The 72,089-nt window shown below is 32.1% G+C and overlaps 1 protein-coding gene across 4 annotated transcripts; it reads right to left on the reverse strand.

The window, feature by feature from the left end:
- Positions 1–31,920: 31,920 nt before the first annotated feature.
- Positions 31,921–51,270, reverse strand: LOC110664283 (protein TIC 22-like, chloroplastic). 4 transcript variants are annotated; one of them, XR_009143739.1, is made up of 9 exons: positions 50,600–51,270; positions 50,418–50,492; positions 48,101–48,157; positions 34,725–34,784; positions 34,560–34,640; positions 34,454–34,489; positions 34,075–34,173; positions 32,454–33,086; positions 31,921–32,245 (listed from the first exon to the last, which is right to left on the reverse strand). XR_009143739.1 is itself a non-coding variant. In XM_058135778.1 (8 exons), the coding sequence occupies exons 1-7, from the start codon at positions 51,158–51,160 to the stop codon at positions 34,093–34,095; spliced, it is 951 nt and encodes a 316-aa protein (XP_057991761.1). In that variant the 5' UTR covers positions 51,161–51,270; the 3' UTR covers positions 32,338–33,086; positions 34,075–34,092. The 4 variants fall into 4 exon arrangements, 3 of the variants coding, with proteins under 3 accessions (XP_057991761.1, XP_057991765.1, XP_021679593.2); XM_058135778.1 differs by lacking the exon at positions 31,921–32,245 and having other exon boundaries at positions 32,338–33,086; XM_058135782.1 differs by lacking the exon at positions 31,921–32,245 and having other exon boundaries at positions 32,338–33,095.
- Positions 51,271–72,089: the final 20,819 nt, after the last annotated feature.

Raw genomic sequence — 72,089 nt, forward strand, 5'->3', positions numbered from 1 at the left:
CTTTCATTAATTAGTTATTCAATTGTTTTAAATTATAATTAAATTATTAATTTTTCAATTATGTATATGTAAGATATAAATTATTTAATAGTTGCTCTCTTAATACTATAATAAGTAGTTATTATTATAAAGTAAATTGCAATATATTTTAATTGAAAAATAATAGCAAAAACATTCAAATTCAATTTTTATAACAATAAAATATTTCTTATTTTCTGTACCGTTTCAATTCAATAGTCATAAATTGATAATAATAATAATAATAATAATAATAATAATAATAAGTATTAATTAATCTTAAGGAACTAAAATAAAAATAATATTAAATTATTAGCATAAAAAATAATACATGCTAATTATAAATAAATTAAATTTCTATAATTTATTTTTATAACTTTTTATGTAGACTATACTTTTAATAAAGATTTCATAATAAAAATAATAGAAAATCTAATAATATAATAAAAATATTTATTAAAGATATGAAATAATTAAAAGTTGATTAAATTCTATAATAGTTGATTATAAGATTATATATTAATGGCCAATTTCTTTAAATTAATTGCTATCAGTGGCCTTTTATTATTATTATTATTATTATTATTATTATTATTATTATTATTATTATGAAAGGTGACATGTGAAATTTATAAAAAAATAATATAAATAATTTTTTAAATATTATATTTAATTACAAAAGGTCTTAATTTTTTAAAATTTGAATTTTTAAGAAAATAATAATTTAAATAATAAATATTAAGATAGTCTTGTGAATATTAATTATAATTAAAAGAGAAATAAAAAAAATTAAATAATAAAAAATTTATTTACGGAGAGTGATAGGTGGCAAGTTTTTCAAGGAAAGTGCCACGTGACATCCTCATAAGAACATTTTCCTGCTTTATATATATATATATAGATTGGAACCAAACCAAAATAAAAGAAAAATCAAATTAAACAAAAAATATTTATTTAGTTTTTTCATCAGATTTTATGCCATTTTCTTACACAGGACCGTCGCAATCTTAGCAAAGCAAAAACATATTTTAACAAAAAAAAAAAAAGAAGTAAAGAATAGTATTACAATCTTGCAAACACATTCTATAATCTCAACGCAAAGATAAGCAAAAACAGATATGGTGGGTGGTTGTTGTCATTGAATCCCATCTACAATGTCTCGAATTTTTGTTTAATGATTTTGGATGTAATATTTTAATATGTAAAAAAATTACAGGAATTTAATTGGAATTTTTTAGAATTTTATTTTAGAATTTTGAATTTTTATGCATTTAATTTCAAGAATTTTTTTTTAAATTATATAAAAACCACATGGTATGTTTTAAATTATTTTTGTATGCTAAAAGCTTTTTTATACTTCTTGGAATTTTTTCGAATTTTTTAGCACTCGTTTTGGATCCTAAGGTAGAACTAAAAAACTTGGAAAGAGTTTTGATTGGATTTCGGTATAAATTGGACTTGTTACTTTTCTTTTCCTTTCTTCTTCCCTGTGCGTCACTCCTTCCTCCCTTCTTTCTTTTTCTTTCTCCTTCCTTTCTTTTCCCTCTAGTCAATCACCTATTCCTCATCTTCCCCTACCCTCTAACTACCACTCTAGTCCCCTTTCTCCATCGTTGGCAGCCTCCAAAATACTGAAAAATAATAGCAAAAATTGCCCAGCAGCCCATTCGATTTTTTGGCCATTTCTCCCTCCTCTAGCACCTTTTCAGGTGAGGTTGGGTTCTTTACACTCCTCTCCTCATGGGCTTTGTGTGGTTACTAAGTTTAAATGTTGACTTGCCCCACTTACACCAATTTAGCTCCATAAGTTTTAAGCCTTTGGAGTTTTCAAAGAAATTCCTCCTAAACTGGAAATTCAACTGAAAATCTGAGACCATTAGTGCATCTTACTTATCAAGAGATTCAAAAAGATACCAATTGAGAAATTTTTGTCTCAAACAATTTATGACACCCATAAGCTTCTTGGTGAGTTTTTTGCAATTTTAGTTAAATGCGTCGACTTTAAGACTGACCATAGAAAGAGGTCAATATTATAGTTGTTTCCACTATTTATAAATGTCCCAAATGCGTTCCAATTGTTAAAATTGGTGTCAATAAAAAATAAAACAATTTAGCAATGAAAAAATTTGTTGCTAATCTAAAAAATTCTGTTGGTAATTCATTTTATCAACAAATTAGCAATAGAAAAATTATGTTGCTATATTGCTTGTTGCTAATCAGAATGGGTATCACCAACAGCTCATGGGCATTCCAAATGTACAGTTGGATTGGCAATAGCTCACCGGGGCTTGACATCGAGTTTTCAACCCAATCCAGACGCCGGCCCAATCAGAACGCCTAGCGACTCACCTTGGAATATAGTCAATATTACAATCATTTCTAATGTTTTCTGACATTTTGGATACGTTTCAGATAGTAGAATTTGCAAAGGTAATTCCAAACTCAAATTATGTGATTTTTATCTTGGTTAAGCTAGCTGATTAATCTGTAAAATATTCCTTGCTTTGTAAAATTAAGTAAAATAAATTTAATTAATACAAGGATTTTGTAAAGGACCTCTTGAAATATTTTTATAATTTTTGAGGCGCTGAAAATAATTATTTAAAATATAGAGGAGTTAGGGTACTCAAATTGGAGGTTGGAGATCTGAGCTTATATTAGATTCTTGTAGACCCCAAATGGGCATGTGATGTCTGTTGTTGTGGGCCTAAGGCCTTATGTGTTGCTTTTTGCTAAGTTTTCTTACAGGGGCGTTAGGTCTAATTATAAAGGAGACTGCCTAAATTTTGGTAAAACCTTAGGACTTATTCTTTCTTTTATAGATTAAATTAATTGATTAATTCTGTTAGTCAATTGATAGAGGTCAGTGTGTTTGTATAGGTGATCTGGCCAACCGTCTTCTCCTTCCAGCCAGACCAGCTGCAATCGATTTAACCACTCTATGAGTTAGATATTATTTATATTCTTAGAATGCTCATGTATTTTATACATGCAGTTACATACTTAGCTAAATAAATTAAGAGTATTCTTATTGCTGCACATTTAATTGTCGTTAATTGTCTATGATTATTACCTTAAGGATAATTTAGAGCTGTATATGTTATATATATATGGTATATAATGGATGTGAATTGGACGGATAGACGTGGCTTGAACCAGTCTCTCTAGAACTCGGTCCTTATGGGTATTGTAAAGTCGGTATGAGGCACGGCTTTGAGAAGTATCTCGCTGGCCCCCGCATTTGGACTTTAAACAAAATTTCAGCTTTAGAGGCATATCGCTGACGGGATTTGAATTAAGAAAGTTTTATAGGGGATCAGCTCCCATATTTATATATTGATATGATACATTGGGTGTGTGAGTAGCTTCAAATTATCTTCTCGTGTGAATATTGGGTGAATTATTTATTATATATATTAGATGTGCATTTCATGTTAGAATTGCATTAGTTTTAGGTAGTTGTAGAAATTGCATCTGTAATCAACAGTTAAACTCATTGAATTGAACGCTCACTTCTATTAAATAAAATTTTCCCACAGAGTACAATATGCACTTTTTTTTGCAGGAGGAGTAATTTTTTTTAGAGTTTAACTTGCACTTTTTCCCACAGAGTACAATATTGTTAATTAGAAATTTTTATTTATTTATTAGTTTTTTTAATTATTTATTTATTCTTAGAACTCTATTGTGACACTATTTTATAAATATATTGTATTAATTAGTGAAAATTTATGGTTTTTAAATAGATTATTTATATTGAGTATCAAGGTTGAGCTGGGCTCCCCTAGTTGTATATCTATGCTAGCTTTTGGACTAAGTTAGACTCCATATAGTTTAAATAAATTATTTTATTTTATTTTATTTTATTCTATTTATTGCTTGTGTTTGAGCCTTGTATTTGGGCTTGTTTATGAGTTTAGTGTATAACAAGACTTACTAATGGTTTTGAGGGCTTATTGGACTAAGTTCTAGTGTCGGTTCGACTCATGAAATCAAGTCGTGACAGCAAGCATGAAACCATGCAAGAAATATTCTAAAGATTTCCAAAGAAAAACTATGATAATTAACATAGAATTCACTTGTGCAGTAAATAATCATAAACACATTAACATTTTCAATTATATATTTGTGTCATCAGTTACGCAATATCATAAAAATTATGTTAATAATAATATCCATATATAAGTGAAAACATATATATTCTACTATCATAGTAATCCTTATGACATAATTATTTAAAGCATAACTTGGCATATTAGCAAGCACAAAATTTTAACTCCAATACCATCACACGTCCACACAAGCACAAAAACTCCAATAACATTATATAATCCGAATTGAGCTCTCTTTGGAAGCAACTAAGGCCTCAGACTCTTCTCTGTGACTAGTCATCTGAAAGGGATATTAGAATAAGGGAAGGGAATGAATTATAGAGCCTAGTTAGTAGAAAGGCAAAATCATATTAAAAACATATTTCAATTTTATTTTCTTCACATATATGTAATGCATCATATATATGAGTTTTCATAACATAAACAATTTAAATAAGATAGCCATATCACCAATGATCCCCTTTATGCTATGAGCAACCAAAGACTTAACTGGTCTGACATAACCTAAACTAACAATATAAATATGGCCATGATCATTAATCTGTTGAGATCAGTGAGTCATCCATGAATTATAACACATATCAAGTAATTATGCAATAACGCAACAATTATCATGCCTAGTATGCATATACATATACTATACAATACTTTAAATATTATAATGCATGAGGATGTTACCATGCATTCATTTTTTAATTTTAAAGAAAGCATTTAAAAGGTTTGCGGATTCTACTCACCCCTTGCAGACCTTACAAAGGTTAATATTTACTTATTAGAATCTGTTCTAGTTCCAGCCCTATTGGGCCTTTAGTGCTGAATCTATAAAAGCGGCAGACAAGAGTAAGTATTATACGTCTATAACTTGCTAAAGATATGCTAAAAGACTTAACATGAAACCCCCTTCTATACACCTTTGCGAAGTCCTAAAATGAAAAGGGTTAAGTTGGGAAAAAAGACTTTTGGTGGCCGAAAGTCCTCTTTCTAAAGGACCCAAAGAGATAATAGCTTACATGGAACACTGCTAAATAGTGTACCTCTTTAGACGAATTTAACCAAAAGCCTTAACATTTTTGGTGGCCAAAAGTTTAACCTTCTACTATCGAAACTGGAAAATGTAGATTGCTTGAGAACTTGAAGAAAACTCAAAGAACATACCTTTAAATTTATTTTGTAGCTAAAAGTCACTTTCACTTGTCGAACTAGGGTTTTCCCATAAAGCTGCAGAAAAAAAAATTCTCATCTATTTAGCCCCAGAATGCAACCCAAAGCTTATCATTAGATTCTTAACAACCTCAAAGGCACCAAACAACTTATATAACCATCAATAACTTAAAATCAACTAGGAATTTCCAAATTTTAATGAAAAGATCCAAATGTTAACATATGCACCTCTTTTTTCCACATCACCATTAACTTAAAATTTACGAGTTAATTAAGTTTTAATAACCTATAATAGTCATTTTCTTACTATGTAGCCACCTTGTAACACCATATTGTAATTAAAACTTCACTAAGCCTAATCAAAATTAGACCATGAATCCCAATAATATCTTTAAATCTTACATGTAAACCCTAAATAATAACCAAATGGATTTCTAAACACCAAAATCAAGAGTTCAAACTAACATGCAAGCTAAAATCTCACATCTTTAAAAACATAACACTATGAACATTTTTAGAAGGAACTCAAGATCAACCCAAATAGTTAAAAAAATATTTCAAAGAGAAACTTACCACTTGAAGCTTTGGAACTCACACACAAACCCTCAAAGATCTTTACCTTGAACCTTAAACCTTCCTCTCTAAGAGATTCCTAAGACATCAACCTCCTAAAGGTAACCTACTTTCATGTAAGAACTCTTTTAGCACCAAAAGTCTATTGAAATCACAATGAGAGAGAATAATAAGAAAATGATAGAATGAGAGAATAATAAGAAAGTGATAGCAATGGAGGGGCAACAGGGAGAAAATTTGAAATTTTCCTCAAAATCTCGATAGCCAACCTTTTAAATACCTTGTCCATTAAAGGGACTTTTGGCAGTTAAACTTTGTTTTTAGCTACATAAAGGTAATCTACACCCCAAAATCACTCAATTCCCAAAGGTCCAGCTCGAAAAACAACTTTTAATGCCACCAAACCCGAATTCTAGTTCCAAGCCCTACATTCTACCAAAAATTTTACAGATGGTAGAGATTCTAATGAGAAAACTTTAGTAGGTGTTACAATGATAAGGGATAACTATTAATGCACAACGGTTAGAGTCATGATAGGTATTGATAAAACTAGTTATGGTGGAAAAGCTTATTATGGCCTAAAGCACATGAAGTTAACAATGGGGGTCCTCATAGCTAAGAATCTAAACTTGTCCATAATTTTTTTTTACTATATTTAATCACTGCTTTTATACTTGCAAAGAAGTGATATGCTAAGATTTTTCATAAGGCGTCAACTAAGAGCCAAACAAATTTGAAATAAAGCTTGATTCTATAATGACCCAAATTTAAACTATTACCGGTGCTAAAATACTAGGAGGCTTAAGGCCACTAGAACCCATATCAAGCCTGACTTCATTTCTTTAACTATTCACAACATCATTAATAAAAATGTAAACATTATATGCATCTATGCTCATCACATTACATTATTGGGATTTCATTTCATACATCATAGGTTTTGCCAAAAGACTCTTAGCATCATCATTATTTCATTATCTTTTCCATATTATATGGGCCATATAGGTAAGCATATTCATAATTCTCATTTATAACATAGTCTTGCCAATCGTATTTAATCCCAATAAAGCATAAAATGACATATCATACTTTTATATAAAGTGGGTCCAACCCCTTTCTCTCATAACATGTATACATTCAAGTCCTCATTAGACTTTCATAACGCAGTTGTATAAAATGACAAGCATAGTTTATTCCATGGTCCCAAAATATACATGTCATAAATTATCCATATATTACATATATCTTGCTCATAACAGTACCTGAAAACTTTGTTGGGCTTACTGTTGTATTCTTTAAGCTCTTCTCTTACTCCTTTTGAAAGGGTTTAACAGAAATGAGGAGTAAGAAATAATATTTAATAAGTAAAAAAACTACAAGAACAAAGTAAGAAATGCATAATAAAAGATAATCATATGCATGTTTGATCAGCATGAGGTTCCACTATATAGACAACTCACATATAGTAGTTATTTCACTAAATGTGCCCCTCTTTACATTTCATGAATACATTCCAATATACCTAGCCCATTATAGGAGCTCCTCAAAACTTTCTCTTATCATATTAAATAGATGGAGCTAGAGACGCATTATAACATTTCATGGCAAGGAGCTCTTTCATTCATTTCATTCATAATATCATTGACAAGTCATTTTCTTGCATTATAGCTATGATCTCAAAATTAATTGTGAACCATTGGGTCATCTATGATCTACCAACACATATCAATAAAAATGCATAACATCGTAATAAGTAAACATATACATTTATATGATTTTCCTATCATGCAAATATCTAATAAAATATTTCATGATGCATGAATGCACATGTATTTCAAAATAGTTCTTTTAAGGAAAGCATTTGGTAGTTTTTACTCACCAACACAACTCTTACTTCACTTACTTATATTCCTTAAAATACCACCTTTTAGGGATCCTTATCTCCATGTTTATATGATATAATAAGGCTCCTATTAATATGTAATAATATAATGGAAAAGAAGAGGTAAAAAACATTATAGCTATTAACAGGGAAGTTCGGCGGCCAAATCCCATACTTTAATGACCAAAGTTCCCATGCATTGTATATGTTATTGTATATGTGATTGTTCATGCAAACTTCGACTGCTAAAGCTGGGTTTTACAACATATTGTTCTAACTTAGGTTTTGTGCAATTTTACATTCTCAACACCCAAACAAAGTTCCATTTACTTCCTTTGGCTAGAACATGCTAATGCGACCATAAAATAACTTAATTACACTATATTTAACTTAGATTTAGAGTGTTCTTATTAATTCACCATAGCCTTAACTTTTATACATCTAACTAAAACTCCCTTAAATAGAAAATGGTAAACAAAGTATGAATACTTACTCAAAACTGTAAGGGTTTGCTGGAACAATAATCTTCTCTTTTAATCCTTGAACCCAAATTCGAGAATGAGAAAAGAGGAAGAATTCTTGCACTTAATAGAGTGAATAAAGGGCCTTTGGGTGTCAGGATCACTTTAGGAGTAAAACATTTAAGAGAAAGGAAGAGAAAAGGGGAAAAAGAATATGTTGGGAGGGTGTTTGGTCGAGTTAGGGGAAGTAAGTGGGAGAAAATGAAATAAAGTGGGGTTTCTTCCCACTTTTATATTAAAAGAACTTTGGCAATTGAAGTTGCCTATTACAACAAACCCCTCCTTTGGCCTTTCTCTTCCTTACTTCCACTATTACTTATCTCTTTCCCCCCCTCTTTTGACATATGTCTCGTCTTTGAACACATACTCTGGCTACCCTAGGTGACGGGTATTACAAATTCACCCACTTTTGGACATCTGTTAGGAATATTAATTTGCATTCTACAAGAGTTGTAAATACAAATATAGCAATAACCTTAGCCCATTCTCGAAATGTTAGCACCCTTGAGCCCGTTATTAATCATCGGCTCCTAATAGCCACCTTAACCATAGTTATACTAAATTTATAGTCATGATAAAGTAGTAGGGACAATAAATGACCTAACAACAAATTACTTGCATACCATTTAAACCATTTTGTACTACTCATGGTTGTTAAATCTAGGCCAACCTAATCGGACTAGTTTAATTGGAAATTAAAGCTTGATTTGGTCTGATTTAACTGTTAAACCTAATTTTTAGAAAATTGATATGAACAACCGAGTGTGAAGTGGGCACTTTAGTTGGTTACTAAAAAAAGAAAAACTTGTAATGGTGCAATGAGGGCTCAAACCTAGAACAAAGAGAATGTCTTTTAAGCTAATAACCATGTGAATTGCAACATTGTTTTGACATTCTTATGTGTATGTGTGTGTATATACAATAATTTCGATTATATTATATTGTAAAGAAAAATGAAAAATTATTAACTTCACCTATTTGAAACTTAATAACTATGAATAATTTGTTATATTAGTATGTTAACTTGAATTATTGAATTATTTTTTCATTTTATTATCTTTTATAAATTAAAAAGCATATAAAATTTTCTCTATTAATTATGTTTTATAATTTGAATATATTAACATTTTTTATTGATATGAATAAATTTATTATTATAAAAATTTTAATCTTAAGTATTTTTTATTATAAATAATTAAATGTTATTTGTTATTATTTAAAATTTTAGTTAAAAATTTAAATTATTTTTTAATAAAAATATTTACATATTAAACTTTAATTAAATTTATTTTAATAATTATTTATAAAATATATAAAAGTATTAATTATAATAAAACACTATTGTTGATTTTATAATATTTATTCAAAAGTTAAACTTCAGTTTGATTCCAATTAAACCTTAAATTCTTAATTCTTTATCTTCATTATTTCAATGATCATGTCATTAAAAACTAAAACTGATTCATTGTAGATCTGTATCTATAACTTAGTCTGCAACGAGCAAAAATCTGTCTCAAAGTTAAATTTTTTCAATTACTATAAATTAGCATTGAAAAATGTTGTTGCATAAATTTTAGTGATGAATTAGTGAAGGATGCATTACTGACTTAAATTATTAGTGATGAATTTAATAAGTTGCTAAAAGCCTATTTTTCTAGTAAATTGTAAACTTAAAGTCATACGATGGGCTAATCGCCTCAAAGGGGTCATTTAAAGTTGCCTAAATACATAATCAGACACTTGTACTATTGCATCTTTGCCCATTAGACACCTGAACTATTTTGTTTAACCTAGTAAACACTTAAATTCACTAAAATTATAATAACACAAATTAACACAATGGTGAACACGTGATATACACGCGCAATGAGCTAGCAAAAAAGTTTGTTGATTACATGGAAAATATTCTTTTTGCTCCATATTCTCTCTCTCTCTCGTCCTCTTTCAACTGAGCAATTTTATCTCCTACCCCTCTTTCCTTTACCTCTCTCTCATCATTCATGAAATTTCTCATCGATGCTAGGATTGGCATCGTTATTGAATTTGGAGCTGCAAATGGTGATATCCCTACTTGGCATCTAATCCTAAAGCAGCTACTCAGTGGGTTAACTCGAATGTTTTACCTTATTACTCAACTAGCAACATCATTCTCCTTACTATTGGAAATGAGGTCATATCACAGTTATCTTCACTTGTATACATATACCTCAAATTTCCTCACAATCTCTATGACAACATTGCTAAAAGAAAATCAAGTATAATTGGATTTTGACATGAAACAATCACGAGATATAGGGCCTGTAATGCCCTCACTTTAGATAGTTTCATACATTCTACTGTTCCGGTAACTAATGGCTGTCCGGAGAGCTAGAATGACTGGAACTATATGTAAACTAGAGTGAGGAGTTATAAATAATTCAAAAAGTGTAAGAAAAATTAAGGAAAAATTTTAGAAATAAAATACAATAAAGTTAAATGAGCCGGTGCCCTAGTGATGGGTGACCTAACAAGAAGTTACTGTCTTTACAACTAGTAGCCCTAAACCCAAGGGAAATTCTGTGAAATAATTTTTGAGACTCCAGAAAAGAGTCATTGAGATTTCGATGGCATTAAAATGCCAAGAAAATGCTTAGAAAAATTTTTAGATCGATACAGACAATTTTAATCCGTTAAGCAAAACGAAGGGCATTTTGGTCATTTCATCTTCAGAGACGATTTTTTACCAACTTGTCCAATTAAGTAAATAAATTATATGACATGAAATATGAATAAAAAGTGATAAAAAATAAATTAAAAATGAGTAGAAAAGAAAAGAAATTGAAATAAAAATTTGACTTATGACATAAGCCATGATGTCATAAAGCTTAAATTAAAATTTACAATAAATTAAATTGCCAACCAATGGGAGTTTGACAAGCATTTTAAAAGGATAAAAAACTAAATAAAATGAAAAATTTTCTGCTCATCTTCTCCTCCAATTTCGGCAGCCCTATTCCTCTCAACCTCTATTAGAGTTTTCTCATTTCTCTCTCTTCATAACCTTAATTTCACACCATAAAACCCCTTCCTACCTTCACTAAAATTACTCCTTAGCACTAGAGCAAGCTTGAGGAGGCAATTTGAAGAAGAAATTGAGAAGAATTACAAGCTCAAGTTAGCTCATCAAAAGGTTAGTGCTACTTCTTCCATAAATCCTTGAGTTTACTTTGTATAGATTATGAATTAAGTGTTGGTATGAAAGAAAGAAAACAAATTATGTATGTATGAAATCCTTCAATTTTCGACAGCCTTAAGGTACCATAGGGTTCCAATGATTCAAGTGAATTATAGTTGTGAATTGATGCAATTGAACATGAAATTGATGATTAGAGCATTTGATTACATGTTGTTTGAGTAAATTGGAATTTTGGAGTTAGGGTTAGGGGCAAACTTTGGGTTTTGCTCATGTGTTGGTGAATGGAAGTCCTAATGGTCAGTTAGTAACTATTTGGTTGTGTTTGATGAGGAATTGAAGTGAATTATGGCTTTGGATTTGAGGTTGGGTATGCTACCTCATAGGACCTGTAAAGCTGGATGTGAGTCCAGTAGGTTTGGGCAGCTATAACTAGAGTTGTGTAGGTTCAATCAGTGCAAAACCAATTGAGCATGAAACTAGACACATAATACCACAACTTTGGTGAAGAAACTTTGCTCAGAAAACAAACTTAGGATACCCTAAAAATTGACCAAATCCAGGTAACTAACCTGTTGGTCCTGGAAATTGACTAAATGAACAGTATTGGTTCAAATGGTCATAACTCAGTGTAGAAATGTCCAATTGACTTGAATTTTATATCAATAGAAAGGTTTGACAATTTAGAACAACTTTCATGAAGAACACCACCTCAAATTTTGACCATAAACTATCTGAAATGCTAGCTAAAGATAAGGTACCAAAACTGCCAGAACACATTCTGTCCAGAAATTCTGGGTAGATACCAATCCAGCCAGCCTTACTAAAATTAGCATATCTTGAGCTAGAAAACTCCAAATGAAGTGATTCAAAAAAGGAATTAAAGAAGACACAATAAGGAACAACTTTCATGAAGAAAGTTTTATCAAATTTTTACTGCAGCCAGGTCCAATGGAACATTGAATTTGGACCTCAAATTCTGAAAATTTGAAATAAAACCTAGGAGGCTAGGAATTGAGTTTGGCAATCAATGCCAACAAAAATAAAATGCAAAATGTATTATCTTGATAAATTTAGGCTTAACAAATCTATTATGAATTAAAAAGTCAACATTTGAAGAGAAATGATCAAGTGAATAGTAACCCCAATGATATAGGAAATGGTATATTAAATTAGAAAAACTATTAGGGTGGTTAATATAGATAATGCGATTAATGAATTTAAATTTTTGAAGTTGAGTGATTCTAGGATTTTAGGAAATTTTAGTTAAATTTAAAATCCATGAAATGTTCATGGATTACTTGAAATATGAATAATAATTTATATACATAGTGTAATAAATAAATGAATATATGAATGAGACTTTAGTTCTCATTATTGGAGAAAGGATAAGGAAAAATGCTTTGAATACAATTACACATGAAAATAATTGTTATAAATTATGATTAATATGAATGATATAATGAATGAATAAAATGATGAATGCATAATTTAGGTAGAATTGTATTTTAGACATTTACACTTCTGCTGGGAATAAAAATTGAAATGCTATAAATTATAATTGGAATATATAATGAAAAATGATACTTAGGAACCCTTAAAGGTACTAATGTGCCAATATATTGCCTAGACACGTGTATCAGATTGGATAGATTGGCATGCCAATATAATATTATTTTAGCAGTACTACGTAAGGCTTTATGCCTGTATTCATGGTTTTATGCTCGCACTCATGACTTTTATGCCCGATTACTTGTTATCATGGCTTTTAGCTATACTGATATGTTATCATGGCTTTTTAGCCATACTGACTGCATACGTGGTTGACGTACTGAGTTTACACGTTCTATGGTATGACGGCCTGAGACACTGCGGTGTCCAGTGCCAACGACCTGCTTATCTAGTTTAGTCAGCCTGTCATAGATTACTTAGGTAGTGAAATTTGTTAAGAATAATGTGAATTAAATGAATGAATAAGAAAGAAACAAGAATTAGTTTTAAAATTTAATTTACTATGCAATGATTCAAAATACCTAGAAATAAATTAGTGAAATGATAAGAAGATTTGCAAAAGAAGTAGAACATAAATAAATATTACAAATGCGTCTCTCATAATAAATTAAGACTAAATTTAATATTATTAAATAATTGAATATTGTACATATATCATTACTGTAAAGTTTATACACTAAACATTTTCAAAGAATGATAACTTAGGATGACCAAAAATTAATATTAGTAATCTCACACGATATTAAATTAATTCTTGAGCATCCAAATATTGCTTCGGTTTTATCTTTATTGTATATTATTTCTTTATTATATTATCGTACCACTAAGCAGCAATGCTTAACGCGATGAATTTGTTTCCTCGTGCAGGTACTGAAGCTAAAACCAAGTGGACATTTGACTGAGATTTTTGGAGTCCAGATCTGCAGAGTGTCAAAGGTTATCACCTTCTCAACAATGCATGTAGATAGGGCCCATATAAGTCATTTTATGTATTCTGTATATTATAAATATTTCTTATGTTGTAATGTAACCTAAAAAATTGTAATTAATATTTATGTGTTGTAAATTAATAAATCGGTTAGTTCATATGTGATTAAATTGTATATCATGTAAATTAATGAAGATTGAAAATTTTCACATATGAGTTAAGAATGAATGAGAATGTATGGAAATGAATATGAAATTGAATTATATAAAGGATATTCAAATTGATGAGGTAATTATGATTAGTATGGATGAGATTTTATTGTGAAAATGTTGTTGAATTTTTAGGCAGGTGAATAATAAAATACACCAACTGGTAATAAAATAGAGAAAACTCCGCTGGTTTTTCCTTAGAAAAATATTTGATATTAAAATATAATGAGTTTAAAATTATTAAAAGAATAAAGTAAGATAAGATAGGGTGTTCCGGCGCCAAGTGTGACATGTCTTGCTTGGCTACACTGTAGACGGGTAAAGGGTGTCATAGGGTCTGTTTGGTATCGCTGTTAAAACTGCTGTTGAGAAAATTACTTTTTTAAATATAATAGTTAGTGAGTATTAAAAAAAATTAAAAATTAAATTTGATCGGTTTTAGTCATAAGAGCACTAAAATAACAAAACAACTTTTTCTAAACTACTTTTTTCAACAACATCTAAAATGGTGCTTTTATTCAGAAAATTAGTTTCAGACTATGAAACTCAATGCCAAACAGGGCTATAATATGGTAAGAGCTAAGTATTCTCTTCTCTTCTTCTTTTTTTTTTTTTTTTATTATTATTATATAACTTATAGATCTAATCACATGAAGTGCTTGAGACTTCATTGTACTTCTTAGTAAAAGCAAGTTCTAGCTATACATAGATAATCCTCCAAAATTTTTCCAAGTTTACGCCTTTGCCATGCAGCATTTGTGCAAAGAATTTTCAGCATATTGATCACTAGCTATCCTAGTTGTGTAATATATTCATTTTTTGAATATCATGATTCTTTAAAACTTCAAGCAGGCCTATGGCCCTAGTAATAACAGCAAAGATAAGAAGAATATCTCCTCTCTTGTACTATAAGAATATGAGGAGGGATGCATGTTTTTTGGCTACTCAATTACGGTTGCTTAAATATCCAATTACCAGTAAATTATTATTTTATCATTCCATTGCACTTCGAATTGTACATTCTCACCATTTTTTTATGATGGACAAATTTGGAAGGTTTTCTTTGAAGAATTGGAGAACAAGAGTTTGCAATTGTTCCTCGTTAAAATATGAGCGGAGCAAATTCAGCCCAATTAATGAATGTTCAATCTCCACATCACGCATAGCGCTAATTGCAGAACGCTCAACTTCTTGATCTATCAATGGCACTTGTGCTTCTTTTTCTTCAATTTAGGGGTGATTGCCATCAATAGTAGACCCAAGTGATGATGCAGCTTCTTTTTAACTCTTTGGTCTTGCCATTTTTTAGCACAAACCTTAATCAATGTGCAAATGAATGAGATGAATGACAATTGAGAGCATGATAAAAAGAAGAAGAAAATGAAAAATTGGGTGAGATGCATGTTTTCTCAAACAAGTAGGAAGAAAGGAAATGCAAAAGCAGTTCCATAAAGTTACAAAGAGAAGGATGGAGATTTTGGTTGAATGAATATGTTTTCATGTAGCTGAGGTGCCAAGTAAGCCGCCAAAAAAAAAAAAAAAGAGAAAAACTCCTGTTTACTTGCTGCCTAACGCATGTAATCACTCTCCTTCTAGCTGTGTAATTTTGTATTTGTGTGATATATTTTTTTTTTTAAATTAAAGTGTGTGATAGGTCACAAAAATAGTTAAAATGTCTAATAGATAAAAATATAATAATATCTGATGATGTATTTGATTTTTAAAGATTAATTTCAAACGATTGTGAATTCGCATCTAATAAGGATTTGACTTTATATATATATATATATATATTAGTAATTTATTACTAAAAGAAATGAAAAAATTAATCAATGTGGACACAGTCTCAAAACGTATGCAAGTGGGCGCTGGTGCTCGGTGGCTTTGGTTAGTACCAAAAGAACATTATTAGTGATTTGTCCTCTTGTAAAGGGATTCGTTTCTGATTGGACCGTCACATTGGACGCGTGAGTTTCATGATATTTGAACCTCAAAAAACAAAGCAAACATAATCATTCCCTCCTTAATTATTATAACCAAACATCCTTGAGATTGTCTATTGACCAATGACCACCACCTACCAATCCACCTTTTCTAACAAAACTAAACTATTTTCCAATTATATTTTTAATGTATCAATTAAATCAAATTAATTTTTTTAAATAATATCTCCAAAATTTTTATTTATGGCAGTAAAAAGAAATCTCACTAATATTTTATACATTTTTATTAAATAAATTCTTTCATAATTACTAAAGATGATTAATTAATTTTAAAGAAAATGATTAATCAATTGATTTTTATAAAAGAAATAAATGACATTAAACTTAAAACCTGTCAATTAGTTGGGTCTTTGTCATGAAGCACATACAGAGAATAATATAATTTTCAAACTTTAAAAGATTAGCACCGACTAGCCTTAAATATTAGACGCGTTAAGTTGTGGTTTAAAATCAAGAATTGAATTTGTATTAAATTTTGAGTTCTTTGATTTTTATCAATTAAAATTAAAATTAAAATTAAAATTATATTTTGATCTCGATTACCATTTAATTTAAGTAATTTTAATATGATTTCAGTTTTAATTTTGATTTTATTTTAATTTTGATTTATTCCATTTTCAATTTAAATATTGATTTTTACACTTAAAATTATAGTATTATTATATTTATTTTAAAAGAATAAAAATAATATAAAATTTTTAACATAAAATACCAATAATAATAATAATAATAATAACGTTAAAATAATAATAATAATATTAAAAAATATTATATATAATACCTAATAAAAATATTATATTATCTCTTATTTATTTCCCAATTATATCATCTTTAATTAAAATAGACATCTGTAACACCCCTACTCCAACTACTAGAGGAATTGTCTACTTTAGCCCATACCATTCTGAGCCTCACGATTTTGTCCCATAGGTGGAATGGAGAACTTCCCAGAAGGTCACCCATCCTAGGATTTCTCTCATGCTAGCACGCTTAACCCTGGAATTCTTCTAACTTTCTAGGTCATTCCACTAAAAGACACCTCTAGTGATTAGTTTCCCCTATTTCAATGAATGATTCGGTTCATTCCTACCTCTCATTTAGAAAAGGGCACCAGCGAGCCTTGCCCTCTCAGAGGACCGCTCCAACCGAGACCTTCCCTTTTCGCACGGGATGTTACAGGTCCACTAGCTTTCGCCTGGTTCGTCCCTGAACCACACATCTACTAGAGGGGGTCCTGCTTTGATACCATTTGTAACGCCTTTGCTCCAACCACTAGAGGAATTGTCCGCTTTGGCCCATTGTAATGGTTAGGCTCCAACCACTAGAGGAATTGTCTGCTTTGGCCATAAGCCTCACGGTTTTGTCCTATAGGTGGAATAGACAACTTCTCAGGAGGTCACCCATCCTAGGATTTTTCTCAAGTGAGCACGCTTAACCCTAGAGTTCTTCCAACTCTCCAGGCTATTCCACCAAAAGGCACCTCTAGTGATTAATTTCCCCATTTTATATATCATTACTTTCCACTTCCATTCCGATGTGGGATGGGTCTCCCATCCATCCTAAGCGAGGGTCTTGTGGCGTACCAATCGGTCTTTCACGACGGCCTCTCTTCGTCCTTAAGACTCGAGCATCCTCACTCGTCACACCATACTGGGGGAGCTTCCAGCTCTGATATCAATTGTAAAGGTCATGCTATAACCACTAGAGGAATTGTCCGCTTTATCCATAAGCCTCATGATTTTGTCCCATAGGTGGAATGGCGAACTTTTCAGGAGGTCACCCATCCTAGGATTTCTCTCAAGTGAGTACGCTTAACCTTGCAGTTCTTCCAACTCTCCAGGCCATTCCACCAAAAGGCACCTCTAGTGATTAATTCTTCCATTTTATATATCATTACTTTCTGCTCCTATTCCGATGTGGGATGGGTCTCCCATCCATCCTAAGTGAGGGTCTACCACTTCTATGGCGTACCAATTGGTCTTTCACGACAACCTCAATATAGCATCCCACCACCGATAAGCAGCTTCCTGTAGCAGTGAAACTGCATACTCTAAGCTTTGTTCCGAGGTGCAATGTAATTGCTGCAAAACTCTTTCAATCCTTTTCTAACCAATATGCAGTAGCTGTAGAATCGTCTTCCTTATTACCTTTGAAATTTACAGCCCCATACTTCCTTATCTTCTCCAGATGAGATTTCTGTTGTAGTGGCTGTGGTAGTAGAATTATCCCCGTCATCTGTCTAAAGAACTCAATCATCTGCGCGAATAAAGCTTGTTGGGCTTGTGCAGGCCCCTCTGGCACTGGCACAGCAGGATCTCCCCTGCTTCCCATATCACCCATAGGCGGAACATGGCTTTCCCCGTTTTCCTCTATAGCTCTTTGTGAATTGAGATCCATACCTTAACCTAAAATAACTAGAGAAAACAGATCTGCATTAGTGTCACCTCGACTCTTATAAATGCAATACATGGTATGCACTTTATCTAGGTTCAAAAATGCCTAAATCGTGCTTTGATACCAATAAATGTAACACTCCTTACTCGGTCTACAGTGTAGCTGAGCAAGACGTGCCGCATTCGGTGTTAGAGTACTTTATCTTATCTTACTTTATTTCTTTAATAATTTTGAACTCGTTATATTTTAAAATCAATTATAGTTTAAGGAGAAACTGACGGAGTTTTTCCTATTTTATTACCATTTGGAGTGTTTTACTATTCACCTGTTTAAAAATTTCAATAATATTTTCCATATAATTATTTCATTCATATCTTCATCATAATCATCTCATCATTTCAAATATCATGTATACATTCCATTCCATATTCAATTCCATACATGTCCAGTCATACTCAATTCATATATAAATTTTTTTTTTCAAATTTCATTAATTTACATAATTTACAAATTAATTACGCTAATTCATATTTCACATTATAATATAATGAATATTTATAATGTATAAAATACATTAATATAACCTATATGGGCCCTATCTACATGCATTGCTGAGGAGGTAACATCTTGGATACTTCTGTAGATCCAGACTCTAAAATTCCAGTTTAATGTCCACTGGGCTTTATCTTCGGTACCTATGCGAGGGAAATAGTCCATTGCACTAAGCATTTCTGCTTAGTGGTACAATATTATAGCAAGGAAATAAAGTATATAAATAAAGATAAAAATGGAGTATCATTTATGTAATAAAGAATTATTTTGATCTTATATGAAATTTCTAATATTAACTATCTTTTATCCTTTTTGTTCCTCTTTGAAAGCGCTTAGTTCATAAATTTACAGTAATAATATACAATACACAAATTAATAAAAATATTGAATTTATATTCATCTTATTATAGAAGATGCATTTGTAATATTTATTTACGTTATATTTATTTTGTTAATCTTTTTATCACTTCACTCAACACTTTCTAGGTGTTTTGGATCATTACATAAAAAAATAAAATAAAATTTTTAGAGCTAATCTAGCTCATTTTATGTCACACCTTATCCTTACATAAGACATGACATGATCTCGTAATATATCCAATGAATTACCGACCTTCGCCTACTGATAATCCATTAAATATATTACAAGAGATTTTAAACAATTTCAATTTCCTTCAAGATGAAAAGAGAAGATAATTATCATTAAAGAACTTTTATTGGGGTTTATATCATGGTAATAAATTTTGATCTTTTCGGAATTTTTAAAATTTTTACAGAAATTTTGACAGAGTTCTGTTTGTAAATGGAAAAAACAGTTCTTCAAAACCTGTTAAAATACTCTCAATATTCATTTAAACCACAACTTCATATCATCACAATCCATTCTCAATCAACACAATTTTAAGCAATTCATTATATAAAAAAAAATTCAAAAGAAACTCAAGGATTTCATTAATAAGAAATAACTGGCTTATATTACAAATATTTACATTGATCAAAATAAAATCCTAAAAGTTTTATACAACTGCTCAAGTCAAGTATGTACATACACATAGATACATATACATTAAAAGAAATATTTACAAGGGTATATTCGATATACTCGGTAATGACTCCAAAATAACGATTTCTTCACGTCACCAGTAGCCTACTCTACTGCTTTATCTGTCTCTTTACCTGCGATAGCAATAAAAAGCTATCGCTGAGCCAAAGACCCAATAGTGCATAACTTAAAGAAAATAATAATTTACACACTAACATAATCACAAATTTTCAAATTAAATCAATTGAATTATTAACACATAAAAAATCATGCTTTATTTCTCAAGCGAGAAAATTCCTTAAATAAATCAAATTTCATTCCATAAATCATAAAAGAAAATTTTGAAAAGTCACACAGCTTGATCATGACACAAATATCCAATTCGTCCCGATAACCAAAGGCTAATGAGGAATGCAAAGGCTAGCTAGCACAAATATATGAGCACTCATTCAATTTGTTCTCAACTGGCACACACCTCAATATTTCAGCCAGAGAGGGAATATAAATCTAATTCGTCCCACTAGGCAAGCTGGTGAGGAATTCAAACATGTTGTCATGACACTGTGGTTTCAAACCATTTCAACAATTTTTCAAGCATAAAAATTATTCATCAATTCACATTCTTATTTCCTTTCAAATAATTTCCTAAAATTGGGCTAACAATACATAATTTTTTTCAATCAATGTATTCAATATAAATAAGGCCACAAATTAATTTCACAAGTCATTCAATTCAAAATTCAATTTAAAAATAAAAAAGGAGTTAATTGTTGTGCACAAACCTCTTAACTAGTCTTGACTTGGTCCAAATTTTTTTCTTTCTTTGGAGGGCTCATTTCCCACTGAAATACATAATTAGAGTGTTTCAATAACCATTCAACTTATTTCTAAATAAATAATCTAACAATTAAATTCTTATATACTTAATTTACCCATAAAAACTTATGAGGTTTGAGTCCTTTGCATTTGATGTATTTGTGGTTACTATTTACTTTACTATTCATTCAAAATGTTAATTTTTTCATAATTAATAGGTATACAATTTCTAAACACATGGTTGTGCCACATTTTGAGTTTCAATTTTGTTGGTATTTGTTACCAATTGTAATTCAAGGCTTATTAGAGTTAAATTTCAGAATTTCAGTTTTTATCTCCATAGTTCACTATTTCATTGGACTAATTCACAGTGGAAATTTGGCTAAATTTTCTTCTTCAAAGTTGTTCCTTAATGTATCTAGTTTAATTCTATTTTTGAATTACTCTATTTGGAGTTTTGTAGCTCAAGTTATGGCATTTTTACCATAACTGGCTGGATTCGTCATTTTCAGATTTTTTGGGCAAATTAAGATTCTGGCAGTTTTGATAACCTAACTTTGGTTAGCAATTTGACTAGGTTATGGCCACAATTTGGGTTTGTATTCTCCATGAAAGTTATTCTTCTATGTCTAAGATTTCCAATGGTTCAAAAATTAGGTCATTTGGGCCTCTCTACACAAAGTTATGACTATTTGAACCTGTACTGTTTATTTGGTCAATTCTGCCCAGAATCAGGGCACTAATTCCGGATTCAACCTAATTTTAAACCAACTTGTGGTCACTTTTTAGGCAAAGTTTCTTCATCAAAATTGTAGCATTGTGACTTTAGTTTCATCTTCAATTAGCCTCACACCAATTGAAGTCATGTGATTCAACTTATAACCTCTTAAGTGGATAGAGATCAGGCTGTCCAGAATATAACCATTCCACATTCATGACCTATCTCAATTCCAATCATCTAATTGTACTTATAAGCACCCTAATTGACCATAATTGAGTATTAAACACGTCAATTAGTCCACAATTCTAAAAATTCTCAATTTTTTCTAAAACCCTAATCACCAAGAACCCTAATTTTGCAATTGTCTAATTCATGTCAAATTCACTTCACTAGTTATACCCAACACCTCATAAAATATCACAAAACATGTTTAATTCAATTTACCTCATCAAATCCTTCACTCTCACAGGTTGGCCGAATTTCATAGGGTTCCATACATGCATGATTTTTCATATTTCTTTACATAAATTCATCAATTTCAACTTAATTTCATGCATGTATACTTAATCAAGTAGAGAGAGATTACTCACCTATGTGAAGCTTTTCAATCTTCTTAAATTCTTCAATTTTCTTCTTTAAATCTTCAACCCAAAGTGAGATTTTAAGAATTAGTGTTGGGAATTATAGGAATTATGAGGGGAAAATTAGGGTTTTAATGAGCTTTAATGGCTCATCAATGGAGGTTTTTGAGAGAGTGTAAGAGAGAGAAGGTGGAACGGCTAGGAAAAAAAGGAAGAAGGAATATTTTTTTTTAATTCCCATTTAATCCTACTTATACTTATCTCAAATTAATTTAATTAAATTATAAATATTTATTATGTCATGCTTACATCATCATGATGTCATAAAGCATTTAATTTTTGAATTTTCTTTTCTTTTGTTTTTCTTTTCTTCACTCTACTACTTCACTTTTAATCTATTTTTCATATATTTAATTTCCTACATTTTAATGGATATTTAGGCTAAGAGTCACTTCTAAGGGTGAATTGACCAAATTGCCCCTTACCGGTCTGATCAGTTTTTCTAACAGCACTAGATTGCTTCCTGAATTCTGATTCAATTATTTAAACTTATTCTCTATTCTTTTCTATGATTTTCACATTACCATTAGCTTCACAATTATACCTAGGCCTGGGGTGTCACAGGATCCCACACGAAATTAGGATAGCAACTGAACTCGCAGTCATTTTCCGGTTCGGTCACCCATCGCTGTGACCTCGGCTCATTTAACCCATTATGCTTTGTTTTCTTTATTTCTATTTCACCTTCATGTAATTGCTATTAATTTTTATTTAAGGCTTTTCTAGATAACAAAGATATAGTTCTAGACATCCTGACTGTCCGAACAGATACTAGTCACCAGAACAGTAGAGTGTATAGACTACTTAATATGGGGGTATTACATTTCAAGTCCTTTTTACTCATTTATTTAATTTCCATTATTCTTAACAAATTTCACTGCCTAAGTAACCTTTGACAAGCTGACTAAACTGGATAAGCGGGGAAACTAGCACTGGACACACTTGTGCCACGGGCCGTCATACCATGGGACACATAACGTTAGCTACGTATGCAATCAATATAGCTAGCACTGGACACTGTGGTGTCTCGGGCCGTCATATCATGGGATGCAAAATGTCAACCATGTATGTAATCAATATGGCTAAAAAGCCATGATAACACAAAATCGGGCATGTAAGCCATAAATGCGGGTATAAATCCATAATAACGGGCATAAAGCCTTACGCAGTACTGCTAAATTAATCCCCTTATTGGCATGCCAATCTATCTAATCTAAAACACATTTTTATGCAATACATGGGCACATTAGTACCATTAAGTGTTAATATGTTTTATTATTTCATTATATTTTCTATTTACATTTTGTAGCATTTTAATTTCTATTCCTAGTGGAAATACAATGTCCAAACTAATTTTCACCTAATGCATGTATTCATAAATTTCATTTATATGGATCACAATTTATCAATTACATCATCTATTTAACATTTACAATTTCTTATCTAATTTATCACACCATCTCACATGTCACTTAGGTTCAAGCATTTTCATTTTTTTTTTACTCATAATGGGAACATAAGTCCCAAATAACATTTGCACATCATTTACACCTTTAACATTTCATTTATGGTAATTACAATTCACATTTCAAGTTATGTTGGCAATGTCTTATAAGTTCTATTTATGATGAGAATACAAGTTCTAACTACCTACTCACATGATTTAGGTGTTCATTAAATCATTTAAGTGGGGTACCATTCATATCCCAAGTTGTCCATGAAAATTTCATGGATTTTAAATTTTATATCCTAATTTCCTCTCGCAATTTGGCCAAGATGCATGGTCCAGTTGGCCATACTTCCTTTATGGAAGTTATTTCTTTATGTATTAACTTTAATTTTCCTTTTGAATCATTCACTTTGAAGTAGTATAACTCTAGTTATAATCAATTGATTAATGACTGTTCAGGGTGTTGAACCCTGTAAGTCTACTAGTTTCAAGATTTTCTATCTTTTTTGTAATACAATTTCAAGCACTTAGGCTTAGAATTGGTTCTAGGTCCCTAAAATAAAGTTTTAGGCCTTCATCTTAGCTTTTCATATCATTTTGAATCATGTCATTGTGGTTATTATTTATATTACTATTCATGCAAATTTTGACTATTTAATAAATAATAGGAATACAGATTCTAAATTCATGATAATACCACATTTTTTGTTATAAACTTGTTGGCATTAGTTGCCAATTACAATTCAAGTGTTCTTAGAAGTATTTCCAAAATTCAGTTTTTGTCACCTAAGTTTACTATTCCATTGGACCATTATACAGTGAGAATTTGGCTAACCTTTCTTCACCAAAGTTGTTTCTTAATGTCTCTACTCTAATTCCATTTTTGAATCACTCCATTTAGAGTTTTGTAGCTAAAGTTATTGTATTTTTACCATAATTGGTCGGATTGGTCAGTGTCTAGAATTTCTGGGCAATTTTTGGTTCTGGATGTTTTGATAAGCTAACTTTGGTTACCAATTTGATTAGGTTATAGTCAGAATTTGGGTTTCTGACTATTATGTCTAAGCTTTCTATAGATTCAAGAATCAGGTCATTTGGACCTCTCTACACAAAGTTATGCCCATTTGAACAATCACTGTTCATATAGTCATTTTTCCAGGTCCAGATTTTGGTTACCCGGATTCAAGTCAATTTTAGGTCACTTTGTGTTGGTTTTTTGAATAGGGTCTCTTCATGAAAAATGTAGCAAATTGTCCTAATTTTCATCTCCAATTAGCCTCACACTAATTGGAGCAACACAACTCTACTTATGGCCTAAAAACCACACTGAATTTAAGGTCCAAATTCCTGCATAGAAAATCAGCACTCCCAATATCAATTCCACTCAACTCTCAAACTTCAATTCACATTCATGGCACTTCTAATAATCAACAATTGATCTCAACATCATCAATTTCAAGCCATATACAAACTTCTCAAAGTTAGGTCAAAACCCTAACTTCAATTTTTACAAATCATGCATAACACATGCAAATCCATATACAACTCATATCTACTTGTTAATCAACACCACTAATCATAATTATATTCATGAATTCATCAAACCCCTATATTTCCCTAGGTTGCCGAATTTTAGGGCTCCTATTTGTCCGTGGTTTTCTTTTGATTTCTTGCAATTTCTACTTAATTTAGCATGCTTACAATAATTAAAGAAGAAAAGGGTTTGTATAGTGTACTAACCTCACTTGTGCCCAACTTGACCTTACCAAAACTTAAATTTTCCTTCACTTCTTGGCTGCCACTATCTTCCTCTAGGTGTGGGATCAATTTTTAGTGAAGTGATCTAGGGATTTTATAGTGGAATAACATGGGAATTCAAGCTTGGGAGTTTGAAGAAACATAGAAGAATACTCCCGTGGAGTTTCGGCCAAGGTGGAAGACAAGGAAGAAGATGAGTGTTTGATTAATTAAATTTTGTCTTTTGTTTCTATATTTATCCTATGATAATTGTATTAAGTTTTTATGAAATCATTTTGTCATCATGCCTAAGTCATGCTTAGGTCATCGTGATGAAATGCTTATGTAATAAATTCCATTTTCATTTTATTTTTCTTCCTTTTCTCATTTCCATCAATAAATTCATAATTTTAATTTATTTTATGCATTTTAATCTCTCTCATTTTATTTGATATTTAGGTCAAAATTTAACACTAAGGGTGAAATGACCGAAATGCCCTTCTTTTTGTTTATTGAGCTAAAATTGTCTGTACCAATTGACATGGATTTTCTTGTATTTTCTTGGCATTCTATTGCCATCTAAACCTCGATAATCCTTTATTTAAGTCCTGATAATTATTTCACAGGGTTCTCTACTAGTCTAGGGTTATCAACTATCTTCACAGTCGCTTCCCATTAGGGTTACCCATCGCCGGAGCTTCGACTCATTTAACCTATCTCCATTTCACTTCTTTTAATTTTTTCTTAATTTTTCTTGTCATTATTTAAGTTATTTATGACTCCTCACTCTAGTTTAAGTCTGGTTCTAAACATTCTGACTGTCCGAACAGACATTAGTCATCAGAAAGTAGAAAATACAAACTTCCTAAAACGAGGATGTCACATCCATCCCATTCTGAGCCTCACGGTTTTGTCCTATAAGTGGAATGGAGAACTTCCCAGGAGGTCACCCATCCTAAGATTTCTCTCAAGCGAGCACGCTTAACCTTGGAGTTCTTTCAACTCTCTAGGCCATTCCACCAAAAGGCGCTTTTAGTGATTAGTTTTCCCAATTTCAATTTATGATTCGGTTCATTCCTGCTCCCCATTTTGACAAGGGCACTAGCGAGCCTTGCCCTCCCAGAAGACTGCTCCAGCCGAGACTTTCCCTTTCCGCACGGGATATTACATATATAATTAAGAACAAAAGCATATGAGAGATGGCTTGACTTAAATCTAATTTAGCCATATAGCTAACCTCTATAATATAACTAAAATTGTTCAAGAATACAAAAAAAAAAAAAAAGGTAATGTTAAATTATATATATATATATATATATATATATTTTCCACTTATAATTAAGAATAAATTAAATTAAATTTTATATACATTATAACTTACATATAAACATTATCATTTATTTGAATTATATGATGTATTCAAACAACAAAGACTAACTTATAAATTTATTAAACTGTTAAAAATTAAAATATTAAAAATTAAAATATTTAATTTTAAAATTATAGAGATTAAATTATAATTTTAACTATCTACCAATAAAAAATTATAAGTTTAATTAAATATTAAAATTTAAATTATTAATAAAATAAAATCTCAAAATTTAAATTATTGTCATATTAAAAATAAAGTTAACGATATTTTATTCATTTTATCACAATTAACAGCGATTTAATTAGTATTCTAACAATATAAATTAATTTATATCATTGTTAAAATATCATTAATTAAATTATTTAATTTTAAAATTATAAAAATTATATATATATATATATATATATATATATATATATATATATATATATATATATATATATATATAAACAAACAAACTATTAGACAGAGTGAAAGCATACAATCCTGAACCCAAAGAGAGCTGACAATGAAGTTAATTTTGTCGTACTTAATAATCGCCATAATGACTCACACCAAATTGAATGAGAGCTACGGATAAATGTCACTTCTATCTCTAATGAGCTGCCTCCACAAAATGTTTTTCTTTATTTATTCATTTTTTACATTTATTGTAGCCAGTGGTATTAAGGCTATTTTTTTTTATGATGAGTATTTTTTTAAATATAGTTAAGGCATTATAAAAGAAATTGTTTAGACTATAGTTGATGCAAAGATGAGACAAAGTGAAGTAAATTAAATATATAATATTAACTAATAAAGCTTTAAAATTAATTTTAATTTATATTTTAAAAAACATTTATTATTAATTTTTTAAAATAATTTTAAAAATAAAATTTTATTGTTGGTCTTTGATTATCATCTTGATCGATTCAATGAATCAAATTTTAATAACGTTGAGATACTTATCATTTAATATCATATCTTATGAGTTAAGATATAATAATCCAATATTTTTTTCAAAAAATATTTTCAAAGTAAAAAAATAATTTTTATTTTAAAATAAACCCATAATCAATAATATAGGCATCACACTCACTTATTAATAAACTTTACCTTATAATTTATTATTTATGTCCTTTTACAAAATAATTACATTGAGGTGTATGTAGATAGTGGAGTTGGTTGCTTAATAATCTACGAGACATGAGAGCTATAGAGAACACTTTAATGGTGTGCATTATTATGAATCAGAAGTAATAATTCATAATTAATTAATATTAAGAACATATCTTCCTATAGAATTAGTGTAGGTCCCACTAAAAAGTTTTGGGTTATTCTTGAATAATTTTAGACAATTTTTAATTATTGTTTAGCCGGTAGAAGAAATTATATAATAAAATAATAAATTTTTTACATGAAATGATAATTTGGTAGTGAATATATATATATATATATATATATATATATATATATATATATATATATATATATATATATATTTGTGTGTGTAAGTTTTAATGAGTGAATAAGTATACATGGGTTGGATTTCAAAATTTATAATTATCTTATAATTTTTTTTAAATAATATTTATATATTTACTTATGTGTTTAGTGATTATTTGTCAATTATTTTATGTCAGATGCTAACATAAAATTATAATAATATTATATAATTTCTCAGCCAGCAAAGCATGATTACTTGAAGTATGTATTATTCAATAATAACAATAATAATAACAAAATTAATAAATTTTAATTATTTAAACTAATTGCACACATTAATATTAAGTCTTCTTTTTAAATAATTGCAAGAGTGTGCTCTTTTATATTGATTTTGCGTATTTAAAATTATTTTTTAAAAAATTATAGAATAATATTAATTTTTATACTTACTATTTAATAATTAAATTAATCTTATAAAATAAGAAATTATACTATTTAGTAATTGAATAATGCTAGAAAAAAAATTGATTTACTAGTTTTAATTCAACTAATAAGAAGTATAATTGAAATGGATTTTTTTAATTAATTGATATATAAATGATGAACTTTTTTAAATAATTGAAATAATATAATCAAAGATATTTTAGTTTGATTATTTATTAAATTTTTTTCTCGTTCAATTATTAGTTAAAAAGGAAAAAGTTAATTAAAAATTTTAATTTAGCTTGATTTGATTAATTGAAAGTTTCTGTTTGGCATTATCGTTAAAACTGCTTTTAAGAAAATTACTTTTTTTTTAAATATGTTAGTTAGATAATATTAAAAATTAAATTTGATAAATTTTAACTATAAAAATATTAAAATAATAAAATAATTTTTTTCAAATAACTTTTTTCAACTGTATTTAAAATAATATTTTTATTCAAAAAATTAATTTCAGCCTTTAGAACTCAATGCCAAACATGCTGTATGTCTATATCTGCATAGTAACCCTATCATTCGATTTGAACATAAAAGCCAACCGCTCAATTCTTTTTGTTTTTTTCATTTTAGAATATTAAATAGCAGCGGTGAAGCCAGATACTAAATTTTGAGATAGTCAAACATAGAATTAGTATAAAATATTTTGAAATATATAAAAAAGTAACTTAAAAATAGTATATTATTAATTAAATAATTATCTTGTTTTATCACATATTTAATAAATAATACATAAAATTTAAAGTAAAGTTTCATTAGATAATTATTATGTTAAAATTTAAATATATAAATAAAAAAATCATAAAATTAATGATCGAAAGATTTTTTTTTAATTCCTAGATAATAATGGAAATATTTTAATATAATATATATAAATTTATTTAAATTTTAAACAAAATATATATTTTAAAATAAGTTGGGAGGGCCATAGCCAGTCCCCAAGTAGCTTTGCCACTACTAAATAGTAAAAAGCAAGTGACGAAAAGATTATCACGTAACAATTAATGTGAAATTTTACGTGATTCGGATAGTGCTGAAAATAGTCTGCATTTTCGATTGTTAAATTAGGGTTGTGTACTTTAGAATTGGCTTGATTCCCTTGATTTTATATATATTTTTTTTTCAGTTTTTTTTATTTATTTAATATATGACTCTAATAATTAATCAACTTTAATTTAGTATTATTGAAATATTTTTAAAATCATAAAATTTTAAATTTTAATTTTAATTTTAATTAGAGTCCATCATGCTTAAAAAAAAAAAAAACTACCACCCAACAAAGCACATAAGAAAAAATATTAAAGGTGGATTTGGGATTAAATTATGAAGATTTGTGGGAACTGCTCAATTAAATAAGTTGGCAGCTAAAAAGATACGTTTGGAGGAGTTTTGGCATTGTTTAGTAATAGAATATAATAACAATAAAATAATGACTACATATTTAATAAAGAATAGGTTTATGATTATCATTGCATTTTGAGCAGAACCAGCTTTCCACTCAATTATTAATTATAATGGTTTTTTAAAAGCTATTAATTAATCATAATGTTTTATCAACATAATTGAATATTATTGAAAGATGCTACTGCCAATTAGATCAAGTTAATAATTTTGTATCTCTTCATATATATATATATATATATATATATATATATATATATATATATATATATATATATATATATATATGTGTGTGTGTGTGTAAAAGTTGTATTCTTTCAGCTATAAATATATATTAAAGATTTCATGCTTTTCATTAAAAAAAATTTTTCTTCAGCGCGGTGAATATTTTTCTTAAGTTTAGGGGAAAAAAATTGCATTATTGATCAAGTGGCTCCACTTCATGAACGGGACACTTTACCTTACTAGCAAAAGAGATTTTCCTTCGGAAATCTAACCCAAACTAACTTTTAAAAAAGAAATATAACCTTCTTTTTTGCAATTAAAAATAAAACCTAAATTATAAAAAAGGAATATATATATATATATATATATATATATATATATATATATATATATATATATATATATATATATACTCAAAGAGACATTTTTGTAATTAAAATGAGAAAAATATTTTTCAATTGAATGGAGGATTATCTCTATATTGTATAAAAAAATCCTATTATATGTTATTCATAATTTGAGTAAGATTTCTAATTAAATTAGAATTGAGGAGATTAATATTATAAATAGTAATATTGTTACTCATAGAATGATAAACTTAAGCCTAAGGTGGAGAAAAGAAATAAAATTCAAAAGTAAATAATTCTTATTCATTTAATAAAGATTTATTGCCTATATAGTTGAAAACAATCTTTACAATATATATTATAGTTAAACTAATAAATATATTAGATTATATTTAGAAGAGAATGTGAATGATTAACTAATGTATTTAGTATAAATAATTTTTGTGAGAATTCTACTGACAATAATTAGGTTGATGAGTAGATAACTTGAACTCGTAATTAATTATTAACTTTTAAAAGATAATGGAAAATGATATACTTATAAATATAGTTCTATATTAAAAGGATGAACTATATAAATATTAATATTTAATATATTTATTTTTAATTTTTTTTAGTTTACACATTTCCATAATCCATAATATTCATACATCTTTACTCATCTTAAAATTTAGAATCGTAAATGATGGTGGTGTCACCATTCTTTTTAATTCCAGACTTTAAAAAAAAAATTAACATAAATGAATGTTCAACTCAATTAGTGTATATCAAATAATAATATACATGACATCTATAAAATGTACATTGTATCGTTTAGTAGTAAGTTTATTTTCCTTAACACCTTGACGATTGATGAGGGTGGAACGATGAGGACTAGAGTGGAAGCAGGGTTTCTCTAACAAGCTTCTAGGTGAAAGAGGGAGGAATAAATCGAATCCCACATTAGCAAGAGCGGAAAAAAAAAAAAGGTTAAAGAGATGCGCATAAAAAATTTTCAAATTATTTTGTTTATATTTTAGAAATTTTTTTTGTGATATTTCAGATAGGGCGTGAGAAATCTAGTTAAAATCATTTTTTTTCACAATTATTATTTAAAAAAATTTTAAATATATTAATTATACAATATTAAAATGTATTTTTTAAATAAAATTTAATATATTTTAATTATAAAAATAGTTAAACAATAGTTTCAAATTGTTTTTTTCTTTTTTTTTTTTTTCCCTCTCGTAACATGTAAAAGGATATTATCCACAACCTAGTTTCAGCCGCTCTGAAACTCCACGCCAAATGTGATATACAACACCAATTTCTGATAAATAATTCCCCAGGAAAAGGGAGCACTGAGTCGCGGTTGGCGAATAATGTGGATGATGGAAGTATGGGCAGCTTATGTTCAAACATTAATTTTCTAATTTGGATTAAGTTCAGATCATTGTTGTACGGAGAAAACTCCATTTCATTTTTCTCCTGTCTCTTTCTCCTACTTTCCTTGCTACATTATCCGATGCACCCACCATTCTAGCTGTTGCCATAAGCTGTGAATACTTGAACCTGAAGGCCATTTTTTACCCAACTTGAAGTTAAGATTAACTCACTTGCAATGATTGTAATGATTGTACAGAGAAAAAATTATATTTAAAATAGATGAAAATTACATATTTGTATTTTGAATTTACACCAACAAGAAAACATTTGTAGGCCTTATAATACTTAAAACGAGGATATGGTATATATCTACTTCAGTTGGTGTTTTGCTTACCATTTGAGTACTATGGGTGGAGGAAGTCTCTGATGCTAAGGTGGAGGCTGCATCTCTAGGGCTTAAAAAGTTGGCCATCCTTGTGCCGCCACCGCTGCTAAAAAAGAGTGAGACATGGAGCTCTGCTTCTCCTTTGGCTTCTTCCCCTTGGTTTTTTTTTTTTTCCTTGACCTCATGGCTTGACTGCTCTTCACTATTATTAGTTTTCCTTTTTTGGCTACTATTGTGATGTTTAGATGACGGAGACTCTTTTTCTTCGAGTTTCTTCTTGCTGAACGACTCCCTTAAGTGTGACCCGTGTTGTTGGTGGATATCTGCAACGGATTTTCTATCCGTTGTTGGTGTGCCCCAGATTTGCTGGAGTGGGGCTGGGGATCCGGATTGAGCTTCAATTGTAATTCTTGTATTGGGCCTCTGGTAATTATAGTTAAGATCCTTAAAAAGATTTAGGGCTTTTTAAGATGTATTCTCTACCTTTAACAGGCCTTTTAATAAATTATTATCTTTGAAAGGAAAAAGTCTTATTTTCCATGATCCTCCCTTCTTTCAACTCCACTTCCATCATCTGTTCTGTCTCTCTCCTACTTTCCCTGCGATACTATCCCATGCACCCAATATTCTAGCTGCCATGAGCTGTAAATACTTAAAACCAAAGGCCATTTTTATTCAACTTGAAATTAAGATTAACTCACTAATTTGCATTGATTATATTGTGTAATCATATATAAAAAAGATAAAAATCACATATTTATATCTTAAATTAATAATTATTTTCCATCGATATTATTGTCTTGGATTATCTTCTGTCTCTTTCAACTCTCCTACATTACTACATCCCATGCACCCACTACTCCAGCTACCATGAGCTGCTGCTACTTTAATCTAACAGCCATTTTACCCAACTGTGAAATTAAGACTAACCGACTAGCCTGCAATGATTCCTGGTAATATTATTGCCTCTGATTTATATTTTTGACCAAAAAAAAAAAAGCATTAAAAATCATCATTCATCAATATATGTACATGCATATTTTTTGATACATCTTTTACAAACAAGTTATTAAAATCGCCTTTAGAGCAGTAAAATTTCGAATCCCAGTATTAGTGGTAACTAATTGTACCAAAATAATTGTAGATCTTTTCACCGTTAGATCGAAATTTCCAATCTCAAACATTGATTATTTTTATTTTTTTGTTATTCCTCATAAACCAGCACAGGGGAACAGCATAATTAAGAAAGGATGCCCCAAGGAATTTTCATTTGCCATCACAAACTCATGACCAGCATTCTTAATGAGATGCAAATAAGCTAATTTCAAATGACAAGTTGAATGGCTTTTAAATGAAAGGCCAGCATTACTGATTGTTTCAAAGCAAGTTTCTCTCACCAGGTAAGGTTTTGATACTAAATTTAACTCGCAAATGCCTAATTAATCAAGTTCATGTCAAATCACAGCTAGAAAGAGAGTAATTGAAGGTGTATAAAGAGAAAATAACAAGTTTAAATTGCTTTTCAGGTTTCTATATGAGGCACATACATGCAATTCTCTGCTCCACTTGGTTGCCCCAAATGCATGGTTGAATATACACACTAGACAAGTGATTGTCCAAAAAGTCTTACCTACTCATTTGCAGCTTCCTATTGCTGGGCAGGATCAGTTGAAACGTCGAAACCGGGAGGGATGAAAACAACATCATCCCAGGTTGAAGTAGAACTATCCTGCAAAAAATTTTATATTATAATATTTTAGATTTGCTATTCAAAATCATCCCATTTTATGAACAGAAAATGAAATTAAAGATATCATGAAATATCATTATGAACTCGCCACTCTAAACAGCTGTATTGTATATGGCATACTCAACTCAACTAAGCCTTTATCCCAAAAATTTGGGGTCGGCTGTATTATATATGGCATAATTTATTTATTTATGGCCATCTGTTATCTACGTTATCCACTATGGCTTCAAAACAATCTTTTTGCAGAAAGCTTCCTTACCTTCATAGACTTGATTATTTCTTCAAAAACGGCAACCTACAAAACAAAGGACAACATATTGTGAAAAGGATGAAGCTTGCCAACATAGAGGCATCAAAAACCATACCTGAATATCCCCCTGCCTAAATGCAGGATTTAATTTTTTCTGCTGGCGTGAAGCCCGCCTTAGAGATTTTTCTAAATCCTCCTGAACAAGTGCAAGAAAAATTAATGGTTACAACACAGTTGACTAGAATAATGCATGTCAAGAAAGCCTTTCTTCTCTGCTAACCTTTCGAAAGAATACAGGACGGTATCTCTTGTTTTGGCTTCTCAATACCAAACTTCTTGACTGCATTTCAAACATTTCAACCATTAAAACTTGAACTTAGAAATTTAAGAAATTTTGAAAGAAAGTACACGCAAGACAAGCGCTGCTGGTGGGCAAGGAAGTTCCAATTATGTAACTAGCAAAGAAACATTAGAGATATTAGGGAGAACACCAATGTGGAACACTGGATATCCACATGAGAAATGCAAATAAAATAACTTGAGTAGGTAATTGACAAGAAGTACCATCAAGGTAATCCAATCCGGAGAGAAGAAAAGAGAGAAGGAGAAGTGATCAATTGAAAGAATCCACAAATGAAACACATAAAGGTCCACTAAGAAAATGAAGTGGAGTGAGGTGATAAATGAAGATTACTTCAGCTAAGCATGTATCCTATAAAATGCATAATTGACGTTTGGATCTACCATGAAAGGTTAAAGAGATGTGGGCACTCCTTAATGAACCACACTCCAAACCCTTCATGCCAAACTCTCAAAATCATCTCAATAATCTAAAATTAGTCCTGAAATCCTGCCACAAATTTTAGATATTAATCTCATGCATAGCTTGACCATATCCTGAAACTACAGTACTACCCAAGTAGCATGATCGGTTGTTCTGTGCAACAGTCTGTTTGCAATATCCTTATCTATTATTTTGGAGATTTATGATTCATCCATTCCACTAATTAAATTTCAATGAAATAGATCTACAAGAACAATAAGTTTTAATAATTAATTCAAATAAACTCAACTCAACTAAACTAAGCCTTTATCCAAAAAATTTGGGGTTGGCTATATGGATTCTCTTTCTTCACTCTAAACCATTTTGGGTTAAATCCTCGGAAATGTACAATGCTTCTAGATCATGTTGTACTACTCTCCTCCAAGTTAGTTTAGGTCTACCCCTTCTTTTCTTTCTATTATCTACCCTAACGTGCTTTACTTGTCTAACTAGAGCCTCCGTATGTCTACGCTTCACACGACCAAACCACCTTAATCTCCCTTCTCTTAACTTATCATCAATTGGTACCACTCCTACATTTTCTCTAATACTCTCATTACAGACTTTATCTAGTCTAATATGGCCATTCATCCACCTTAACATTCTCATCTCCGCAACTCTTATCTTAGACGCATACGACTCCTTCAGTGCCCAACACTCACTACCATATAACATGACCGATCGTATGGCTGTACGGTAAAATTTTCCTTTCAACTTATTAGGAATCTTGCGATCACATAAAACTCTCGTGGCACGTCTCCACTTCAACCATCCGGTTTTAATCCTATAATTAACATCCTCCTCACATCCTCCATCTACTTGAAGGAATGAGCCGAAATATTTAAAGTGATTACTTTGGGACAGTATCACTCCATCCAAACTAACTCCTTCCCTATCACCAATTCAGCCTTCACTGAACTTGCAATGCATGTATTCTATCTTCGTTCTACTTAACTTAAAGCCCTTTGACTCTAGAGTACTTCTTCAAAGCTCTAACTTTCTATTAACTCCTTCTTGCTTCTCATCTATCAGAACTATATCATCCGCAAACATCATGCACCAAGGAATACTCTCTTGTATATGTTTCGTTAATTCATCTAAAACTAATGTAAAAAGGTAAGGGCTTACAGCTGAACCTTGGTGTAATCCAACTGAGACAGGAAAATCTCTTGTATCCCCTCCCACTGTGTGCATAATAGTAGTTGCTCCTTCATACATGTCTTTCAACACTTGTATGTACCTAATAGATACCCTCTTTTGTTCTAACACTCTCCATAAGACATCTCTTGAAACACTATCATAAACCTTCTCCAAATCGATAAAAACCATATGTAAATGTTTCCTAGCATCTCTATATTTCTCCATCAAGCTTCTGATGAGAAAGATCGCTTCCATAGTTGAACGACTAGGCATGAAGCCAAATTGATTGGGAGAGATAGAAGTATCATGACATAGTCGATGTTCCACAACTCTCTCCCACAACTTCATAGTATGGCTCATGAGTTTAATTTCCGTATAGTTTGAGCAACTTTGTATGTCTCCCTTATTTTTAAAAATAGGTCCTAAAATACTCCTCCATTCATCAGGCATTTTCTTTAAATTTAGAATCTTATTAAACAATTTAGTTAACCATGCCACTCCCATATCTTCCAAACACTTTCACACTTCAATTGGTATTCCATCGGATCCACAGGCTTTACCCACTTTCATTCTCTTAAGTGCTTCCTTTACTTCTAAAGATCTAATCCTTCTAGTATAATTCACATTCTTTTCTATTGTTCTGTAGTCTATATTCACGCTATTACCATTTTGACTATTATTAAAGAGATCATCAAAATAATTTCTCCATTTTTCTTTAATGTCCTCATCTTTCACCAACATTTTTCCTTCTTTATCCTTAATACACCCAACTTGATTGAGATCTTGACATTTCTTTTCTTTCCTCCTTACTAATCTATGAATATCTTTCTCCCCTTCTTTAGTTCCAAGTTTCTTATATAACTTTTCAAAGGCCTGCGCTCTTGCTTGACTAACTGCCTTTTTTGCTTCTTTCTTTGCTATCTTGCACTATTCATAAGCCCCATTATTATCACACTTAGGTAATTTCTTATAACATTCTTTCTTTCTCTTCACTGCCTTTTGTACTTCCTCATTCCACCACCATCTCTCTTTTGAGCATGGTCTATGTCCTCTAGACTCTCTAAATACTTTTCTAGCTACTTCTCTAATCTTTGATGCCATCTGTATCCACATATCATTGGCCTCCATATCCAGCTTCCATGCTTCGGACTCGAGAAACTCATTTTTGAACTTCACTTGCTTTACTCATTTGAGCTCCCACCACTTTGTTCGAGCTACACTATTTCTTGTAACCTTACTTGAATTATTCTTAAACTTGACATCCAATACCACTAACCGATGTTGACTTGTTAAAACCTCTCCCGGAATGACCTTATAATCCTTGCATAGAGCTTTATTTGTCTTCCTAGTTAAGAGAGAGTCAATTTGGCTTCTGTGTTGTCCACTTTTGAAAGTCACTAAATGTGACTCTTTTTATAAAGTAGGTATTTGCTAGTATTAGGTCGTATGCCATAACAAAATCCAGAATGTTTTTTCCCTCTTCATTTCGGTTGTCAAATCCAAAACCTCCATGAACATTCTCATAACCTTGCCTATCACTTTTTACATGTCCATTCAAATCTCCACCGATGAAAACATTCTCTTCATTCGGTATGCTTTGCATTAGATCATCCATATCTTCCCAAAACCTTTGTTTACTCTCACTATCTAATCCTATTTCTAGGGCATAAGCACTAACTACATTTATTGTTTCTCCTTCTAGTACTAGCTTTACTAGTATAATTCTATCTCCTACTCTTTTCACAGCTATTACAGCATCTTTCAACGTCCTGTCTATGATTATGCCCACACCGTTTTTATTTCTCTCATTACCGATAAACCACAATTTGTACCCTGAATTACCCACTTCCTTACTTTTCTCTCCTACTCATTTAGTCTCCTGAATGCAAGCAATATTCACCATTCTCCTTTCCAAGGTATCCACAAGCTCCATTAATTTTTCTGTAAGTGATCCAATATCCCAAGCACCAACCCTGATTCTCCTCCTATCATGTTCCTTCCTAATTGATCTTTTTCTATGATATCTTCTATTGTTCTCTATGCCTGTCTGGTGTTCTATTCTACTATCTGTTCTACTATCTGTTCTATGAACCAACTTCTTTACCCACACCCGTCCATGATGTGGGAACCCTTGCTCATTAACAAATATGTACACCATTTATTATTAGAATAGTCGAAATATAAAATAAAATTTCATGCATCTACAATGAACAAATAAGCTCAAAACTAAAGTCAAATTCTCATTTATGGCCAATGCTTTATTTGCATAATTATGTACACCAAATTTAACACTTGTATCAGTTATGGGCAACTCTCAAGGGACCCTAACTAGGCATATGCAGATGCATATATCAAGTGCAATTGACAACATCCAAAGTGCTGCTGGAGCAAGTGATGCAAGTAAACGATTATGGATGGGAAGAAATGCAATAGATGAAAATGATTCAATTGGTATGGATTGGAAGGAATGGACAAAGTGCATTAATGTTATGCACTAGAGAAAGGTGCAATTGGTGATGGTCAATAAGGAACTAATCCAAAATTGATTTTGAGGATTTTGCCAATGGTTAACATGCTTGGACTGGGTGCAAAGACACCTCAGGCAAGAGGCAACATAGGCGAGGGGCAAATTGCCTCAAGCACCAACAGGTGGGCGACATGCATGGCCAAGGCTCAGCCAGGTGTACCTCGCGTATGCCAACCCCCTTAGCCCCAGTAAATAAAACCAAATTGCATACAGCCAAACAGAAGAGGGGCTGCCGCTTGTGCACCTTCTTTGCTTCTCCAGACTCCAGGCATGCATGAGAAATAACTACTAACCAGTCAGAGAGGAGGGAAGCCACATGCACTGGTCATGTTTGCCTGATTGTTTTATTTGGCAAGAGGAGCTAAGGAGTGAGTACAATCCAGTGTATTTGGGTTTTGTAAATATGGAACAATAAATGAGAAGATAGTACTTATCTTGCTACAAAAGGCATGGGAGAAATAAGGTCATGAACTCAAGGAATATGATTGACCAACAAATGAATTTCATTCTCTATGAAGATTTTAAATTTAGAGTGACAAAAAAAAATGATTTTTACTTTTATAAACCATTTTATTATAAATTAATAATTATTAATACTATAAAAATAATTTAAAAAATTGTAATCACTGATGTTTTATATTCTAAAATAAGTATTCAGTTCTTAGAGACTTACACTATTAGATGCTAACTAAATAATTGAGTGTTATAAAATATTTAACTAAAACATATATATATCACACTAAATTAGTAAATGAGTATAAAATACTCGATATATGTATAATCATTCATTAATTGAATAAACACACTCCATTATATGAAATTAATTAATTTAGTACATATTTGATCTATTGTGTTAATGTAAATAATGTTTGAATTTAAGTGTTTATTGTGGTAAAATTATTTGATGGATTTTTCTCATTTTTGCATCTCATCTCACTTAGGCTCGTGCCTGCACCTTACATCTAGGCTTCAAAACACCTTGGCGCCTTAGTGTGCCTTGTGCCTTTAATAACTATGATTAATATTGGCTAAAATTGATGCCAATGCTGAAATTGGAGTATATAATTAATAAAAACAAAAACGTTGACTGCAATTGAGAATTGGGAGAATTTCTTGTATTTATTTGATCATTAGTCCTTAGTTAGGGCTGCATCATTAGTGCCTATGTTATAGCCCAACTTATAGTCTAATTTATTTCTGTATAGATAGCCTCTTACATATATATATATGATAGAATTAAAGCCGGATGGTTGAAGTGGAGACGTGCCACGGGAGTTTTATGTAATCGCAAGATTCCCAATAAGTTGAAAGGAAAATTTTACCTTACAGTCATACGACCGACCATGTTATATGGTAGTGAGTGTTGGGCACTGAAGAAGTCGTACGTATCTAAGATAAGAGTTGCGGAGATGAGAATGTTAAGGTGAATAAGTGGCCATACTAGACTAGATAAAGTCCGCAATGAGAGTATTAGAGAAAAGGTAAGAGTGATACCAATTGAGGATAAGTTGAGAGAAGGGAGATTGAGGTGGTTTGGTCATGTGAAGCGTAGACATATGGAGGCTTCAGTTAGATAAGTAGAGCACATTACGTTAGAGGATAAAAAGAAAAAAAATGGTAGACCTAAACTGAATTGGAGGAAAGTAGTACAACATGACCTAAAAGCATTACACATTTCCGAGGATTTAACCCAAAACCGTTTAGAGTGGAGAAAGAGAATCCATATAGCCGACCCCAAATTTTTGGAATAAAGGCTTGATTGAGTTGAGTTAAGTATATATATATATATATATGTATAGGATGTAATGCTACATAGGACATCAAGTTATTGTACATTGGTAGGAGGTAATCTAGTAGATTGGAAAAGCAAGAAGCAAACAGTTGTATCTATATCTAGTGCTGACGCCAAATACCGTGCCATGGATCAAACCACACGTGAACTAATATGATTGAAGATACTGCTAGAAGATTGGTATTATATATATTAAATCACTAGCTAAAATTAGGGGATTGCATCATGCATTCTAGGCTAGGATTATTAATTATGCATACTATTAAGGATTAAATCATGCACATAATTATAGGATTAATTGTAGATACTAATTGTACATAAGTTTGTTAAGGAGTTGATGGACCATTTAGATTTCTTATATTTTTTTCTCGTATTTATGAGGTAAGGTGTTCTATAGTGCAAAGAAACAAGATAGGTTTCTCACGACTTGTTTTATGAATTTTAAACAACTGCATGAGAAGCTTAATGTTTTGTTACCTTTTAGTCCTGATGTGAAAATTCAGCAAGCTAACTGGGAGAAAATGGCTGTTAGAACTTTCCTTGTAGATCTTCCTCTAGAATTTCAGACTGCCAAATCTTAAATTCTCTCTATTACGCTGGTTATCTTTATTACTATAAGGTCTTGCCCTGTTTCCTCCTCTATTACCCTACCATTTAGTTTCAGTACAATTAACAAGAGCACCATTAGCAGGTTGAAAAAATTGAGAACTTTTCATAATAAGTACCCTAGCAAAAGTGTCATGCAAAGAGGAAATCTCAGAACTGGAGAGAAAGCCCGACTTGTGATTACAGGATATGCTCAAACTGATAGGATCGATTACTCTAATACATTCTCTCTTATGGCTAAACTTGTTTTGTTCACTTGTTCATTGCTCAGGTAGCCGTCTATGATTGGCAATTACACTAATTGGATATCAAGAATGCTTTTTTCCATGGCGACCTTTAGGAGAAGGTTTCTATAGAGCAACCACTTAGTTTTGTTGCTTAAAGAGAGGGGTAAAGTTTGCAAGCTTCGAAAGTCCTTTCATGGCTTGACTCGAGCTTGGTTTGAGAGATTTAGTTAAGTGGTACAGGAGTTTAGTATGCCAAAAATTAAATATAATCATTTCGTGTTTTATAGGCAATCTGCGACTAGCCTAATCTTGTTAGTGGCATATGTAGACGATATTGTCATCAATATGAGTGACTCTACAAGTCTCTCATCTCTAAAATCCTTTCAACAAGTTTCAAACAAAAGACTTAAGTTTGCTTACGTACCTTTTAGGCATTGAAGTTACAAGATGTTAAGAAAGGCATTTTCTTATCTTAGAGAAAGTATGTCCTTGACTTATTAGCAAAAATAAGGAGGTTAGGTGCTAAGCCTTGCAGTGCAATGGTGAGTTGTTTGAAGATCTTGAGATGTATTGGAGATTGGAGGGAAAATTAAACTATCTTACATTGGCTTGCCCTAACATTGCATTTGACAAAAGTATGTAATTACAATTTTTGGATCAAACTATAATTTGTTTCATATTTACATTTTATGTGAAGTTAAATTAACAATATAAGATATAATATTGACACATTTCAAATATTATTAATACAAATAAATGTACTATCATATAAGATTTATTACTAAGATGTATTGGAAACAACAAATAATTGAACATTGCTTAAAAATATTTTAACAAGTGTTAATTGATATTATATGAATAAAATTAAAATTAATACATGCATCACACAGCTTAGTGCCTAGCTAAACAATATATAGAGACTCAGCATCAGAAAACCTAAAATGGGTATACTTTAGAAAGGTAATCAATCACTCAACGATCATGCATCGATTTTTGTACTTTTCATAGTCATGTTCAAGCATATAATATTCAGTACATTAGATACAAAAATGTAATTAAGATAGTGTTATGGTCCCGGCTAACGGATCTAGTTATGGGTCGATGGGTAGTAGGAGGGGTTGGTGTTTGGGTGTTTGGGTTAGGGTGTTTCCTTGAGTGACCTATGGTGGAAGACAAGAAAAAGTCAGACTTGTTAAAGGGAGCCTGAAACCTCAGTCAAGAAGACTTAAATTGGGTTTTAACAGTCTGTTTTATTCCATCAGATTTGCTGAATATATACAAGTGCAGAAATAACTATTCCCTACATACAAGGAGCACTACTTCTATATGGAGGAATAACCTCCCACTAACAACAAGAAAATAGGAAAATGGAGGAATACCCTCCTACAATGCAGGAATGTTGAAACAGAATCAAAACAGAAAGAGAACAACTATCACGACTAATTCAGCCACTCAATTACTGGTGACTTGGATTTAGGACCATGGATATAACGGGAATATACTTGCAGGGGTTTGGTAACATTACTTCCCGCCCCCAATGGAAGCTTGTCCGCAAGCTTGAAGTCTGGAAACTTGTCTGTTATATGCTGGACCCTTTCCCCTGAAGCATCTGTGGTGAAGAATGACTCAATGAATTAAAACCTCCGAATTCCTCCTTTGATACGATGATCGAGCGGCTAAAGGATGGACAGGATCCTCCAAAAGAATGGTAGGTGGTAATGTTGGAGTGACAGTGGCCGGCATGATAAGGCTTGAGATAGGAAACATGGAAAACAGGGTGGATCTTGGACTCTGCTGGAAGGTCTAGTTTATAGGCCATGGTGCCAATGCATTCCAGAACCCGAAAGGGTCCGTAAAACCTGGCGGACAGCTTGTGATTAGTTCTTTTTGCAACTGACTGTTGTCTATACGCCTTTAAACGCAGCAGGACCATGTCACCAACTTTAAAATCCAGCGAGCGGTGAGACTGATCATAAGTGGCTTTCATCTTGTTTTGGGCTTGTAATGATTTTTGGCGAAGTAGGTGCGACATGTCATCCGTTGGCGCGAGCAGTATCAACCGCTTCAATTGAAGAACTGCCATGCAAGTAAGATAATAGTCGAGGAGGTGGTCGACCATAAACAGTCTCAAAAGGTGTGGATTTAAGTGAGGTATGGTAGCTGGTGTTGTAGCAGTATTCAGCCCAAGACAACCAATCAATCCACTTTGATGGCGATGAACTAGTGAAACAGCGGAGATACATTTCAACAGTACGGTTCACAACCTCTGTCTGTCCGTCAAATTGTGGATGATAAGAGGAACTGAAACACAGCTTGGTCCCACATAAACGGAATAATTCTTTCCAAAAAGAACTTGTGAAAGTCACATCCCTGTCACTGACCATAGTTTCTGGCAACCCATGTAATTTAAAAATGTTGTCAAAGAAGGTGCGAGCAACACTTACAGCGGTGTACGGGTGAGTGAGAGCAAAAAAATGTCCGTACTTTGAGAACCGATCAACGACAACCATTAAAACATTCTTTCCGCGTGAAGTGGGAATGCCTTCTATGAAGTCAATGGAGATATCAGCCCAAATTTGAGTGGGAACGGGCAAAGGTTGAAGGAGTCCCGCCGGTTGTAGTGTGTCAATTTTATGCCGTTGACATACATCACAAGAACGCACAAAATCCCTTACGAAATTTTTCATCCCCTGCCAATAGAAATCTCTAGTGATTCTGTATAATGTCTTCTGGTAACCTTCATGACTTTGGTTGTGAAGAGCACTAACAACCAATTTGAATTGATGGGGAATTGGGAGGCAGGTAAACTCTGTTATTGTAGAAGAGTAACCCATCCCGAAAAACCCATTTTGAAGCGACTGTTCCATTGGTAATTGCAGAGATTTGTTGCTGAATTGCTGATGAATCACTATGTTCCTTCCGAATTTCATCAAACAAACTGAGTTGAGGCATGGAAACAGCCATAAGGATTGAATCATCGGCATTCCGTCGAGAAAGAGCGTCCGCCACCACATTAGATTTGCCACGTATTCAACGAAAAGAAAAACCGAGCTTGCTAATCCAATGTTGTTGAGTTCTTTGAGAGATGGCGCGCTCAAGCGTATATTTCAATGTATAATGATCTGTCAGAACAATAAATTCACGTCCCCACAGATAGGAATGCCAATGCTTTAGTGCCTTCACTAAGCCAATCAATTCTCGCCGTAAGCCGGAAGATTTTGATGACGAGCTGCCAAGGAACGGCTGAAATATGCGACTGGCCGGTTGTGTTGTAACAAGACTGCTCCAATCCCTGTACCAGAAGCGTCACATTCTATAACAAAAGTTAGATCAAAATTCGGTAGAAGCAGGATTGGAGTAGATGTCAAGGCTGCCTTTAACTTCTAGAATGCATCGATAGCGTGATCAGTCCAGTGGAAGTTGTTTTTACGCAGCATAGCAGTGAGGGGGGCGACAATGATGCCGTAATTCTGCACAAACTTGCGATAATAACCTGTGAGCCCTAGGAATCCACGTAACCCACGAATGGTGTTGGGCTTTGGCCATTCTAATACAACTTTGGGTGATCCACCTGCACTCCTTGGAAAGAAATAATATGACCCAAATAGGAAATCTGAGATTGACCTAAGACACACTTCGACCGTTTGAGGACCAATTGGTTCTGTAACAGCAATTGGAAAACCAGCCGCAAATGGTGGATGTGTTCTGCCCAGGATTGACTGAAAACCAAAATATCGTCAAAAAAGACGAGTACAAATTTTCGTAAGTAAAGTTGGAATACCTCGTTCATTAGGGCCTGAAAAGTTGAGGAAGCGTTGGATAATCCAAACGGCATCACCAGGAATTCAAAGTGTCCGTGGTGAGTGCGGAAGGCAGTTTTCTTTATATCAGCAGGATGCATCCCCACCTGAAAGTAACCCGAAAGCAGATCTAACTTTGAGAAGAACTTAGCTCCACCCAATTCCTCCAATAATTCGTCAATAACCGGAATAGGGAATTTGTCTTTGATGGTTTTGGCGTTTAATTCTCTGTAATCAACACAAAGGCGCCAGGAACCATCTTTGGGAACCGTAATCACCGGCGAGAATGGGGGACGGATTATACCCTACTGTAACATTGCAGCACATTGCTTTTCAATTTCGTCCTTCTGACCATGAGGGTAACGGTATGGTCGAACTACCACAGGACCAGCTCCGGGGATTTAGGGAATACGATAATCACAAGATCTGAGCATTGAATAAAGAAGCAAATTCCGCCAATAATTTCTAGAGTTGGATGTCCATGAAATCGCATGTTGTTCTGGGAAGAGCTTGAAGAAGTAATACTGCAATGTCACTAAGTGGCCGATAAAAGCTCATGCTCATAACGGTGAAATCCATGGGTCCCAAGGTTGAAGCCAATTAACCCCAAAACCATATCGAAATTGGTTAAGGTAAAACAAACAAATCAACCATGAAAGAATTAAACTTGAAGGACCTAATTCCCTTACAAATACAGGCTAGTAAGTTGCTCGCCATTGGCAACGCGTGTACCTTTAAACCATTTTGTTTACCACATTCGGTTCCTCAACTTTTGCAACAAAGCGTGAGTAGTCGATGAGGATCAAGACTTGCCCAAGCATCCAAGCGCCTATCAACCTCATGGATCGGGATTTGAATCCCAAGAATGGCATTCAAAGAAATTTGATCACCGTGAAATCCTCTACATCTTCCGTCTCTTCCAAATCAATCGAACAATTTCTTACATTGATGGCCTCGAACAAACCGCTCATCACAATTAAAGCAGTCCTTTCTTTCGCCTCTCCTCCATTTCATCAGGGACACGCCTCACTATCCGATTGGCGCGGTTGTCAGGTGGAATTGCAGCACGACGAGTATCCCTCGCAGCTGAAGAACGTGAAAACAGTTTGCGTTCATACAGCCGAGAAATGCTCATAGCATTAACCAAGTCGGTGGGATGGTGAAGCTCCACTTCAACCGCAATGGAGTCTTGTAAACCACTGAGGTATAATTGGACCTTCTGGTGTTGAGTGAGAGTTCCAGACACAAGAGCCTCAAACCGATTACGATAATCCGCGACCCCATTTGCTTGATTTAGCTAATTCACCAAGTTTGTTGCATGATTGGAAGCCCAAAGCGGAGGTTACATTGGTGAGAAAACTCACTCAAGAGGGATTCGAATGTCATCCCATGTACCAAAGTTGGGCAATTCCTTCGAGATGGTATGAAGCTAAAGCGACCATCTCTTCTTAGGAGTTTGTTGGTCTTTGAAAGAAGTGTTTGCAACGGTTTAGCCATCCCAAAGGGTCATCTTTCCCATCATAGCGAGGAAAATCCAGTTTTGTGAATTTCGGTACAAACGAGCTTCCTTGATTTTTGAATTCGCGATGCAGAAATTCCCTTATCTCTCCGTAAGCTTGCTGGACTTCGATTGCTCTTGGTTTGGAAATCCTTTTAGTGGATTCCCATTCTGAGTTAGAGCATCGAATTTGGCGTGCAGTTCCTTGTTGGATTGTTGCTCGGCTAATAACAAGTTAAAGAGCTTAGCCAGCTGGTCTTGAACAGAATCTCCCATAACTGCAGGCTCTGATACCAAACTGTTATGGTCCCAGCTAACGGATCTAGTTATGGGTCGATGGGTAGTAGGAGGGGTTGGTGTTTGGGTGTTTGGGTTAGGGTGTTTCCTTGAGCGACCTATGGTGGAAGACAAGAAAAAGTCAGACTCGTTAAAGGGAGCCTGAAACCTCAGTCAAGAAGACTTAAATTGGGTTTTAACAGTCTGTTTTATTCCATCAGATTTGCTGTATATATACAAGTGCAGAAATAACTACTCCCTACATACAAGGAGCACTACTTCTATATGAAGGAATAACCTCTCACTAACAACAAGAAAATAGGAAAATGGAGGAATACCCTCCTACAATGCAGGAATGTTGAAACAGAATCAAAACAGAAAGAGAACAACTACTGCTGACTAATTCAGCCACTCAATTACTGGTGACTTGGATTTAGGACCATGGGTATAACGGGAATATACTTGCAGGGGTTTGGTAACAGACAGCTTTAGAATATGGTAGAAAATGCTATCTTACTTCTGAGCCATTTATTAATTCTCATAATACTCCCTCCATCCCATAAAGATTGGCCTATTTCTATTGTCACATAGTTTTAAGAAAATGTAGTTAATATCGTTAAAGCATTACATTTTATTTAGTCTTTTTCTAATATATCCTCCACTCATGTTGATCCATTAAAAATTAAATGGCCCATGTTACTAAATTATTCTTGGAACTAATGAATTTTAATTTTTCAGTCCATATCAAACAGGGGCATATTAATGAACTAATAAATAAACTACCATTTCAAAACAGGAAATGGCTTATAATTTGGATAGATAAAAACAAAAGTATCTTTATGGGACAGAAGCAGTAGCATTTTTTATATTCATTTACATAATCCCCAAAATGCAACATTCCTTGAACTTCAAATATAAAACCCATAGAAAAGCATATTAATTGGTACAGTAAATCTAAAATTGAAACCTGGAAAACTGGAACCCCAGAGAAGCCATCATCAGAAAATCCAGCCTTTTCCCTCTCCTAAAAACATAAATAAAAAAGGGGAAAAAAAATAAACACAAATGAATCAGATGTGGTATATATACCCATAAACACCCACATTGATGAGCAAAACTAATAGTGAAGAGTGAATTGGACAAAACACAATCTAATAACAATGAGGCAAAACAAATACTTGTTGATTGAAAGAATAACCCAAAAATAATATGTTCACAAACTTGAATGAAAGGCACTCATTAACAATACAGACCAATTGATATAAACTTGCATAAAAACATAGATATAAACAGTAGAGGTGGCATTGTTTTCTTTTGATATGAACTTGCATCAAAACATAGATATAAACAGTAGAGGTGGCAGCGTCCTTATTTTTTTGTCCTTTTGAGGTTGCTATTCTAGTCAATCTAGCTGTTGCATAGGCCAATCCAGTTTTTGCTTTTAATGTTTCTGTACATGAACTTGTTCCTTCGGCTCTTCTTGTTATTTCTATTTCCCGCTTGCTGCAGTACTAGTTCCAATTTCAATATTGGTTTTTCTATTTGCTTGTCTTGAAGGGTTTCTCACCGTGGATATTAGTTAATTTCTCTGACTTCTCAAATGTCTCCTCAGCCTTGGCATCAAATTATGGGGAAGGTTGGGCAGGGAAACACATTTGAGGGGAAGCAGGGATTTGAATCGTTGACTGATAACATCATGAGACAGACAATTGATTACTAGGCTGCTGATCAAATGACTCATTTTGAAGATCTTAACAAAGAGCTCAATATTTCATTCTAATTATACAAACTTTGAAGATCCCTAATTGGTAGAAAATTATGTAAGAGTAAGTAATTGGGATTTCTAAACAGTAAGCTATTGAAGAAATTCCAGCTTTAGGATGTTATCTCAGGTACAATCACAGTCTTTTGTTTTAGGATAGAATTTTCATGACCAATTGGTATGAGCTTGATTGGACTTGTACATCTCAAAACAGAAAAAAGGAAAAACAAAAACAAGAATTAAGATTACAAATCCTAACTTCTAGATGTCTTTACATCATTGTAGCTACAACTTTCTTACTACAGCTTAGCTTAGTTAAGGCCATAATGCCAGTGAACCAAAGAAGGTACACTATTGTAAACACAAATACCTAGTGATTTAAAAATTTCCCAATCATCAAATAGTGTTGAATGACCTAGAAGCATTACACATTTCCGAGGATTTAGCCCCAAATCGTTTAGAGTGGAGAAAGAGAATCCATATAGCTGACCCCAATAAATTTTTGGGATAAGGCTTAGTTGAGTGGAGTTGAGTTGAGTTATATCAAATAGTGTTGAGTGTTGACTCAATAACCATATGCTTCTTTGGCTAGGAATTTCCCCCTTTTACTAATTCCACAAGAAACTTGGTATTCCAAGAAGCCAAAAAAAAATCCACTGTACCCCAAATACCCATGCTTATATAAAGCAGAGCCTCAGATTCAGGTAGATACACATACACACCTCGTTTAAGAGGCAAGAATGGAATTAAAAGGTGAAGAGAAAAGAAGCTAACCCAAGGAAATAGGCATATACTCCAAACTAAGGGTTCCATGAAAATCAATCCATTTTGGAAGGATTGGACAGAATTAAATAAAAGTTCACTTATAATGCCTCAATTTTACCTTTCATGTGAAATACTAAATTTTCAGGATCAAATGTTCCTTTGTCAAGACAAGATAAAAATATGAATGTTGACTTCCTTCCATTCTCTTTTGTAACTAAACAAGAAGTAAAATACAGCTATCCTCCCTGTCTCTCATTCACCTCTTCCCTCCATTCCTTCATTCTTATTTCCTTCCACCCAACAGTTGTGTCAGTGCTAGTACTAATAGTGTAAACACTTTAGTGTGTATATAAATGGTGCATGGCCTTTTAAACATGTATATATATATATATATATATATATATATATATATATATATATATATATATATATATATATATCAGCGCATGCAATGATGCACCATTGTAGGCACAGATACACACTGCTGTGCCTCGCACATAAGCACACACATATCCCCATGCACCTAGAGTGCTGCTTATAAGCACCTGTGCAGAGGAGCACGGAATGCTACCATACAAAAAACAATTTTCGTGTAATATAAATAAATAATTAATTCCATGGTAATCTAAATGCAAAGAAGAATGTATACAGCTATTTTACATGAAGATAAGATCTCAAAATCACGACAGCCAAACGTTCTTCAAATTTTACTGCAAATCAATATACAGAATTTCTCATGTTGCAAAAATATACTCACGCTAAGGGCATTCCTGACTTGAGATGCCTCTGGTATCAACCTAAATGCCACCCCATCAACCTTTAGCTGAAAAACCTGCAACAAGCACCAAAATTAAAAGACAAATAAGAACAGCATAAATCAAATTGTAATATGCCAAAACTAAGAAAGGAAAAACAATAAGGAAAGTCAAAGATTTGCACCTTGTTTAAAGCAACCGGAACCACCTTAGACCCACTTTTTCTCATTCCAGGGTCCATGCTCTTCATTTGCTCAAGAAGCGCCTCAGCATCTTCCTTCTTGAAGCAAAGCAACCCCAGAGACTTCCCAGTGGAAACCCCGGAAACCAACACAAATTCTTCATTGGAATTGCTCAAAGCATACACAGGCACGCCTGCCAATCTCTCTTCAATGGTTTCAGTTGACAGAGAAGTACGAGATTGGCGAACTGGCTCGAATTGGGTCTTGGAATCCTGAGAAATTCGAGCCCAGACTGGGTTTTTGGATGAAGAGGGAGGATTTGGGTTGAAGCGAGAAACTGTATTGTCGATTACATGTTTTGGGAGGTTTTGAAGGTTGCAGAGAGAGGTTTGAAGGTGGGTTTGGAAGCAAGAGGGGTTGGGATTAAAGAGAGGGAATTCGGAGAGGTTTTGGAGGAAAGCAGAGCAATGGTTTTGGAGCCCGGTTAAGGCTTGGAGAGTGAGTTCTGGGAATTGCTTGGATGGTGAGAAATTTTTTTCGTTGTCCAGTTTGATGGAACTCATTTTCCGGGCAAGTGGATATTTGGGGGATGGATTTTGCAGAGATTATATGGTGCAAGGTAAAAGGCGATGAGTGGAGAGAGCAAAAATTCTGTACATGCAGCACAGACGAGGTTTTAGGTTTTTGAGGGGGTAAATAGTAATTTTAGGTATTCGAGAAAAACCCAAAAAAAGGGCAACTTACACTCAAGTCCCTCAAGTTTAGTAAAATAACAACTTAGTCCCTGGTATAAGTTTTAATAGTAATTTAGTGCTTAGGGTTTGAGTTTGCTAACAAATTGATCCCTCTGTTAAGTTTTAGTTCAATTTGCCATTAGTGATAAGTAAAATGACAAGTTTGGCCCTTCAATAAAAAAAATAAAAAAATAAATATAAATAAGATAACTCACATGTGCCCAATTCAAAAGATCCATTGATACTCACAGTATGTTTGGACATGTGAAAAAGGGAGAAGAAGGAAAATATCCAAAGCAAAATAAGATTGACAAGACAATTTTCTTTGTTTGAATAAGAGAAGGAAAATAAGGATGGAAGGGAAAACAAGCCCTATTTTCTCTTGAATATTTTCTCTTCGAATCAAAGAGAAAATAAGGAATTAGAGATGAAAAGTGGCCTTTTAATTGTGAAATTACATAATTACCTTGTTGATTTTTGTTGCCATTGTTTGCAACAGTGTTTAGAGCATTTTTCCTTTCTCACGAACTCTAGGGTTCACGAGAAAAGATTGTCCAAATCTAATCATCTACCAAAAATTCCTTCCAATCTACCATCACAAATCAAGCATGGATTTGCCTTCGTTGGGTTGTTTCTAGACCATAAATGGGAAGACTTCAAAAGATTGGACAACAAAGAGTGGTTGCCGAAGCTTCCCACCTCCATTGTGGGTGATTACGATGCCATTACTTTCAAACCAATACTTTGCATCACTTATGGTCACTCAAGAAGCGTTTAATACACAAGAGCACTATATTCCTTGCAAAGAGTTAAACTACAACTAACATAAATTGGTGAGCAAATTAACATTACCTTTGCTAAATTTTGATTCTAAACTTATTTGTTTGTTTCTTGTTTGGGTTCTGCACATTAGTCATGGAATTAATTTGTTCATTCTCTTTAATTAAGCAGAAATTACTAATTTGATTTATTCAGTCACCAAATTGTGGGGGTAAATAATTAACACCATATCATGAGGTCCTTTCTGTTGGAATATCCACCAGCCTTGCCTTTTTTTTCACTATTTCCCTTTTAATTTTCACTATTCAAATATTGACAATTGAAATTATGGTGGTTGAGATATTGCATATTTTGTACGGGGAAAGATTCATTATTATATTACTTGTTTTGGTCTTGGCTCTCTTATAAAAAAAGTTCTGATCAAGAGTACGGCCTGGTATAAGTAGTAGCCAATGCGGGATCAAGAGATAAAATAGTGTTTGGTTTTCCAAAACTCAAAAGAATTTGTATTTTCTTCTCTCTTTTTGTCAATAGTTTATCTTCTTTTCTTGTTTGCTATAATAAAATGTTTGCAGATTTTTTAACTTCTGTAGAGGTGGAGAGTGAAGATATACAACTTACTAGATAAATCAATAAGCTAATCTTGGTTACAGTATTTTGTAACAAGCTTTATTACTGGACATGACATCAAGGACTAAAAGGCTATTGGAGTAATGCCTGAGGCTTATGCACATTTGATTCTTAAAACCAAGGTGTTCACTTCTCAAGTATTGAACATTTATATATAAGTTGTAGTGCTTGAATTCCCTATGGACAATTAGCAGTCATTTGAATATGTTTAACTTAAGCAGCAAGAGAATTGTACAATAATGATTCTCAGAGTAAATTTGCAATTTGGAATTCCTAATGGACAATTAGCAGTCATTCAATGAGCTTATTATTTTCATAAAAGAAAAAAAGTTGATGCAAAAGCAACAAGTACATGCAATCTAATGTTGCAACATTATTACTGATGTCATTTGTGCTTTATGTATTAATGACATTGCAAATCTAAAAGTTTTGAGAATGTTGGCATCAGTCAAACTTATTCATTAAGTATTTTTGCTTATATAGCTTTTTGCTTGTTTTAAAATTGTGAAAATAGATCCACCTATGTTTTGTGCTACTTGAGATGGCCTTGTAGCTCAGTGTTGAGACTTTAGTTCATGGTAATTCAGGTTGTATTCATTGTTAGCCTAACAGGATAAATTTGTGGAGTTGGGGCTTAAAGTCATCTCATTAACTTGACAAAAGGCAAAAGAGAGCCGAGGCTAAGTTGAGGAATACAACTTTAGATCTGTATTCCTCAAGTTGATTTAGCGTTAAAAATTTCTTAGTTCTTGAGATCTATCATCTCTCTTATTATAAATGAGGAACATTTAATCATATGTGTGCTTTTCTCTAATACTCACTTGTGATGCTTGTAATATACAGACATCACACCTATGAAAAGCATGGCATCGAGCTTTGAAATGCTGCTTTATCATATAAAGTTGAGACTAATGGATTAGAGTGAAACCTAGATTGAGTAGTGAATTGACCATGCATGAACACATCTAAGAAATAGAAGTTTGGGGACTGATAATAGGGGTGTGCAGTTTCAATTCAGTTTGGGGTCTACCTAGAAATCGAAATCGGAACAGAATTGAAATTTCGGTACGATTCCAATTTAGTTATTCATAGTTTCAGTTTTAGTTTGGTACGGTTCTTGGTTCTTCTCTTCTGGTTCAGTTCGGTATGTTTTCGATTTAGTTTTCTATTCTTAAAATAATTTTATATAATTATTCCTTTAAAAAAGTCATATTTGGATTAGCATTTAAGTTTTGAATTAAATTATTAATACATAATATATCATATAATATATCTTTTACATATTTTTAAATATATAATCCTTAACTATAAAGTGCACATATAATTTAGGATTAAGTAAATTATATAATAAAATAGTATATCATATAATATATATTTTAACTATTTATTAATTATAAATTAATATATATAATATAATAGTACATTTATAATTAAAAATTATAAGGTAATTTAATGTATTTAAATTTATAATTAAAATTATTAAGAAAATATAGAGAAATAAAATATAATATTAGGTTATATTTACTTTATATATATACATATATATATTAAAAGTATATAATGCATCTAAAAAAATAGAAAAAATACTTATATAAATTCGGTTCTTGGTTTGGTATGGTTTCGATTTAGTTTCAGTATGGTTCCGGTTCAATTCTTAATAAAAACTAGAACCGAACCAAAGTATCAAAACAATTTCAGTTTGGTATGGTCTTTTAGTTCGGTTCGAGACCCTCTAGAACTGTGCACAACCCTAACTGATAAACACAACCTCAAAACCTTCAACCTTTTATCTTTGTTTCTTTCTATATTTTCAAAAATTTTGTCAAATATTATTTAAAATCTTGTTGCTCTTTAGTCCTTATTATCCTCTTTTATGCAAATGTGTCACTAATAACTTGGTTTTTACTGTTTACGTGGGTGTTGTTAAGAAACGTTGGTTTATGTTTTTGATAAAGACATGGTGCTTGGTTTTGGTATATATCCTTCCTTATTCAGTTGTGTGCTTTTATTTATGGAATGCCATTATGGTGTTGGCTTGGCTTTTGAATTGTCAAGAGTAGCCGGAACAATGCTTAAAGGGGTGTTAGATATATTAAATGTTGATTAAAAAAAGTTCTAATAATAAAATATTATATAACTTTATGTCTTGATATGAAGGGAAAAAAATCTTATAATGCAGTATACTTATTAAAATATATTATTTACTTATTTCACTATCAAATAAATATTGGTTGATGATTTGAGTGAATATTATAATTATTTAATAAGTTTGGTTTTATAATTATTCATAAATTTTTAGTCATATAGTAAAAATAATAGTAAAAATAATATATTCTTAAAATAAGGGTAAAATGATAATTTCAATTATTTAATTTTCACTTCTTCTCCTCCCAAACAAGGAAAAATAAATTTATTTTCCTTTCATTATTTTTTATTTTCCACTCATCCAAACATAAGAAAAGAAAATAAAGAACTTTCCCCTCTCTGAATTTATCCAAACAAAGTGTTGGACTCTCTCTTTCTCTCTTTCTTAGTGGCCATTACTGTTGAAACATCACATTACGAGTTAAAGGAACTTAGTGGATGAAAAATGTAGTTGAAAAGAAGTTGCGTTGAACTCTTCCATCGTGACATCACACCAACAATAAAGAAGAAGCACTTTTCTTGGGTTCAAAATATACAACGCTACTTTCTTGACGGAAGTCCAAATTTGTGAAAAAGGTTTTTTTTTTTTTTTTAAATGCTTTTTTGATATTGTGCATGTGTTGCATTTGCCACCATGTGATATTGATGGTTCTGTGTTAAGTTTTAGGGTCATTTATCATTTTAATGTAAAATTTTTGCGATATAACTTGATTTTAATATTTGTATTTTCTTTATATGCTTGGTTTCGCTGAGAAATATAAATTTTCAACATTAATTTTGAGAGACCAAAGATTAGGTTTGTTACATTATTTTGGGTCTTTCTTTCTTAATTTACAAAATAATTGTACCCACCCATTAATAGTGATGCAACTTTAAATTGTTTATCTTGTTTTGTATTGCTGATAAAAATCTCCTTCAAATTCCAATTTAGATTACAACATTGTTTTAGTGGTTAATATATGCAAAATTGATGATTAATTACACTATTTCTTTTATATACATGTCAATTGATTGTAAATTTAAATTAATTGCTAGATATGTGAAAGGGGTTTGCACCAATTGAATGATCAAATTAACAAGAGGTGCAGAATTTGCAATTTGAAAATTTTCCTATGCTATGGTTTCATGCATTTTGTAATTGAATTTAGCCATTGAAAAACACATACTTTAGACATTCTAAAACATATTTCAATTGCTCATTGCACCTAATTGCTATTAGAAAAAAACAATTCCCAAACCAAACTTAGAATTAGGGTTTTGGAGACCACTCACCAAATTGGGCACAGAATCAAATTCTCACCAAATCCGAGTAGTGTAGACTCTCAATCACTAGTCCTTAAGCTTGTCCACACTAGCAACTGACCAAAGCCACCATTGACAGCCAAGAACTCCTCCCAAATCTTCATGAAATTAGCAGCCAAGAAGATAGGGAGGAAGAGTATGTTGCTTTGTAAGGTGATAATGATTGGAAGTGAGGAGAAACAATTTCTCTAATGAGTTTGGTCAAGAGTACAACAACTTGTGCTCTTGGTTTTGTTCAAGGTTGAAGATGAAAGAGAAAGGGAGAGGGCAGCAAGTATGGCTGGAACACATGAGGAAGAAGATGATATTTAATTCATCCTCATCTTCCTTTTAATTCCCATAATAACTTAGCACACATGGTGAGTTATGATTGGCTTAATCAAACTCTTGTCTTAATATGATTGGTCCATGTGTTATGATTAAGTTTTAATCATGGGATTAAACCTTTAATTAATCATCATTAATTAAGCCAAGATCAATTAATTAATCAATATTAATTAATTAATTTTGGTCTTTCATTGACCAAGTCAAATCAAACTTTGACTAGTCAACATAGTCAACATTTGACAATTCAAACCTCTCCAATTTCCGTCTTCTTTCTTTGAATAATTTTCAAGTTTATATTTAAACTATTTAAATATTAACTCATACACTTCCTTAGATAAATTTAGTTTCAAGTCATGCTAGAGACTTTGCAATCTTATTGCAAACTAAATTTGCCAATTCAATTAATCAACTAAACTCTTTGATCAATCAATCGAAATGATTTTGCTTTGGTCAATATGCTATTATGTGTGTGACTTACTAGGTTCACTACAAATTGGAAATGAGTATAACATTAACTCCTTAATATTATTGAACCGTTCCAAACTTAGAATAAAATATTGATTTCATTCAAGTCCTCATAAGTCATAATTGACATCTAGCATTATGTGTTATGACTATCCAACTAGCCATGAATTATATCTCCAATTTAATGAACCCTTAATCATACGTGCCATGCACTAGAATCTCTTCGTTACAAAATACTAATTCTAGCTGAAGTCATGGTTTATGTTAAACTCCAATTGCATTGAATATTATGTTCTCCTTTAATTATAGTTCTTGATAAATTAGACTTACTTATCAGAAACTCCTTTCCAACTAAGTTTATCTGTCCTGGCTAGGAACTTAAATCATCAAGAATAATTAAATGAACATAGGATTTTATCCCTATTTGCTTAGAATAACGGATCCCATCTTGATTAACACCTATCTCCATATATAACCAGTAGGAGCCAACACATGCCATTATACCCATACATAGTACGAGTATGAAAGCAGTATCAAACTCAAACCACCTATATACAAGACAACTATGCCATCTCAGGTCAAGGGACTATATGCACTAGTATGACATTTAGGACATTGCATTAACAAGAGTAAACTCCATGCGCATGTCATAAGCGTTACAAGTTCAGCCCACTAATCATATAAGTGCCCACCACATTTATCATATGATATGAGACTCAACATTCCATCCCATTGGTATCCCATACTAATTTATGGAAATAAATATGAATGAAAATCTTTCTGTAAAAGTCATGTCCTTGTGAAGTATCCTCGATTGTGAACCAATTTATGATACTTTATGCTATAAATTCTGTCAATCATATTCTTAACAACTTAAGAATGAAATTTCTAATAAAATACTAATGGACCTTTTCCATTGCACATAGAGAAATTATGTAAACAGAAAAGGATAATTGCCTTTTATTAATAAAAATATATTTAAGATACATACAAAAATGATTTGCTCTAGGCATACTACTAACAATCTCCCATTTGCACTAGAGTCATTCATTACAGTATCTAAGACCCATCTTCTTAAGATATCGGTCTAACTGATTTTGTGACATAGTCTTTGTGAATGGATCAGCTAGATTTTCAGTTGACGTTATTTTTTGCATGGCTACATCGTCGTGCCCAACTATCTCTCTGATAATGTGGTAGCGCCTTTCTATGTATTTCGATTTCTGGTGAGACCAGGGTTCCTTAGCTTGAATGACCGCTCCATTATTGTCACAGTACAGTGGGACTGGTGATACAATGGATGGAACCACTCCAAGTTCCGTCACGAACTTCTTTATCCAAACAACCTCTTTAGTAGCATATGATGCAATAATATACTCGACCTCTATAGTGGAGTCGACAGTTGTACTCTGTTTGAAACTTTTCTAACTAACTGCACCTCCATTACAAATGAACACAAAACTAGAGATAGATTTTCTATCATCGATATCTGATTGAAAATCAGAATCCGTAAAACCATCTAGTTGTAGGTCGTGTCACACCTTACCCCTCTGTAAGGCATAACATGATCCCGTAGAATACCTAATGAACTACCGAACTTCACCTACCGATAACTCATTAAGTACCCTACAAGGGATTTTAAAATCATTTTCTTACTTTTTATAAGTGGTGAGCATTTTCTAATAGGTATTAAAACATTTAATTAGAGTTTGAAAACTAGTTAAGATTTTTATCCCATTTTATTTTTCTGCAAATTTTATAAAAATTTCGAAAGAGTGCCGTCTGTATTTTGAGAAAACAGTTCTTCAAATACCTGTAAAAAGCACTTCCAAAGATTTATCTCAACAACTACATCAATTCAACATCCATCCCAACCAATTTCAACATCATTTCTCAATTTCCAAAATTCAACATCATCAAAATACTACTAATTAATTTCATTCAAATTAAAATAAAATATTTCTATTCATATTTCATTAAAGATAAAACAATTTATATACATCATTACAAAGATTTACAATAAGAAAAATCCAAACCAAAATTTATTACAAGCTTTATACAACTTTATACAACTGCTCATAACCAATTTTACATATCCATACAGTTACATACATTTACATACATCAAAATAATTTTTACAATCAGAGTATAAAATATACCTGATAGAACTTCAGGGTAAGTCGCTCCACAGTCCTCAGCTGCTCACTCTGCTGCTCCTCTAGTCTCTATATCTACGACGGCAATAACAACCATCGCTGAGTACTAGGACTCAGTGGTACACAACATACTAAAATAATCTTTATGAGGAATTTAAATCATATTTATTCAAAAATTAAACTGAACATGAAATATAAATTCAAAACTTGCTTTGCAAGATTTTAATTCAAACAATTTCATTTCAAAAGTCTCAAAAAAACTCACAGTTATATCATGCCATTCGAAACAAATATTATATCAATAGCCATAGGCTAAGGAAAAATTACATCACAAGGCTAGCTAGCTCAAATATATGGGAACCCATTCTTTTTCTTCTTCTACTGGCACACACCTCAATACTTCAGCCAGAGAAGGAATCAAAATTCGAAACTGATTTCCCCCATTAGTCATGCTAGTGAGGTGTTCAAAGATATGGTCATGACACTGTGGTTTCAAAATTTATCTTAACAATTTACTAAATATTTATTGCCATTTCAAACATACACAAATAAACTTTCAACAATTCAAAGCAAAAGCATAATACACATTTCATGCACTTTGTAAATGAATTTTAAAGCATATTGATGTTTGTGCACAAACCTTAAGCGAGTCGCCTCTTAGCCTTGACTCGATCCCTCAGGTTCTTTCCTGGTATTCTTTTCCACTGAAACACACAACTTCACAGTGTTTCAGTATCATAACTTATCATAAATCCAAAAATAAATTCAAATTTATTTTTACCTAGCTTTAATATGCTAAACTTGACGTTCTTTAAATTTTGTATTTCGGGATTACTATTCACGATACTATTCAAGTCAATTTATTGACTTTCTAAGGCTTAATAGGTATGGGAATTCCAACTTCACCCACATACCACATTTTGGTTACCTAATTTGTTGGTTTTGGTTGTTTTCTCAAAATTAATCTTTTAGGCAAAATTTCAAATTTTCAGTTTTAGTATCTTATATTGCACTGTTCCATTGGTAATGTTGCTATTAGAATTTGGCTAACTTTTCTTCATAGAAATTGTTCCTTATTGTCTAAACTTTATTCTTGTTTTTGAATCACTCCATTTGGAGTTTTTTTAGCTCAAGTTATAGCCATTTGAATCATGGCTGCCGGATTGGCCTAACACAGATTTCTAGGCACCAAAACTGGTTCTTGCAGTTTTAAGTCACCAAATTTGGGTGGCTAAATAACTTGATTAAGGGCATAATTTGAGTTTGTATTCTTCATGAAAGTTTTAGGTCTATATCTTAGCTTTCTACTGGTAAAATTTCAGGTCATTTAGACCTGTTTAGCCCAAGTTATAGCCAAATGAACAAACACTATTCATTTGGTCATTTTTGTACAGGTCAGATTGCCTAATCCGGATTTGGTCAATTTGTTCACTAGGTTTTGGTCACTTTTTGGGTGTGATTCCTAAATGAAAAATGTCTCATTTTGTGTCTAGTTTCATTCCCAATTGGTCTCACACCAATTGGGCTAGTAAATTTTCAGTTTTAGTCCCTGAAAAGGACCTTAGTCATGCTGCCTGCATACTGCCCACATCCAATCTGAATCTAAACCTAATTCTAACACTTCCAACATACCTCAATTGGTTACAAATGACCATTTCTCACCTCAAACAAGGTCAAACACACCATTTGACTACTTCTCCAAATTTTTGTCTTCCAAACCCTAGGTGCCAAAACCCTAACTACACTAATTGTTACATTTAACTAAATCAAAGCATATCAACATCACTTCCACACTCATACAAGTTTATCTACACTATTAATTCAAGCAAATTCATACATTATCATGGCAAACCCTAGCTGATTGAATTTACTTATAGTCCTCCACACTTGCTTTTATTTCATTTTAATCATATTTCTAAGTTTTTTATGCTATAAATACATTAATTAAACTAAAAATTTGAAGTTGAATCACTAACCTTGAATGCAGAATTTTAATCTTCCTTTCCTTCAATTTTTTTCTTCTTTCTTTCCCTTGGACCTTCTTTTCTAGTTGCCCAAACAAGTTTTATCTATGGTAGATAACTTTTCTATGGTGGAATTTTTGGTTCTTCAAGCTCAAACAATGAGCTTTAATGGAGTTTTGTGGAGAGGGAGAGTTGAGAGAGGGAGGACGGCAACTTTGAAGAAGATGGACCTTTTTGTTTTTTTTTTCTTTTCTGTTTATGATTTATCTTTTAGGAAGACCATAAATTAAATTAATTAAATTTTAATTATAATATTTATTGCATCATGCATTATGTCATGCATGATATCATCACTTTTCACTTTTCCCTTTTTTTTCTATTTATTTTTCCATTAGTTCTTTAATTTAATTCTTGATTCCAAAATTTTCTTTTTTCTAATTTTATTTGATAGTCAGGTTCAACCTGGTTTGCAAATAATTCAATATTTCTTCCGGATCCCTGACCTAATTATTTGATCAGCTTAACAATTCTTTTTCGTGATTTTCTCTTTTCCACTGTGCTCGCAATAGTCCTAAGGACTACAGCGTCACATTTTACAGTTCGAAATTTAAGTGTAAATCGACTTCGCAATCCTTCCCGAGAAGGTCACCTATCGCTGTGACTCTCGACTCATTTAACTTCTTATGTTCTGTTTTTCTTATTTATACTTAACTAATTGACAATTACTAATTATTTGTGTTCAGGGCTTATCTAGTTGTCTTAGATGTGGTTCTAATCCCCTTAATTGTCTGGAACGACATCGGTCATCGGAATAGTGAAATATACTAGACTATACAAATAGGGGTATTACAGGTCGCTACCTCTATAGATCAAGAATAAATCCTTAGTTTTTCTCAACACTTAAGGATATTCTTGACAGTTATCCAGTGTTCCAAACCTAGATTGGATTGAAACTTGCTAGTCAAACTAACAACATATGCAATATCCGGCCTAGTACACAACATTGTATATATTAAACTTCCAATAGTCAAAGTATATAGAATTCTGGCCATTTTCTCTCTTTCTTCATGTGTCTTAGGAGATATTTTCTTAGAAAGATGGATATCATGCCTTACTGGTAACAATACTCTCTTGGAATCAAGCATTTCAAACTTTTTTAACACCTTTTCTAGGTATAGACTTTGGGATAAACCAATTATTCTTTTTGCTCTATCTCTATAGATGTGAATTCCAAGAATATAGGTTGCTTCCCCTAAGTCTTTCATGGAGAATGTATTTGAAAACCATATCTTTACAGTTGTAAGCATACCTATATCATTGCCTATTAATAATATGTCATCTACGTATAAGACAAGAAAGGTGACGGCGCTCCCACTAACCTTCTTGTAAAAACATGGCTCAGCCTCATTTTTTATAAAACCAAATGATTTGATGGCTTCATCAAAACGGATATTCCAACTCCTACAAGCTTATTTTAATAACTTGCACACCTTGGAATGATCTTGGGATTCAAAACCCCTTTGTTATTCCATGAAAATGTTTTCCTCAATATATCCATTGAGAAAAGTTGTTTTGACATCCATCTACCAAATTTCATAGTCATTGTATGTAGCTATTGCTAGTAAAATCCTAATTGTCACACCTTACCCCTCTGTAAGGCATAACATAATCCCGTAGTATACCTAATGAATTACCAACTTTGTCTACTGATAACTTATTAAATACACTATAAGGGATTTTAAAACTTTTCTTACTTCTTTTTACAGTGGTGAGCACTATTGACAGGTATTAGAAATTTTTTTTTTTTAAACTGAAGTGAAACCAAATAACACATTTGAAGTATTAATAATTTCTGTAAAAACATATGTATTTTGAATAAAATAGTTCTTCAAAAACCTGTAAAAAGCACTTCCAATATTTTGTTCAATCCCCAAACTCCAATATTCAATCAACACAACAAGTTTCTCAACATTTGTCAACTCAAATCCATAATAATTTTCCAATGTTTTCAAAAGCTGAGATAAAAGAAATATATCACAATATTTACAAGCCAAAATAATTTACAAATTTAGTTTACAATTTTAATTTACAACTGCTCAAAACCAAGAACAATATATACATACAGTGAACATACAATTACAATACAAAATGCAAAATATGGTATACTCAATATACCCGATGAACTCTCAATGTAGCACTAGCAGCCTAGTCTGCTGTCCTGTCAGTCTGTTTAACTGCGACAGCAATAAAAAGCTATCGCTGAGTAAAATTTACTCAGTGGTGCACAATAACAATTTAAAATGCGGTATGCAAAACTTTTATTGATAATTTACAATCCTACAATTCACAATTTTTCAAAGCTCATATAACACAAATTTGATCAAACAATTGAATAACACAGTGTTGCCAATCAATAATACAATTTGATCAATAACACAGTGTTGCTAATCAATAACACAATTTAGGCCATGACACAAATTTTACCGCACATGCCGTGTGTATATCACTATAAGGCACACTCACCCCACTAATCAAAATCAATGAGGGAGGAAGCTAGCTAGATAATGAGTACTCATCCACACTCACCTCAGACTGACAAGTCAAAGAGGGAGGAATATAATCACAGTCACCCCATAAATGGAGGAGGAACATAGTAATATTGTCATGCCAAGTGCGAATCAAAACAATTCCAAATCACAATATTTAAATATTTCATACAAATCACAAATCATATTTTATCTCAAAATTTCCATTTGCAAAGTAGGCAACACAATAATTTCCAAATAAGAATCCCAAAGTTAAAACAATAAAAAATTATTCATAACTCAATTCTCCAAAAAAATTTTTTGGTAAAAGAAGTGAATATAAAAAGTATTGTGCACAGACACAATTTAAAACTATAATGTTCAATTAAAATTTTAAGTAGAAAATGAGAAATCAAAATTATTATGCACAAACCTTTGATATATACCTTTTGGCCCTGACTCAGTGTTCCTTATGTTTCTCAATATCCTTTTTAACTGAAATACACAATTTAAAGTGTTTCATTACTCAATGAATTTGTTTCTAACAATAAAATCCAAAATTTAAATTTTCTTGGTACTATTCCCTTCAGTTCATTTCATTAGTCAACCTATAATGTTGACCCTGGATGCACTCTAAGTGAGTCAATTCTAATGTTACCAATATGTCACATTTTATAGCCCTTTAGTGTTGGTATATGTTACCAATTTCATTTCCAAGTGTATTGCATTTTATTACAATTTACTAGATTTCGACAAACTATTTTGATCTAACCGGACAACCTAGTTCCCTCGGTTTTCGGGTTTCGGTCCAAACTATAAACTTGTAGGTCTATGTCTTATTGCACGCGGGGCAAAATTTCAGGTCATTCTGAGTTGTGTAGACCAAGATATGGTCAATTTACCAATGCTGGACAGAATGCACTAAAATGGTAGGATTAGGTCATTTTTAGGACACTTTTGGTTCGGCCAGTTTTGGTACCTGAACTTGTGCTGTAACATCCTCACTTTAGCTAGTCCGTACAGTCTACTGTTCCGGTGACCAGTGTTGGTCCGGACAGCTAGAACGTTCGGAAAAATATTTAAACTAAAGTCAGGAACCATAATTAACTCAAATACTAATAAGAAAAATTTAGGAAAAATTTTTGAAATAAAATACAACCAAGTTAAACGAGCCGGTGCCCAAGCGATAGGTAACCAGAGGGAAGTTGCGGTTCTCGCAACGAGGAGCCCTAGACTCGGGGAAAAATTCATAAAATAATTTTTGGGACTCCAGAGAAGGGTCATTGAGGTTCCTATGGCATTAGAATGCCAAGAAAATATTTAGAAAAATTTTTCAATCGGTACAGACAATTTTGACCCGTTAAGCCAAACGGAGGGCATTTTGATCATTTCGCCTTCAGAGACGATTTTTGGCCGACTTGTCCAGTTAAGTAAATAATTATTATGACACAAAATGTGAATAAACATTACTAAAAATTAAATTGAAAATGAGTAGAGATGAAAAGAAAAGAAAATGAAAGAAAATACCTAATAATAACATCATATGATGTCATTAAAAACCTATCCACCAATCACAATTTGTTAAACTCATTAAAAGAGATAAAAGTGACCAAAAATTTGAAAAAACAATCTGCATCTTCAACCTTTGGGCAGCCTAAAAAACGTTGAGAGAGAGAGAGAGAGAGAAGAGGTTCCACCATTAAAGCTCCCTTAAGCTTCATTTCCCACTTCAAACCACCTCAAAACCTTGTCCTCCCTTCACTAAAAATTTCCCTTACCACTAGAGCAAGACTTGGGCAGCAATTAGAAGAAGAGAAAGTGGAAGAAAGTGAGGTGTGAACAAGCTTAGAAAATCACCAAAGAGGTTAGTGCCATAACCTTTGCTTTTACATCTTTCTAATCATGAATTTGAGCTAAGTTAAGTTAAAAATTTGACAAAAATTGAATTAATGAAGCATGGTTATATTCCATGAAGTTTTGGCAGCCTTGACATGAGTTAGGGTTAGGAGAAATCTTTGGTTTAAAGTGACATATTGCTGCCCCTCTTATAAATTATATGATTAGTATAGCAAATTAGGAGTGGGATGCATGAATTGGAGGCTTGGTCAATTAGGGTTAGGGTTTTGGAGAGAAACTTGGACCTTGTTTAGGTAATGGTGAATGAAAATTTTAATGGTCAATTAGTGACCATTTGAGGCAAGTTAATCATAATTTGAAGTGAGCTAATGCATGGCAAAGTGAAATGTGTAGGCTGCCTAGAGATAGCAGCAATGAGGCTGTGATTCCAGCCCACTTAGACAGCCATAACTTTGGCTGTGTAGGTTCAATTGGTGTTTGGCCAATTGGACATGAAACTAGACTTATAATGGCACATTTTTGCTGAAGAAACCATGCCCAAAAGACCAAAGCAAGAGGACCAAAAGTTGGCCCCAATCCGGATACCCTGCAAACTGATTCTGCAGAATGACCAAATGTTCATTTGGCCATAACTCACTGTAGAAATGGTCAATTGACCTGAAAGTTTTATAGCAATAATTTAAGACATAGACAAACAACTTTCATGAAGAAACCTACCCCAAATTATGACCAGAACTTAATCAAAATGGCAGTCACAGTCACTGTTCATGGTACTGTAGATTTGGTAAATTCTGCACAATTAAAATCCGGCCAGCTATGGTTTTTGGACCATATCTAGAGCTACAAAACTCCAAATGGAGTGATTCAAAAAAGGAAATTCAACTAGACAAAATAAGGAACAACTTTCATGTTTACCATTTCCTCAAATTTCCACTGTAACAGTCCCTAATAGAACAGTAAACTTATGGTACAAAAACTGAAAATTCTGCCACTTAGTGTTAGGCTTAGAAATGGTAATGGTGATCACTTCCAACAAGTTTTAAATGCAAAATGTGGTATGTTTGGAGTGTCAAAACCAATGTACCTATTTTCTATCCAAAAGTCAACATTTTTGTTGACCAATGAGGTGAATAGTGACACCAAAACTTGAAATTCAAATGTGAAATTAGAAATGCATTTAGGAGACTTTAAATTGCAATTGGCAATTAATACTAGCAAATGTAAAACTCAAAATGTGGGATCTTGGTGTAATTAGAATTAATATATCCATTAAGTATAAAAAAGTCAACATTTTGATTGACTAGTAAGGTGAATAGTAATCAAAATGATTAGTAAATTAAGATGAAGACTTAGAACCAATTCTAAGCTTAAATGCTTAGAATTGTATGACAAATGTGGACTATGCATCCTAGTCAAAATTGTTAAAAAGAAATTAATGCCATAAATTTGAAATCCATGAAATATTTATGGATTACTTGAAACATGAAAAATAAGTCACCTAATTGATATGAATAGATAGTTAGGGCTTATATGCCCATCACAAATGGAATTCATAAAATATTAATAACTCAACTTGAAATATAAAATTTGCAATTACATAAGTAGATTCTTGAATGTATAAATGAGAAAAGGAAAAATGTTTTGAATACAATGGTACATGTGAACCATTGTTTAGAATTGTGATTAATATGAATAACATAAAGAATGAATAAATGAACCATATTAATGTATGAATGAGACATTAGTTCTCATTATTGTAGAAAGGAGAAGTATTTTGAGTACAATGGTATAAAAAGGATAATTGATGTGAATTGTGATCATATAAATGATCAAATGAATGTATGAATTATAATTGAAATTTATTATGAAATAATGAAGTCATAAAACACAATATATTAATGTTTAATGATATTATGTGCCCTTGTATTGCCTAGACATGTGTGTCAGATTGGATAGTTTGGCATGCCAATAGGGTATTGTTTTAGCAGTACTGCGAAAGGCTTTATGCCTGTATTCATGGCTTTATGCCCGTATTCATGGCTTTATGCCCGCATTCATGGCATTATGCCAACATTCATGGCTTCTACGCCCGATTATGTGTTATCATGGCTTTCTAGCCATACTGACTGCATACGTGGTTGACGTTCTGCGTCCCATGGTATGACGGCCCGAGGCACCAAGGTGTCCAGTGCCAACGACCCGTTATCCAGTTTAGTCAGCCTGTCATAGGTTACTTGGGCAGTGAAATTTATTGAGATAAGTTAAGAATATTAGCAATTTAAAATATTAGAAATTAAATAAAATAAATGAGTAAGATGACCTAAAATAAATTAGAATAGTTATTTATTAGAAAGAATCGAAATGAACTGGACAGATATTAAAATTTACTTATTATGAGATAATCTGAGACAACCTAGCAAGTATTGGGAAAATGCTAAAAGATTAGCAAAGAAAATTATAAAATAAATAAATATTGCAAATGAGACTTATATAATAATATAAGCATAAATTTATTATTTTCAGATCATTTTTTTTTCTTGTACATTATTACTGTACATTGGCGAAATAAACGCTTCCAAAGAAGACTAAATTAGGATAAAACATATTAAATTTTAGAAACCGCATGTGAAGTATAAATAGATCTCAATTATTTGAATGATGTTTTATTTCTATCTTTATTTGTATATTATTTCCTTGTTATATTATTGCACCACTAAGTAGCAATGCTTAGCGCGATTGAATTGTTTTCTCGTGCAGGTACTGAAGCTAGAACCCACTGGACGTTTGACTGGAAATTTTGAGAGTTCAGATCTGCAGAGTGTCAAAGGTTGTCACCTCCTCAGCAATGCATGTAGATAGGGCTCACATTAAGCATATCATGTATTTTGTGTATGTTAATTATTTCTTATATTGTAATATAAATTAGCAAATTGTAATTAATTTTTATATCATGTAAATTATGAAATTTTATAATTATTTTGTAAATTATGTAAATTAAGGAAATTTGAAAATTTTGCTTATGTAAATTGAGAATGTTTACATATGAATTGAGTACGAATGGAAATGTATGGAAATGATTATGAAATTGAGTTATATGAATGAGATGTGAATTATGAGATGAATGATTGAGAAATGAAATTGAAAAATGTTGAGATTTGATATTGGAGTTTGAGAGTGATGAGATATAAATATTGGAAGTGTTTTTCACGTGTTCAAGAACTGCTTTCTCCATTTTAGTCAGATTTCACGGATTTTCTTTAAAATTTTCGGAACCTCAAATAAATAAAAATTTTGATAAATGGCTTAAATAAATTATATTCCATAAACTATATTCAAAACTATGACAAAAAAATTAATTAAGGAAAAAAAATAGAGTGTGCCGGTATACCGTGTGACATATCTTACCCGGATATACTGTAGACGGGTAAGGGGTGTCACATGTGCAAGCTATTTGGCTTGGTTCTGGCCATTTCTAGGCTTTGGTGTCTTCATAAGAATTGTAGATATATGTCTAAAATATTCATAGTAAAAATTTCAGGTCATTTGGACCTGTTTTGAGTAAGTTATGGTCAAAACACTAACTACTGCTCAAATGATTAATTTTCAGGCTTTCAAGTCACTAATCCAGATTTGGTCATTTTTAAGTCACCTTCTAGGCAGAATTTAAGTAACATTTCTACATGAAAGTTGGCTTATTTGGTGTCTAGTTTCACCCTCCATTGGCCTCATACCAATTGGGTTCACAGTTTGGCACTTATGACCTAATTTAGGTACTGCCATCAATACATAACCTGCACAAAACACTTACACTTCCAATTTGATATTCCTTCTCCTCCTCATTACTTCAATATTCAATCAATGGCACTTCCATATATATATATATATATATATATATATATATATATATATATATATATATATATATATTGCACACAATTCCAGCAAGCATATTGGGTAGAAAACTCAAGTGCTCAATGCACACGATTCACCATTCAAGCTCAACATTCACTTCCACCAAAATTTAACATATCTCAATATCAATATTACACATACACTTCAATATACTCATACTTCAATATCACTTACACATGCTGCCCATAATTTAACACTATCATATTTCATTAATAAACTTCATATTCACACATAAATTCATGATATTATAGGCTACCAAACATGACAGTTTGCCAAAGCATCAAGGTCCCATTTCAAACCCTTAATTCAAGTGCTAACATGCACATACTTGGACATTAGCCTACTATAACTTTTATTTGAGTTAATCAACCTTAATTCCCATCCAATACATATAAGAATAAGTCACTAACCCTGCATTTCCATGGCTGCCAAAATCAAGGTTCACCAATACTCATCATTTTCTTAATTTTTCTTAGCAATTCAGCTTACCCAAAGCTCAACACAAGGATTATTGAAGGAAAATGGAAAGATTAAGCACTAACCTCAACTTGAGCTTGACAAATCCTTGAAATTTCCTCTCCTTTTTACTGCTTATAGGTTGCCCATGGTGTAAGGATCATTTTTCATGAAGGAAGCTTGAAGAAATAATGGCTTGATCATGGAGAACTTGAGCTCATGCATGAAACGGCCATGGTGAATTTGGGAGGATTTCATTTTGGCCATGGATGAAAGCTTGAAGAAAATGAGATGGTTTAGTGGAACAATCTGTCCCAATTACTTTTATAGGGCTTAAGATGAGAGTTAGTGGAGCACTTAGGAATAATTTAATAGTTATTTATTTAAAGTTTCAAATTTTTGTAATTTGGCCACCACACTTTCACTATTTACATAATGTATCTCCTTTTAATTTTTCATGACATTTTCAAAGTGTAATATCATTTATTTTTAATGGAAATTTAGGTCAAAAGGCAACTCGGAATGTGAAATGACCACGATGCCCCTATTCGGGTTGCATTTCCGATTTTTTGGTAATACCGAGTTTTGTCGTTTTCTCGATTTCTCGTTTTTGTTTGTACTAATTAATTGAGTTTTCTTTGATATTTCTAATGACATTTTTACTTCAATAGATGTTCATTTAAGTCTTAAAAATATTTTTCAGGGTTCCCCGCGGTCCAGGGCTAGTCAACGGTCCACGCCACAACTTCTCGGTGCAGTCACCCATCGCTATGGTTTTTGACTCGTTTAACTTGGTTTCATTTCATTGCTATTATTTTTTCTTTGTTTTTCTTGTATTTTCCTTTCTTGTATCTCATTATTTTATGTCTCCTCACTAACATTTAAATGTAGTTCTGGGCATCGTAGCTATTCAGATAGACACTGGTCACCGAAACAGTAGAACGCACTACCGAACATAGGGGTGTTACACTAATGGACTTAAGCATGGTAGCAGGCGAGAAGGTCTCCTCATAGTCAACTCCTTGCATTTGGCGAAGCCACAACTAGCCTTTCTTTATAGGTCTCTACCTTTCCATCAGAACCAATTTTCCTCTTGAAAATCTATTTATTACATATAGGTACAATACCTTCAGGTGGGTCTACAAGATCCCAAACTTGATTCTTATACATGGAATTCATTTTAGATTTCATAGCCTCGATCCATTTAGAAGAGTTTATATCTGATATAGCTTTTTCATAAGTTAAAGGATCATTTCCATGATCTATTTCTTCATGAACAAACAATTCTTGTTCCTCTCCATGAAGAAAACCATATGTCTCTGGTGGGTGAGATATTCTGGTTAAACTGCGAGGAATTATTATAGATGTGTCATCAATAGGCTTAGGTTGGCTGGATGGATATGTATCCATTTGATCTGTTAGTTGGTCAGAATTCTCTAATTCCAACTCTATTTGCCTTCCTTTGCCAACTTCTTGAATAAACTGTTGTTTAAGAAATATGGCATCCTTGCTTATCACAACCCTTTATGATGTTGGCAAATAGAAGCAATATCCAAAACTTTCTTTTGGATATCCAACAAATCGACCCTTTTCTGATTTGGTTTCCAATTTATCAGTCTTCAGCTTTTTAATGTAAGCTAGATAACCCCAAATCTTAACATGCTTAAGACTTGGTTTTCTTCCATGCCATATCTCATAAGGTGTGGAAGAGACTAATTTTGATGGAACCCTATTCAGGATATGCAAAGCTGATTCTAATGTAAATCTCCAAAAGGAGATTGGGTTATGAACTTAATTGAGATAAGCAGAATAAAAACTGAAGTGACCATCAGGTTATGGACTTAATCGGTATTATTGAAAAATATGAAGGGCATTTTAATCAATTCACTTGAAGAGTTGACTTTTGACCTAAATGTCAATTAAATTAAGTGAGATTAATACATTAGAATAGGATTTAATTAATTGAAAGAAGTAAAAAAACTTGATGAGGACATGGGAGGAATTATGGAATTATAATGAATATAATTAAAATTATAATTATAATTAATTGTGATATTTTGTAAATAGGACAAAAATGAATTATGGGAAAGGAAATATCTATTTAACTACGTCACTTACCATCACCATTTACATCATCATCTTCTTCCCTTCGGTGCCGTCCAACACTCTCTCTCTAGCTCCATTGTTGCTTCAATTCAAGCTTCCAAACCCTAAAAATCTTCCACAATATCCATAGAAA

Source organism: Hevea brasiliensis, chromosome 2 (genome assembly GCF_030052815.1).
Source record: "Hevea brasiliensis isolate MT/VB/25A 57/8 chromosome 2, ASM3005281v1, whole genome shotgun sequence".
Classification (NCBI taxonomy): domain Eukaryota; kingdom Viridiplantae; phylum Streptophyta; class Magnoliopsida; order Malpighiales; family Euphorbiaceae; genus Hevea; species Hevea brasiliensis.

Coding starts and splice junctions, on each gene's coding strand:
- LOC110664283 (XM_058135778.1), bottom strand. CDS start 51,160: ATGAGTTCCATCAAACTGGACAACGAAAAAAATTTCTCACCATCCAAG. Junction 50,493..50,599: donor TTCCGGTTGCTTTAAACAAG/GTGCAAATCTTT, acceptor TGCTTGTTGCAG/GTTTTTCAGCTAAAGGTTGA. Junction 34,641..34,724: donor GTCCTGTATTCTTTCGAAAG/GTTAGCAGAGAA, acceptor GCACTTGTTCAG/GAGGATTTAGAAAAATCTCT.